This window comes from Cryptomeria japonica, chromosome 5, assembly GCF_030272615.1.
Source record: "Cryptomeria japonica chromosome 5, Sugi_1.0, whole genome shotgun sequence".
Taxonomy (NCBI): domain Eukaryota; kingdom Viridiplantae; phylum Streptophyta; class Pinopsida; order Cupressales; family Cupressaceae; genus Cryptomeria; species Cryptomeria japonica.
Window position 1 is genome coordinate 184,199,776 of NC_081409.1, and position 72,089 is coordinate 184,271,864.

Here is a 72,089-nt window from a genome sequence, read left to right on the forward strand (position 1 = left end):
ACAAGCAGGACAAAAGATGCACTATTTTGCCACCTCTCCCTGACGGTTTTTTATGGTTTTTGATGCGATAGAAAAAATCTCACCACAAGAAAATGAAATCGAGTTGTCTAAAACCAAGAGAAACCTTTTTAGGCCTTGACAAAACAACCCCATAAGTTCAAATGGATCATCCATAAGTGCCATGGTCTCTGAGCTATGCAACATCAAAGTTTGACCATTTTTTCCACTTTGAGCACTCAAGGGAAAACGTCGCTATGAGGTGGCTCAGAATGATTAGACGTCTTGGAGAGCAAGACAAGGGAACACCTAGAGTAAACTTGGCCACCTGGATGAGCTCGCGCTGACGGTTCATTCCCATGACAAGTAGAACGAAAGATGCACTATTTTGCCACCTCTCATTGATGGGTTTTGATGGTTTTTGATGCGACAGAAAAAATCTCACCACAAGAAAACGGAATCGAGTTGTCCAAAATGGAGAGAGGACTTTTTAGGAAGCGACAACACGACCCCATAGGTTCACACGAATAGTCCATAAGTGCTTCAACTCTTCTTTTATAGGCGATCTGGATGAATAGGTGTGTCTCTTACCCTAAGGCCAACTTGTTATGAAATAAAATTTAAATGAAAACCCTACCTAAGATGACTCATCCTTAGATAAATTTCAAATCTGTTTTGTGTGCTCAAATCTTGTCTTAATTGGTTCTTGAAATGATGAACTTTTCTCCATAAGCATGAGTTTATGAAATAATAATTTCACTCCAATCTCTTCATGCACGAAGGACTCAAAGAAAATTCACTCAATCAAAATACACAATATCAACATTACCGATGTCGGTACTTGGGTATACACAATATGAGCAATAGATAGTTTAAAAGTATACGCCATATGAGTTACAAGTAATGAACAAATTGGATCACATTTCAAGACATATACACAATGAACAAGTTTGATCATATTTCAATAGAAAATAACTAAGTTTCAAGAATGTTAAGTTTCATATATATCAATGAACAAATTGGATCAAAGATAAAGTTTCATATATATCAAAATGAACAATAATCGTGTACATATCAAAAAATGGCATAGATGCCAAATCAATAATAGTTATAAAAATGTGGCATGCGCCATGTCTGTCAAAGTCGATATATACAGATACAAATGTCGAATATATAAAAAAAGTGGTCCTTCAATGACCACAACTATAACTATATGTCTCTATCGGTATCTACGACTGTAGTGGATCATCAAAATCGAGCTTCTTCAAAGCAGCACGTGGCTCTGCAGGTGGCTGCATGAGGACAATTCAAATGTCGAATTAGATATATTTTTTCAATATAACATCAAAATAACTAAATACTGAACTCTAAATTGTTTGAAGTTGAAATGTTGATTACCTCATCTCTGTCTTCTGCAATTGGGTGAGGCTGAGGATCCATGGGATGTCCTGAAGGAGGTTGTAACTGGTAAAACAACATCAGTACATGTTAATAACATATATGTCAAATAACACATAATAACTAAAAATGAATAGACTAAAAAACTAAAGTATACCGGAGCCTCAGATGGATGAGTTGTGGTTGTAGGAGGCAAAGTCATAGATGAATCAGTTATGACCATTTCCTATATCCATGGTAAGTGATCCAAAAGGAGTTAACCAGACGGTTTCAACTCTGTTGTGCACTTAGTGAAAAGGAGTTGATCTAAGACAGACATACCTTTTCCCTTGGTTGTGTTGGATCCCATAATATACGTGTAGGACTTCTACTGAAATGGAATGGTAGAATAACAGTAGGAAGTTTGGAAGGGGCCTGTAATAGGTTAAAGACAATCGTACAAGTTAATAACCCAAAGTTGTTGACAAACTAGATAAAACAAATATTTTAACATATGTAGAACAAATGCACACCAAAGCCTCGTATAGTTCTCCTATAGCCTTAGGAGGCCTAGTTGAATTTGATGCAGCTATTACCATTTCATGTATGAAAAATGATAACATATGATATAGACATAAAAGGATTTAGTTATTTCGAACAAGCAAGAATGCAATCCAAAGTGAATATGAAGATATCACCTCTTCCCTCTACTGAACCTCATCGACATCAGGGAAACTCATTAATTCCGTAAACCCCATATGTTTTTGTATATAGAACAAATAAATTAAGTGCATTTATCAATATCTACATATACATGTTTAATCATAATACATTTCAACAAATGAATTTAAATTGTACTGAATTACCTTCTGTCATTTGGGTGTCCGAGAGGATATCTTTTTCTGCCTCGGAGTGCTAGAGGATGGCTTTCTCACATGAGATGTCCTCGAGGCAGGTGGGGTAAACTAATGGAAAAAAATTAACATAAGGGAAAAGAGCATGTATTTAATATATCACTTAAGTCAAAAATATATAAATCTAAATGGTACCGCATAGCTATCTTGGCCAAAGTCAATGGCCAAAAGTGTGATATCATCAAGTTGGGACATCTCAGCCACTGATAAGCCCTATAAAATACCAAGTAATGATACATATAATTAACAATTTAAGATATTTTGAAACCAATGTATTATTATATTTTTAACAAATTTACAAATCTTTACCTCTGGTGGCAAAACTACTTGTGACCATGGAGTCGACTGAAAAGTATGTGGTGTACTCCCACCACCTACTGCACCCTACAATGCATTTTATTTATATGTCACTTTAAATTGTTCTAAAAATAAAAATTCATTTCTTTTTATAAGATTTAGTCACTTAATTTATAACATGTCATAAACAGAATTAAATGCACCTGTGTCTGATAGAGAGGGTACAACATATTGATCAGTTCATCGGTGAGGGCCACATCCTCTGCACTGGAAGCATGAAATCTACTCTCGCAACATGTACATGAATGAGATGTCAAACCATCCTCATCCACATCAGTGTCTACACCAGGACATACACCCTGACAGGTGGGGCACATATGCTGAATGGGCTGGCTCATACCAAATGATGCATGAGGTGTTGCTGATGAAGGAGGTGCCACTGAGGAAGGAGGTGACACTGATGAAGGAGGTGCCACTGATGAAGGAGGTGTCGTAGGTACTGGTACATCCTCTGCTTCGACCAGCTATGTGCCATGCTAAACAATGACATCAGTCAATGATGCAGTTGCCTAAAGAGTTTGTAATTCCATAGACTCCTTCAAGGATATAGGGACAGTGACATGAACCATGGGTTTAGGAGTTGTACGCCTCCTATGTTGTGGCTCTACCACCCTATGGGCCCCAAGTCTATCCTATGCAGAGCCTCTCCCTCTACCCTGAAATTGTCGGATGTCAAAGTAATTCAGCTTCTCGCCGAGGATAAACTCACAATATAACTTTCTCAAAAAATATAGAGGCACCTCCCAATTATTACAAGGTGGTTGGTCAAAGACCATATACCACCTATCCCAAAAAGCTTCTTTCAGCCTAGCATGAACACACCAATGTATAGGAAACTGAGTCGTATTTAGTTCTAGGTTGTTACTGGTAACAGGATCGGTGAAAAGAGCACATATGTCAGCCTTACCTATGCCCTTTTTCTTCACTTGATCATATGACAACCCATCCACATAAAATGTTCAAGATCTATCCCTCCATGAACCCCATTTCATAACCTCCCTAGATACCTCATTTGCACTATTAGCCATTATTTCTAGTGTTCTGGCGAGGGTTGAGTGGTGCTCAAGGCTAGAGGACCTCAACCTATTCACCAATATAGAAATTTGGGCACTATTTTGTGTAAGGTGATTGATGAGATCCTCTTGTGTGGCATCTACATGATCTAATGGAGGATGTGGAGGGTTTTGGGGTGGTGGTGGTTGTTGAGGAGCAATATTTTGAGTGTTTTCTTGTTGCTCTTGTGCAATGTTTACAGGGTTTTCTTGTGTTGCTTGTGCAGGAGGAGGTCTTTGTTGTTTATTTCATTTTGGGGGATTGCTTGAAAAATCTGACATCAAATTAATAAAAACAAAACTTAAATCAATTAAAAAACCCTACTTCAATTAAAATGCAAACAAAAATAATCAAACCAATCAAATCTTACCTGTTTGACGGGGTGCCATTGTTGAAAATTGCTCTCAATGTTGGGAAAATCCAAAATAGTTGCAAACTCGTGCAGGTTCTATGTTTTTTTGGCTTTTCCTTGCTATTGTTCCATGGGTTTTGGCATTGAAAATGGCCAAAACCCGTGGCCTACACCCAAAAATAATGTTTCTCAAAACCCGTATGGGTTTTGAGAAACTTTTAATTTTTTATTAAAAAATAAAATGTTCCTCAAAACCCATTTTGAAGAACTTTTGGTTTTTTAAATTGTTTTTCTCTAGGCTTGGTGTTACCAAGCCTAGCACATTTTTGAATTTTTAGAACCCACACGGGTTATGAAAAAATTGGTTTTTTTTTGGCATGTAGCCACTTTTATGTTCACCATCTTGGTGCACTTACCCGTAAGTTTGAATTGATTATTGGTGGGAAAGCTTAAGTTTAAATATGATGAATTGAGATTGTGATTGTTGCTACTGCAGAGTGAAGGTAAGTGTGAAACTACTATCTGATAGTCGAAGTGATAAACACTTGATGTGTTTATGAGTGAAGAGTGTACCGGTTTGAATAAGTAAGGTAAACCGGTGTAAGGAACAAACCGGTGGAGAGAGCATAAAACAGAGAAGCGACAAGACAACAAAGGTGGTGCCTGATAAAGAGTGATTGAGCATGACTTGAGGTAGGAAGACATTATGAGAGGGGACTTACAAAAGTATTTAGCAGAGCCAAGTTGCAGAGTGGGAGAAGAGGATACAGATCGGTAAGGTTGAAACTGGCAGAGCAGAATATTGTATGGTTGCAAAACTTCATTTGCAACAGTGATCTCATTTGTATAACTGATACTTATATTGTTTTCACTAAGTTGAAGCTTAGTGCAGGGGTTGTAGCTCCTTTAGGTTCTAGCCTATAAATTATGCAGGGGTTGGTGCTCCTTTGAGTTGGTGCTCATAAATCAGGGGTTGGTGCTCCTTGGGTTGGTGCCCTAAAGTTGTAATTAGAGTTTCTTTGTGAGTCTGGATTGGAGCAGAAGATCTCCAACAACTTTTCTCATCGAGGTTTTTCCCACTTTGGGTTTTCCTCATACATCTGGTGTTGTGTGTTGCATTCTTGTACTTGTGTTATGTTAATGTTTTAGCAAATCCATTTACACACCTAGTTTTCATTGTTTGAGCTACCGGTTAGCAATCAGTTTGTTTCATATACTACCGGTATCTCTCTGTTAGAGAAGAAAAGTTTAAATCACTGATTCACCCCCTCTCAGTGATCCATTGTGTCCAACACAATCAAACTTTATGCACTTAACTGGAACTCATCTAGGCATTGTTTGATACTATTTTGGAGTTCAATAATTGCAATTCATCATTGTAAAGGATATGTAAGGAAGTGATCCTTCCAAGGTTGCAACCCTTATTGTAATTAAGTTGTAAGCTCTAGGGAGTGTACCTAAATGCAAAGTGCATTCCCCTTTTGTAATATTATTTTTCTACTGGCAATAGTGGAATAATATTGTGGGTTCAAATCCCACTGTGGTTTTTCCCATTTGGGTTTCCACGTAAAAATCTTGGTGTTATGATTTTATGGTTGACTATCTTGTATTTCTGCACTTTACTTTCTTGCATATGCTTTTGGTGGTTTCAGAGTAAGTCAGAAAATTTGCTTGTCGGTAGATCACCGATTCACCCCTACCCCCCCCCTCTCAGTGATTCTTGACTCCAACAAATCCTTCGTATCTTTCCCTAAGGTAGTTAATATTAGCTGCAAGTCCTTTTTGGGAGCAGTGAGCTCCCTTAAGCATGAGCCCTAAAACAAATATTGTAATTTACTTGTTCATATAGTGTGAGTTTTCTCTCCCATGGTTTTTTCCTTCTTGAGATTTCTACATAAATCTAGTGTTCTCTTGTGCATGTGTTTTTGGGAATTTTAATTTTTCTATAAAGATTTCAGTTTTGTCCAAGACTGATTCACCCCCCTCTCAATCTTGAGGCGTGTTCAACAGTTGGTATCAAATTCAAGCTCCTCTAAGGAATCTTAACCACCTAGGGAAAGGTTTGAGATGGCACAAGATGGATCTCATATGCACATAAGTTTGATGAAACAAGCTACACATTTTGGAAAGTTATAATGGCGGGATATTTGACCTTTTAGGGTTTGGAGTTTGGAACTTAGTTAGAGATGGCTATACATTTCCTCCTACTCCTCCTCTAGTTGAGATTAGGTTGTACAAGAATAATGACAAAGAAATAAATACAATCATGAATAGTTTGGTAGATTCAGAACATGGGAAGGTGATGCATTATGGTATAGCTACACCCTCACACACAGCCTCCTCTCTCTCTCATCATCTTTTTTGTCTATCTCTACTACTCTTTGTTTTCCCATCTCTTTATCTATCTCTATATATCATCTCCATCTTCATCTTTCTCTATATCTCCTTATATCTATATCTTTATATAGCTCTATCTCGACGTATATATTTCTCTTTTATTACTCCCTCTTTCTCTCTTCCTCACTAATCCCCTTATCTCTTATGTCTCCCTCTACCTCTTTCTTTATCTATACCTATTTATCTCTTCTATCTTCTTCTCTACCTCTATCTTCATCTCTCCCCCTTTATCTATAAAAAAGTTTCCTTATCTCCATCCATCCATCTCTCTACCTCTTTCTTCATCTCATCATCTCTCCATCTCTCTTTCTACCCCTTTATTTATTCCTCTTCGTCTCTCTATATCACTTCATATCTCCATCTTTAACTTTCTACATCTCCCCCTCTGTCTTTATATATCTATCTCTTCAACCTCTTCAACCTCTCTCTCTCTCTCTCTCTCTCTCTCTCTCTCTCTCTCTCTCTCTCTCTCTCTCTCTCTCTCTCTCTCTCACACACACACACACACACACACACACACACAAACACACTCTATTTATCCCTCTATATCTCTATTTTTATCTTTCTTCTCTCCACCCTCTTTATCTTTATATTGTTGTCTATTATTTATCTCTATCACCACCTTTATCTATCACTCGTGCCCTCTCTATATCTATCTTCACATCTCTCCCTCTCCATCTATATCTCATTAACTATATCTCTCGTATTTACTCCACTTGTATATCATTATCAGTTATCTCTCTCCCTCTACCTACTTTTGTCCCTCTCTCCACATCTAACTGTATGCGGGAAAAGTGGGCTATTAAAACTTAATATGTGAAAATATTGTAAAATGACTTGTCCACACACACACACAGGACTTCTTGGTGCAAGCTATGGAGTAATGAAGTATTACTCAGCTTCCCAAGGTGGGTCCCATGGTTCTCTATCTCACAATGTCCCTCAAACCAATGTTTTTGCTCTCAGATTACTGAGCAAAATGGTTTAGGGATGGCAAATGCAAGAATGAGGGATGTCTTGATAGATTTTAGAATGAAATGGATGTTAAGTTATGTATGATTCTAGGAATGTAATAAACTAGATGATAAGATGACAAGGTTAGTATGAGTACTATCCTAACATGATATATTTAGTCTATGATTGAGCTAAATGATAAAGAAAGTATTCTAAACATGCATAGTTAGACTAATTCCTGATTTCAAAGAGGCTAAAATGATGAGCATAAAAATGATATGAAAGCTTGAATGTATTTGAGCATAAGTGTGATACTACAAATTTGAAGGATGATATATGTAAAAATGGAGGAATGAGAGCTCTATTTATAGCAAAAATAGGGAAATGGATGGTCAGGATTAAAAGAGTTGATCAAAGGTTGAGTTTGAAAGTTGGGGATCCATGTTTGTAATCGGCACCAATAAAATGGTGACAAGTGTCAACATAGGGTTGGGTTGAGAGAAGGGGTTGGAGGCATTAAATGCCTGAGGAGACCTCATGGTTATCTAGAAGGTAAGGGTCAAGCCTAAATTAGGATTACCCATTGGATTAAGAGTTAATCCAAGGATAAACCTTTGTGCAAATGATTAAGAGATAATCATGGTCAAAGCATTAAATTCCTGATGAGACCCTTGGGTTGGGTGAAGGTTGAGTTAAAACAAATGTTTTAACCATGTAAGAGGGTTTGAGTTAACCATTAATGGTTATTGAAGACTTTGGGGGATTAAGTGGTTGAAGGTTGAAAGCCTTTAATGGTTATCAAAGACTTTGGTTGAAAGTTGAAAGCCTTTAATAGTTATCAAAGACTTTGAGGTTTTGAGAAGTGACTTCCCTTTGCTTAGGGATGTGACAAAGTTTAGAATGATGGGTTAGGCTAATTAGAAGTGATTAGAAGAGTCTAGAAGGGATTAGAAAGGGGTTTTGGATTTTGCAAGTGGATGGAGGGATAATAGGATTTAATTGAATTAAATGATTTATTCAATTTGGTTGCAATTTGGGGAAATTAAATAAATTAGATTTATTCAATTTAGGATAACTATTTAATTAAATTTGAATTTAATTAAAAGTGGATAAGGGGATTTAATTGAATAAAATGATTTATTCATTAAATGGGTATAGTGAATTTTATTTAAATAAATTGAGTAATTTACTTAATAAAATAGAAGAATGTGGATAATTTAATTAAATTGGATTTAATTAAATAGATAAATGAACATAAAATATTCATTTAGGAATATGATCATTTTTATACGTCTACATTTTGCCCCTCTTTGAAGTGACGTGTGTGCACATGTTATTTCAAAGAAAATGATGTGTTTTTATGATTTATGATTAAATGCAATTTTTTTGTGTCGCTCTTTTGATTTACAAGTCATGCCCTGGATTTGGTTTGATGTGTGATGCCCTAGATTCGATATTTGATGGTGATGCCCCCTCAGGAGTTGAATCAATATTTTGAAAAAAAATTATTTAATTTGATGAGTTGCGTATGATGTGTATGATTTCGTGCATGTGAAATGTGTGCAAATTGATTCATCTCCCGATAAGTTACAAATGTTATGGTATACCATATTATAGGTCCATTTGGCTAACCCTAATTTCATTTTCCTCCTATAAAAGGGGAAAAGGGCTTGGATTAGATTCATTTGTGCTTTGTTGACTTTGAAGAAAGAGAATTTGGTCTGTAGAGAAAATGCCTATTCCTTATCATAGACACTGTTTCGAGCGCGTTCGGAGGTACCGGAGACCTGTAGCGTATGGACCACCAGTAAGTCAACATTTTTTACCCTCTTTTGACTTTTCATTTGGTCGTTTTAAGTCGCTTTTTGATTTTCAAAGTTCGGGTTTAACGGTTTAGCGCGTCTAGGGCATAGATTAGCGCATACGAAGTTTAAAGTAGCGCATCTAGTTGAATATTAGGGGTCGCGTCCGAAATAGATAGGATAGCACATAAAACAAATAGGTTAGTACATACATGTAGGATAGCGCATGGAAACAGTCGGGTAGCGCGTCCGGTCAACAGGTTAGCGCGTAGGGTAGACCTGGCACATAGGGGTCGCAGGGGTTCGCATAAGTAAGGGGTTTTAGCGCGTAGGGTTAACCTAGTGCATAGGGTCAAACGAGTAGCACCTAGGAGGTGTAGATTAGCGCGTAGAGTCAGTCTAGTGCATAGGGTAAATAGATTAGCGCGTAGGAAAAATAGCCTAGCGTGTGGGGGAGTTTTAGCGTAGCGGGAGTTTGTTTTAGCGCATTTGGAAAATTTTTGCAAGATGAGCCGAAATGTAAATTTGTTTGCTTTGTCTGTCATGATTTTATGGATTTTTTCAATATGAGTGTCGATATAACTTGTTTTGATTTGCGATTTTTCAAGTTATGTATAGATATCAATGTGGTGTTTTGATCAAAATATGATTTGTTTGCGTATTCTGTTGCAAGTTCAATGTGTGAAGCCTGAGTTGTGTTACAAGCTGCTATGGGTTGGAAACTTGATTTGTGTTACAAGCTGATATGGGTGGGAAACTTGAGTTGTTTTACAAGTTTATGTGATTGTGGAGACTTGAGTTGTGTTACAAGTTTTGATATGGTTTTTGAGAACTTGAGTTATTTTACAAGTTGATATGAAATGATAGGATTTTGAACTTTGATATAGATGAGCAAATTGTTTCATGTTGTTGATGTAAGTTTGATTTTGATATCTTTGTTTTGATGTGGAAACTGATATTGGATTTGTTTTGCTTGTTGATAGGAGCGATTGGGCGTGGTTTAGTCGCGGGAGAGATTCCCCAGACCGTGGACATTGATATCGTGGTTGTCGCAGGCTGATCTCGATATCATCGAGAGATGTGGTTTGACTTCCCTCTTGGATATGCCTCGGTTCACTATGAACTGAGGGTTACTGACAGCTTTGGCAGAGAGGTGGCATAGCGACACCAACACCTTCCATTTTGCCACTAGAGAGATGACAGTCACACCAGAGGACTGTTACAGGATCTTGCGCATTCCTGTAGTAGGTGCACTACTACCCTACGAGCAGTCGGAGGAGGGTGGGATAGAGGCACTGCGTCGCATTTTCCAAGATGATACAGTCTGTGGCTATGAGATCCCATGGTAGGAGTTTCTAGACCTGGATTACGCACCACTGCCATCCATACTAGCAGGGTTCATTGGTGGATTCTTTTGTCCTGATCGCAGGTCAAAGGGATTTTCGGTGGGATGGGGGCTGGTTTTGGAGGAGATGGTTACACAGAGGCAGAGGTTTGCATGGGGGTCAGCTATGCTGGCCCATTTATACAGGGGTCTGCATGAGGTAGTATACCTCGGTTACGGCATTTTGTCAGCTGGCGTGACATTATTACAGGTATGGTGTTGGGAGCACATTCCAGTAGCGAGGCCACTAGCAGACAGGGACAGGCCCGTAGGATGTGCATATGCCTATGGATACAGGGGTCCAGTTGTTCAGCGTAAGCTGGGCAAACTAGAGCATTAGAGGAGAGTACTTGATGACATAGATACGGTCACCTAGCGACCGTATACAGGATGTGAGGTGTGGGCCAAGGATGGGCTGGAGATGCCCTTTGTATTTATGACCAGGTACCTGATCGGGAGGACCTCGTTCATTATAGAGAGGTTTGTGGTGACCCGAGTTTTGAGGCAGTTTGGGTGCCAGCAAGGTATTCCTCAGGGAGCGTGCCTATATGCACGGTGGCAGCAGGATGTGGTAGATTGGGGGCTGACCATTGATAGTGGAGTGGTGGTGGAGGAGTTTATGGGGTTAGCAGGGCAGATATGGGACTATGCCTCTGAGATTCAGGATGCAGGCATGACGGATGAGTTTACCCGATTGTTTGCTGCGTGAGCGGTGGCCAGGATATCTGATCCTGAGGAGATGAGGCCAGCCTTTGATTTGGATGAGGAGGAGGGAGACGAGGGAGACGATGGAGATGATGGAGATGATGGAGGAGGAGGACAAGGGAGAGGAGCCAGAGGGAGGTGGGGGGAGAGAGGGAGGAGAGGAGATAGAGGTGTGGAGAGAGAGGTGCGACAAGGGAGGATAGATAGGGGGAGAGGTGGATTGGCTATCGGAACCGATGGAGAGGGGAGAGTAGGGGAGGTGCTAGCTGCAGTGGGGGGTGATGATGAGCCTAGGCGACTAGTGTAGAGGAGGAGGACGGATGTGCTCCCACCTCCAGCATCGAGGATAGGCCGAGTGGGAGGGGTTCCTCCAGCACAGGTACCGCTACGAGTTCGGGTCCCAGGTCATATGGAGGATGCACAGATCCAGACTCTACAGGTGACTGTTCAGCAGCTGCAGGCACAGATTTTGACCTATCAACGACAGATTTCTCAGTTGACCACTAAGCGAGATACCGAGATAGAGTGGAGGGGACAAGCGGAGGAGGTGGTGTCGAGCATGCAAAGAGCAGCGGCAGGTGGTCCGATGAGAGACACCCTGAGAGAGCTGGCGCTGAGAGCTCAGGAGGCAGAGTATTATAGGCGGCACTATGAGGCTGCAGTACCCAGGGATCGCCGAGTTCAAAGTTTTGCATAGTCGAGATCTAGTTGATCTCGAGATACTGGGTCACGATCTAAGAGTCGAGGTGTTACGGGGCCACCGAGACAGGACCCTCCTGGAGATCCAGGAGCAGGGACATCTGGAGCGAAACCATCTCCGTTAGGGGATAGTCATACTTGAGAGACATGGTCTCCGTTGTATTTTTTAGCATTGTTAATCTTTGTACTGGACACAGTGTTTTGACACATTTTGTAGATTTTAATCATTTTTGAGATACATATATATATATATATATATATATATATATATATATATATATATATATTCGGCGCCATTTGCTTTGATCATGTGATGTGTTTATATGGATGCATGTTATGTGAGTTATTTCGTTACTTTATGATGATGCAATGTTTAAATACATGATGTAATGTATGATGCAAGGTGTATGCTTTTATATGCTGTGAGATGTATTGAGATGTATCTTAAAAATGAGATGTATGATTTGATATGCTGCTAAATGTATTTTAATCGCAAACATGTTTAAATGATATGCAACTAATTGTAAAATGATATGCAAACTATGTTTTTGGTAGCATCCTCATTCTGTATTTGCCATCCAATATAGCCATTTGTTTGTTTTCTTTGTAGAAATCATCATCGAGCATTGATTTGTTTAGGATATGTTGAAAATTTACACAAGCATAATGGTATAATTGAACCATGATGACCTGAGAAAAATTTACATGATATTTGATTTTGCAAGATAGCACAAGCGTCAAGGTATAATTGAACCAGGACGACCTGAGTGCGTATTGCGTAAACAGACAAGATTAGATTATTTGTATGCATGAAGTGGAATCAGGCCTTCAGTGATATTTAACGTATCACGTCTCGAGGCAAGTATTCACACAGTACAAGTGATCGCCTCCCAGACAGAAGACTAAGAAAATATTGGAAGTTCCTCATGATCTCTAGCTGTGAAGCATTTAGTGAGACAAGGAAGAGAATCCAATAATTCAAAAATTTCAAAATGCAAAACTAGTTAAGATTTTTATGCGATAATGCAACATTTAGTACTTCAGAAAATCATCCATCCTTGGTATTTTTGTGAATTGTTTTGTTTGGTTTTGCGATGAAGCGTAGTTTTGGTTGTTGGATGTCATGTTTTTGAGTTTTGCAAGTAGTCTTGATGTCTTGAATGTTTGCAATATTGAGACGATTTACATGCCCCTAGCCGAGTGTCCCTCTTGATGTGAATATATACAATGATTTCCAAGCCATGGTGGATTAGTGGTAAGAGGATATATATAGATAAACCAGGATAGTGACTATGCTAAGTATGTCCTGAATGGATATGTGCTAAGTGTCGGGCGATGGCCGATAATGTTGGAACAGGTAAAATGGCATGGAGATAGATAGAGGAGCCATTCTTTCACAAGAGCACCTGTTTACCAGGTTTTCACCGTTTGTTTTTATTGTACTTTTTATTTTTGCTTTTTCTGGATTTTTTTGATTTTTTTGCTTATTTTGGCTTTTTCCATGCACTAGGTTACTTAAGTGTAGTACCTCTTTAGATGGATGTTGTTGGTTGGTTCGTCGAGCACATCGCCTTCTGAATTTGTTAGCTGATAGGCACCTGATCCATAGACTGATATGATAACATAGGGACCTAACCAGTTAGGTTCACATTTCCCTTTCTTTTCTTGATCTTGCTGATTTCTTGGATTTTCTTTGAGGACTAGATCACCAACTTTGAAGTTTCTGGGAATGACCTTGTGATTGTAGCTCCTGCACATGCGTTGTTGATATGCTTTGAGATGAGTATAAGCATGCTGACGTCTTTCATCTAACAATTCAAGTTCTTGCAGTTTGTTAACTCGATACTCTTTATCTGGGATTAAGCCTTTCAAAGAGACTCTGAGAGATGGGATTTCTACCTCCAAGGGTAAAATGGCCTCTAATCCATATACCAATGAGTATGGTGTTGCTCCTATAGGTGTGCGGATGCTGGTTCTGTATGCCCAAAGTGCTGGATTGAGTTGTACATGCCAATCTTTGCCTGCATCATTCACTGTTTTCTTGAGGATTTTCAGGATTGTTTTGTTAGATGCTTCTGCTTGACCATTGCCCTATGGGTAGTATGGTGTAGAAAACCGATGTTGGATTTTGAACTTTTCACATAGTTCTGTACGTCTTGGTTTTTGAAAGGTCGTCCATTATCTATGATGATTGAACTTGGAATACCATATCTGCAGATCAGATAATTGAGGATAAAAGAGGCAATTTGTTTCCTAGTCACTATGGTCATGGGAACGGCTTCTATCCATTTGGTAAAGTACTATGTTGCTGTTATAATGAACTTGTGTCCATTTGAAGATGAAGGATGAATTTTGCCTACTAAGTCCAGTGCCCACTGACAAAAGGGCCAGGATGTTGTAAATGGCTGCAGTTCCTATGCTGGTGCATGTATCAGATTACCATGGATCTGGCATTTAGGACATTTCTTGGCGAAGTGATATGAGTCTTTTTTCATTGTAGGCCAGTAGTATCCCATCCGTAGAAGCTTTTTAGCAAGAGTAGTACCACTTGAATGTGTGCCACAAATACCTTCGTGAAGCTTGTGTAAAGCAGAATCAGAATCATTACGATCAAGGCAACGAAGAAGAGTACCATCTAGACCTCGACGATACAAAGTATCAGCGGTAAGGGTGTAACAGGAAGCTTGTAAGATAAAGTTACATTTTTGGTTACGGGATTGGTCAATGGGTAAGATATTGTGCTTGAGGTAATCGTATATTGGTCCATATAATGGAGAATCTGAACCGGTCAAGGCATAGATAACCTGGGATTCAGAGTGGTCATAGGCGGGGGAGAATAGTTACTCTACCAGGAACTCATAACGACTCTGTTGCTCTAGAATTTGTAGTAATGAAGCGATGGTAGCCATTGCATCGGCTGCTTTGTTGTTTAATCTTGGTATTTGCTCGAAGGTGATGTGCACAAAATACTGTTTGAAGTCATCCACCATTCGCTTGTAGGGTAGTAGCTTGTCATCTTTTGTCTGATAGTTGTTATTAATTTGATGGATGACCAGTTTTGAGTCTCCATAGACTTTTAGTTCTCTGATTTTCCATTCGACGACCATTTTGATGCCTATAACCAGTGCCTCATATTCAGCCACATTATTTGTGTATGGAAACATAAGCCTATATGATCTTGGTATAGTGTGTCCTTCAGGAGTGATGAACAGAATGCCAGCACTGGAACCATGTTGTGTATAGGATCCGTCAAAGTATAGGGTCCATTGTTTAGTAGAAAGAGCAAGAACGTCCCTGTCTGGAAATTCAATCTCCATGATGTGTTTGGCTGGTAGGGGTGCTTCAGCCAACTAGTCTGCAATTGCTTGTCCCTTGATGGCTCGTCTTTCTGTGTATTGGATGTCAAATTCACTGAGAATCATGACCCATTTAGCCAATCGGCCTGTAAGAGCTGCCTTGCTAAGTAGATATTTGAGAGGATCAATTTTTGCGACTAGCTTGATGGTGTGTGCTAGCATATAATGTCAGAACTTCTGAGATGCGAAGACCACTGTTAAGAAAGCCTTCTCAATGAATGTATAGTTGAGTTCATAGCCATTCAATGTCCGACTGATGTAATATATGGCTCGTTCCTTCCCTTGTTGATCTTCTTGTGCTAATAGTGCCCCTAGCGATATATCTGTTGTTGAGATATATAAGATAAGAGGTTTTCCTGCGACTAGTGGTACTAGAACTGGTGGATTCATCAGGTATTGTTTGATTTGGTAAAAAGATTCTGCACACTTGGCCCCCCATTTAAATGGTACATTTTTGTGTAGTAAATAGTTAAATGGTAGACTTTTATCGGCTAGCTGAGCGATGAATCGCCTGATTGATTGAAGTTGTCCTTGTAGAGATCTGAGTTGACTGATATTCTTTGGTGGTGGCATGTCCATAATGGCTTGTACCTTTGTTGGATCTACTTCAATACCTTTAGCTGAGACAATGTAGCCTAGTAACTTGCCTGATGTAACCCCGAAGACACACTTCTTAGGGTTGAGCCTGACTTGGAATTTCTCCAATCGATCAAAGATCTTTGTTACGATGCCGAGATGTTCGGCTCTGGTGAAGGATTTAGCTAGTAAATCATCCACATAGTCTTCCATAAATGTGTGCATCATGTCATGGAATATTGTGGTCATTGCTCTTTGATAAGTGGCCCCTGCATTCTTTAAGCCAAATGGCATAACATTCCAACAGTACGTTCCCCAAGGACAGGTGAACGCGGTTTTATCTTAATCTTCTGGAGCTATTTTGATTTGATTATAGCCTGAGAAACCATCCATTAGTGAGAGCATTGTGTGGCCTACTGTGAGATCAACAATGATGTCTATACTGGGCAGAGGAAAGTCATCTTTTGGACAAGCTTTGTTGACGTCCCTGAAGTCAGTGCATATTCTGATACTACCATCTGGTTTTGATATTGGAACGATGTTGGAAATCCATTCTGCATAGTCAATGGGTCGGATGAATCCGACATCTAATAATTTCTTTAGTTCAGTTTTGACCATGAGTGCCACCTGTGGATTCATCTTTCGTAGCTTTTGCTTTACTGGTTTAACTCCTGAAGAGATGGACAAGTGATGCATGATTAAGTGTGGATCCACTCTAGGCATATCCGCATAGGACCAAGAAAAGTTAATTTGTTTTTCTTTAAAGAAAATGATGAATGCTGATCTTTCTGCCTCTGTTAGAGATTCAGCAAGGTGTAGGTTCCTAACTGCTTCTACGGTGCCAATGTTGATTGATTGAGTGGGCTCAATCAAAATGGGTGATCGCTCATGAAAGTGTTCAGGAAGAGTGTCAAGTCTCCCATCGTTAGGTGCCTTAAAAAGGTTTTCACCCTCGGATGCGTCCTTTATTTTTATTTTTTTGTGATCTAGAGCTGCCATTGACTGGTTTTCAGCATCAGATCCTTTATTTGGTGTATTTTTGCGACTGAGAGACTTGGCACTCCCTGATTGACAGACATCTTTATTTTGTTCACTGGTAGAGCCTGTTTCTGGATTTACGGTACATAGGTAATGGATAATAGATTCATCATCTAGGAAAATTGGTTTATCATGGATTTCAGGTTCATCCCAGTCGATGAGGTCAGGAAAGACAAGTGGTAAGGAATCGTTGGGTGGATCAAGTTCTGCTACTGTGAGTGTTAGGACGGAGTTTTCATCGTGATTGTTCTTGGTTTTAAAGAAGTCCAAGATTTTGTCGAGGTCTTCGATGGTATCATCTTCCACATAGACTTGTTCATAATGTTTCTGTTCACTTTCTATGGCATCATAGATATTTTGTGGTCCAAATTCAAGAGGTCTATCTTCTGCGTTATGTTCTTTTTGAGAAAGGGATATAGAATCAATATCATCTAGGATATTTGTAGTAGCATCGGAGCAGGTACCCCATTCATATTCATTGGAATCTGTCTCATAGGCATCATCCCAGATTCTATCTGTGCTGTAAACAGGTATGTTGTATGGTGAAAACAAATCTTTGACGATAGATACCATTTTGATAATTTTTGTTGATTCTGTGTCAGATCGGTCTTCTACTTTCTGGATTTGTTCATAGACTATGCTTCCTCGGGGAGGAATAACGGTATCTGGAGATGACATGATTTGTTTTTGAGACATTGGTGTTTGAATACGAGCTACTGCTACAGATAGGGCCTTCTTATGACTTAGAAGCTTTCCCTGATGTAACTTCTGATCCTGACGTTTCCGTGCCTTGCGGATTGTTTCTACTGATTCAAAGAGTGCTTCCTACCAGGATCTTTGTACTTCTTCTTTACCTTCCATTGAGGTTTTGTAGTTAGGTGTGGCAGTTGTTTCAATAGGAACGTGAGTTTAGAACCCAATCATGCTTTGTTTCTACTAGGTTGTGAAGGAAGATCTATAGGTTTAGAGACTCCTTTGTGTTTCCCAATAGGTCCTTTACTGTCATATCCCATTTGCTTCATGATTAGGTAGCCTTTTCCATACAGGTGTGTTGGTAGAACAATGTCTAGAGCAGCTGCTCGATGATCTTCTTCCTCATCTTTGTATAACCAGCTAAGAATATCCTTATCTTCTGATTCATGTGCCAGAGTGCCCAGTTGGATGAAGGTACCATCAAATTTAGTGATGGGCTGAGTGGCCAGATGTGTTGATGTAGTAGGCAAACCATGTGATCTAGGTGATGTTGGCAATTTAGCCAAACATAAAGGTTCCAAAGAGTATTCTCCCATACCTTGGTCTTTGATTTGGATCTTCTGCTTGAAGTCTCCCAATAAGGAGTTGGGCTTTGCTGTTTGTAGACCTAATGTCAAGGATTGCTGCTTTTCTCTATTATGCGGAACCAAACTATCTTGGGCTGCCCCCATTGCGTTGCAATGTTGAAATGGATTATGATCAGCTGATATGGAGATTTCTTGTCCATCATAAGGAAACTTGACACAATGGTGATACGTAGAAGGTACTGCTTGCATTCCATGTATCCAAGGTCGTCCTAACAAGATATTGTAGGTTAGATCTATGTCTAAGACTTGACATATAGTATCATTTTGTACTGGTCCTACTTGAATAGGTAATATCACTGTTCCTCTAGAGGACCTTTCATCATCATCATATGCTTTTATGGTAATCTTCTTGCAAGGATCAATAGATTCTTCTGAGAAGCCTAATGCACGGATAAGCTTTAAAGTACATATATTAAGGCCAGCTCCTCCATCTATTAGGACTCTTTTTACTCGGTGTTTGCAAACAATGACTTTGATATGGAGAGGAGTATTATGCGAATGGATTAAGGAAGCATCATCATGTTCTGAGAAGGTAAGGTTATGCGGTCCAGTCATATGGGCGACCATGGCTTGAAATCTGTCCGTATCCAAATTTTGAGGTACATTGGTTTTCAATAGTGCTTGTTCTAATATGTCTTTGTGCTTTGGTGATAGTTTCAACAATTCTAGTATAGATATCTATGCAGGAGTTTTACGTAGTTGGCTGACCAAGTCATATTGGTTTTTTGGCGTGGTAGCTGTAGGTGCAGTATGTCCTTTCAAGACATATTTCTGAGTTCGGGTTGTTACATTGACGGATTCATGATCACGCTGATCTCGAATGGTGATGACATTGACTTGATGATCTTCAACTGATATGTGGTTGATGGTGTTGTTGTAGATGTGATTAATACGAGCTCCGCGTGTATCATCCGAAGTTGATGCTCCATCTTTGTTGTAATTTGGGAGAGGATTTTTGAAGGCTCCGTGATCACCATTTGTTTTGAGACCATCCACCGTTAAGTCACCTCGATCAATCATGTCCTGTACTATGTGTTTCAATCTCATGCACTCGTTTGTTCTATGACCCTTGTTGCGATGGAAATCACAATAGTGTGAATCATTCCACCAAGGTGGTTTGATTGGGGGTTCATAGTTGCTGATTGGAGGCAAAGAAAGAATCTTGTTTGCCAAAAGTTCTCTGAATGCGGATTCTAATGATTGTCCCAGTGGTGTGAAGATACACTTTTGGAAATTGTTTGTGTTGTTGCGTGAATTGTTGTTAGGTCCTGGATTCATGTTTTTGCTTTGAGTATCGTTGGTGTTGTTTGTGTTGAGTTGTCCTTGATCAGGGTTTGGTGTATATGTGTTAGCATTTGGATTAGCATTTTTAGGATTTTTTATGTTTTGAGGATTTCCAGATAATGCAAGCACTGGTTGTTTAGATTTGGGATCATGTGTTTCATTGTTGCGTTCGTTTTTGTTTCGAGTCCAAAATTGAGATTTGTCAAGGTTGGTGTTGTTCTGGTTATTGTAGTTTGATGAGTTTGTTCCTTCCTTGTAAAATTTGAGTGTTCCCTTTTTGACACAGGCTTCCTCTACTTGAATGCCATTTTCAATCAATTTAGCAAAAGATGGTATGCATTGAAGTTTTAGTCTATAACTCATTTCACCATTCAAGTTATCGATGAAGATTTCCATTTTTTCCTTTTCAGGAATATCTCAAGGATATCTGGAGACCATGCGTCGCCAGCGTTGAAGGAATACCATGAATGTTTCATTGTTCTTTTGTTTGGTGTTGCAAACATCTAGCATGGTTATGGCATGTTGAATATTGTAGGAATAGTGGGTTATGAATTTTTTAACCAACTCATCAAATGATCTCACAGGTAGTGTAATTTTGGATAACCATTCCATGGTTTGCCCTCCCAAGCTTCTGGGAAATAACCTCATCAAATAAGTGTCATCATGAGCAAATTCAAGGCTCAGTGTGCAAAATTCCCGAACATGATCCCGGGGATCACTTTTCCCATCATATTTATCAAATTTGGGAACGTCTGAGTTTGGAGGAAAAGGCACCATGTTCAATCTTCTGTCAAATGGGTAAGGACAGATTTCGTTTAAAGAGTACCGTACTGTTGTCCCTTGTTGCATATCCTGTATTTGCCTTTGCAACATTTGCATTTGTTGAGTAAGAGCAACCAAAGGTGCATTATCTTGTCGAGGGAAGAGTTCTTCCCTCGTATTTGTTCTTAGCTGAAAAGGTGTGGTAAATGGTATATTTTGCTCTGGTGTTTCTAGCTTAGGTATATGCATTTCTGGTATGCGTTGTTCTGGAATGTGTTGTTCAGGTATATGTTGTTCAAAGTTATGGGTTTCTTCTTCTCTTTGTTGTTCTTGATATGCATATTGTCGAGACCCAGTTTGAAAAATGTTTGCGTCGAAATCTTTAGGAAGTTTGACGCCTTTACTTGTGAGCATGAGTAGATACTTTTCTTTGTCATTTTCCATAAGCCTTTCAACAAGTTTTTGGAATGAAGGGTTTTCTTGACATTCCTTAAGAAGTGCTTCAGTAATTTCAGGCTCTTCTGAGTGTGGAACTTCAAAAGGGTTTGATAATCTTCGATTCATACTTGATTCTGCGTGTGTCTCGCTTTATTGGTTCTTTTGAGAGCGAGTAACAGGCATTTTTAGTAGAAACTCTCAATGATGAAAGGGACAAAATCCTCTTCGATGTGTTGCTCGGGGGTTGGTGGTTCTGGTCGAGATGTGTTATATGTGATGCACTCGTCGGGTAAGAATGCTAGATTGATCTTTCCTCCGCGGTTTATGATTTGATTAAAAGCAGACTTTTGACAGTATGCTCTTGTCTTCAAGGGTTCTTTGTCAAATTCGCTAGATTTGTTTTGGATATAACGTTTGACGTGATGAAGGAATACCCGATGAGATTTGAAGAGTTGACGATTGATGTATAAAAACTTATTTCTCTTGATGAATTTGGAAAAACTAGGTTGTTGTTTCTTCAACGTGATGTTACGATAGAGGTTCTTTCTTCTCAGAATAAGGGGATTAGTCATGCATGAGTGATCAATGGTTTCCTTTGATTTGTTTGGATTCAGTTGATTCTTGTTTTTGAAAACTTCAAATCTTACTCTATCAAAGTGAAGGTTTTAGATGTCCCTTCACGACAAAGTGTGTCAAATGATATGGATAAAAGCCTCCCGATCTGGAAACTTGATTTGACAATTTGAAAGTTTTAAACAAGTGTTTTGAGATAAAACTCCGTAAGATGGTAAAGGATTCTGTTGATACTGATGATGAGATTTCCGGATTATGATAGGAGAGACATCCTCTATTGCGCGATTCGTTTAGGATTTTGACAATGTTCGTTTTGACACAAAATTTAGCTCAAGAAATAGTTTTAATGGTTTGTTTGTCACTCTGTTTTGATGAAAAATGATGTTGATGAAAAAAAGGCTTCTAAAAATGTTTTTAAAAATTTCAAAATTTTTCCCGGTTTTGTATTCTGTTTTTCTGTTTTGGATCACGCGCTAGAATAGAGTCTACATGCGCTACTGAAATTCCTCTATGCGCTAAAATAATAACTACACGCGATAGGCTGCCCCCAAACACGCGCTAAAGTTTTTGGACTGTTAAAATTGTTTTTCAGCTGTTGAAAAAGCTATGCGTTATCCTGGGTCTGTGATGCGCTAACTGTTGGACTTTATGCGCTAATGTTTGGTTTCCACACGCTAAGCTGTTGCTTCCACGCACTAGACTATTTTTTCGATGTGCTAAAATGTTTCAACACTGATTTGTCTTGGGATAAAACGTTACTGTTTGGAACCGACGTGCTAACTTGAGGTTTGGATGCGCTAACAGAAGTACTCTACGTGCTAAGAGGTTGCTCTTATGCGCTAAACTGCCCTGATTTTTCCTTTGGTTTGGTTTTTGTGAATTTTGAAATTTTGTTGCAAATTTTTCAAGTTTGATAGATGATTTTCTGAAGTAATAAATGCAAGCACGGCATAAAAAGTACAACCATTTTGCCTAATCGACCAAAAAGTGTATGTTCTGCGAGGATGTGTTCAAATCCCCAATGTTTTAACAGGTCTTTGATACAAGTAACACACTTCAGAAAGACTCTTTAGTCAAGGGTCATAAATAACATCATAGCCCATTAGTCTCGATACTCCGTCAGCTCAAACAGTCGTGTCACCCCCTAGAGGGTGCCCTTTTTTTGCCTTTTGCCAGAAATTAACTCAAAGTGAATTGCTTCATAGTTGAATAGGTATCTTGGGAGATATATGGTGAGTAATCTTGGGGGCGGATTCTTCCCCACCCTTGCACTATGATGTTATAAATGTCTGGTTACTGACTCGGCTCAAAGCTTCTATTTCTATGGTTTGTAATCAGACTTCCCGTTCGGCCGTCAGTGATAAACTCCCTCAGGAGGCTTCCCAACCTTTAGAACAAAGGCTTTACGTATCTCAAGGATACTGGGGGAAGGCTAATCACTGCACGCAACCGTTGAAAAGAACTTTCGTCACTTTCCACATTTGATTATAGTGGGTTGGAATTCTTGGCATCAAAGTCGTTCCCCACTTAGGTCGTTCCCTTCACACCGGCCATAAACGACTTTAAGAGTTGATTCCAACTCCTCGGGAAGGCAGGCCTGCTAAAGGATGTAAATGCTTGAAGTACAGAAAGTTGTAAGAGTGGTCTGGATTTTTGATCACCCAGTTAAGGGGAGAGCATATTCCTTCCACTTTCGAGACAAAGCAATCAAGTTGGTTATTTTTAGCCTTTCAATTCAGTGATTTGCTAAAATCTATGTGGAGATGTTGCTCCACAAAAACATGGTGTTTATTTTATCCTTTCAAAGCAATGATTTTCTGATCTATGAAAAGGAATTTTGGTCAACAAAGTAAATTCGATGTTTTGGTCAGCAAAAGAAATCGATCAAAAGGGGAAGATCTTCCCTCTTTAGTTGCAAATGACTCTAGACATATGTGATTCTTTTACTTTGCAAAAATTTGAAGTGAATCCTTTTATGCACCAAAGGATGGTGAAGTTCGTTTTAAATCCCTTTGTTTGGAAAACTGAAAAATTCTACTTGTTCCTTTTAAAGCGCAACATGAAAATTTTGCCCTCTTAGGAAAAGCATGAAAAGATTGTTTTTGTGGTTCGTTTTATAGCCCAAATAAGGTGAGTTCAATTTTATTTAATTAGAATTAAAAAGACTTTAAACTTTAACTAACTTGAACAAGCTAGTAAAATTTAAACAATTTATGGTTCTAAAAAAAAAAGAACACTAAGCTCCTCCCTGCAATAAAATGTCAGAAACCCTGTAAAATACCACCATAGTAGTTAGAAAAACAGAGGATTTTGTGGACTTCAACAAGTCTAAAATTTAATTTTTGGTTACAATTTTTTGTTTATGTCTTCGATGCGCTACATAACAGACTATATGCGCTATAATATACACTTGATGCGCTAAAATTAAGTTTCAACGCGCTACACTGTTTGCTAGATGCGCTACTCTATATGCCGAAAGCGCTGCTCTGGTTTTCTTTTGCGTTGAGACCTGCAGGAAAAGTGTTGATTTGATGCGCTAAAAGATGGTTTATACGCGCTGGATGATGGACTTAAAGCGCTAACTGGTAGACTGGATGCGCTATCTGACAGGTCCAAAGCGCCAATCTATTTTGCACATGCGCTACTCTATTTTTTCGTCCGTACTGAGACCTACAGGAAGAAGTTTAGTGGGGTTATGCGCTAAAGAAAGGACTTCACGCGCTGAAGTAGAGATCCCACGCGCTGAACAGTGGACTAGATGTGCTACGTTGTTTACTGGATGCGCTAAACAATTATTTGAACGTGCTAATTCATTTTTCCTACGTGCCTGCAAAAGTATTTATTTTCAAAAACCGATTTGATATTTGGGGTCGGGCCCCATGGTGGGCGCCAGAAATGTATGCGGGAAAAGTGGGCTGATAAAACTTAATATGTGAAAATATTGTAAAATGACTTGTCCACACACACACACAAGACTTCTTGGTGCAAGCTATGGAGTAATGAAGTATTACTCAGCTTCCCAAGGTGGGTCCCATGGTTCTCTATCTCACAATGTCCCTCAAACCAATGTTTTTGCTCTCAGATTACTAAGCAAAATGGTTTAGGGATGGCAAATGCAAGAACGAGGGATGTCTTGATAGATTTTAGAATGAAATGGATGTTAAGCTATGTATGATTCTAGGAATGCAATAAACTAGATGATAAGATGACAAGGTTAGTATGAGTACTATCCTAACATGATATATTTAGTCTATGATTGAGCTAAATGATAAAGAAAGTATTCTAAACATGCATATTTAGACTAATTCCTGATTTCAAAGAGGCTCAAATGATGAGCATAAAAATGATATGAAAGCTTGAATGTATTTGAGCATAAGTGTGATACTACAAATTTGAAGGATGATATATGTAAAAATGGAGGAATGAGAGCTCTATTTATAGCAAAAATAGGGCAATGGATGGTCAGGATTAAAAGAGTTGATCAAGGGTTTAGTTTGAAAGTTGGGGATCCATGTTTGTAATCGGCACCAATAAAATGGTGACAAGTGTCAACATAGGGTTGGGTTGAGAGAAGGGGTTGGAGGCATTAAATGCCTAGGAGACCTCATGGTTATCTAGAAGGTAAGGGTCAAGCCTAAATTAAGATCACCCACTGGATTAAGAGTTAATCCAAGGATAAACCTTTGTGCAAATGATTAAGAGATAATCATGGTCAAAGCATTAAAGTCCTGATGAGACCCTTGGGTTGGGTGAAGGTTGAGTTAAAACAAATGTTTTAACCATGTAAAAGGGTTTGAGTTAACCATTAATGGTTATTGAAGACTTTGGGGGATTAAGTGGTTGAAGGTTGAAAGCCTTTAATGGTTATCAAAGACTTTGAGGTTTTGAGAAGTGACTTCCCTTCGCTTAGGGATGTGACAAAGTTTAGAATGATGGGTTAGGCTAATTAGAAGTGATTAGAAGAGTCTAGAAGGGATTAGAAAGGGGTTTTGGATTTTGCAAGTGGATGGAGGGATAATAGGATTTAATTGAATTAAATGATTTATTCAATTTGGTTGCAATTTGGGGAAATTAAATAAATTAGATTTATTCAATTTAGGATAACTATTTAATTAAATTTGAATTTAATTAAAAGTGGATAAGGGGATTTAATTGAATAAAATGATTTATTCATTAAATGGGTATAGTGAATTTTATTTAAATAAATTGAGTAATTTACTTAATAAAATAGAAGAATGTGGATAATTTAATTAAATTGGATTTAATTAAATAGATAAATGAACATAAAATATTCATTTAGGAATATGGTCATTTTTATACGTCTACACTAACTATATCCCTCCCACTCCCCATTTCTCCCCCACTCCCTCCCCATCCCATATTTATCTCTCCATACATACCTTTCTCTCCCTTTATCTTCCTAGATATCTTCATGTATATCTATTCCCATATATTTATATATATTTATCTTCATCTATAGATATCATCTCCCTCTCCCCCTTTCTCTTTATCTCCTTATATCTATATCTATATATATTTGTATCTCGACATCTATCTCTCTCTCTCTCTCTATCTCTTCCTCTATCCACCACTCTATATTTCTTCTTCTTTAACCCCGTGTCTGTCTATTTATCTCTCGCTCTAACTCTCTCTTCACGTCTATCCATTTATCTCCTCTATCTTCTTCTCTACCTCTATCTTCATCTCACCCCCTCTATCTATTAAAATGTTTCCTTATCTCTATCCACCAATCTCTCTACCTCTCTCTTCACCTCATCATCTATCCATCTCTTTCTACCCATATATTTCTTCCCCTCTCTACCTCTTTATATATCACTTCATATCTCTATCTTTATCTTTCTTTGTCCCCCTCTCTCTTTGTATATTTATCTCTTCCATCTCTATATATCCATGTCTCCTCTTTCTCTCTTTATCTCTCCCTCTCCTCTTTAAATCACTTTCTTTCTCCATCTCCATCTTGATCCCCTATCTCTAACTCCTTACCCCTCTCTCACTCTTCCCACCTCACTCATTCTCCCCTCCTCTCTTGCTCCCCTTTCTTTATCCCTATCTTCCCCTCTCTCCTATTAGTAATGGATCCTAGTTATCTTCCTAATTCAAAGCTTTTGGTTCACTCGTGTTTGGATCCTTGTAAGTTGATGCATAATTCATGTGAAGTTATCACTTGTCCATTAAGACCTTTGTTGCACAAACAAAATCATTTACTAAATGGCCTACCAATTGACCTTATGTACTACACAAATGTATAGAAAAAAGTAGAATAACTATTTCCTCATAGGCCTTCCACATCTCTTCGGCGTACCCATTACACACCAAGGTGTGATTGCTAAATATTAATACAAAAGAAAAAAAATAATAATAAAGGAACCAATCTTTGGTTTTACGAAAAACTAGTGTTGATTTTTTAAGAAACATTGTTGTTGGTGCAGATGAAAAATAATTAAAGATGGAAATAGTGTTTCACTAAAAAATAAATATAAATATTAAAAAATCTTATTTATGATCTTTAAAAAATTAATCGTAAAGAATGATCGCGATTGTTCTTATTATCTTGCTTCTCTTCCCCACCACGCTCTCAATTTACATAATTAGTTTGTCATGTTCACACAAAGAACGTCTTATATGTAATAATTTTCATCAAATATTAATATCTAATAAATCATTTGTTATAAATCTTTCCAATCATTTTCATATATATAAATTATATATAATAAAACTCCATAACTCATTCAATTTTACATAACTAATATTTTAACAATACATCAAATTACATAATAATTTATTCAAATTCACTCATATAATTTAAAATAATTTACTAAGTAATAATTTACAATTACTTAGCTCTCATAAGTCTTAACCATAAACAAATCTACTAAATATTTATTGTTATAATTTGTATGGTGACCTATATATATTTAACTTCTACGTTGTGTACACATTCCCATTTTTCATATACGACAATGAGACAAACGTGCCTTGTTCATTTGTCTCATTAAAACTGAAAATGATATAATAATTAGATAACACTGAAGGGCATTTTTTAAGGCAATAACCACTGCAAAAATATAATAATTAGATTAACACTTTTTTAAGGCCATAACTACGGCAAAAATCAACTGTTTGACAGGCATGGGTGCCAGTCAAATTTAAAACTCAGAAATTGTGTATATCATTCTTTTATCACTACAATTAGTTACTGAAGTCTAATTCCAGGGTGGGTGTATATGGATCTTGTTCAGATGTTTCAAAGTAAAATCTGGAGCATATGTTACTTATAGTTTTCTACAGTCCTCCTGTTAATATAAACAATGAAATTTTTTCAACATATCAGAAAAAAGAAAAAGGAAAATCTGCTCAAAGTAGTGAAAGATGATACCGTCTACCTGGGCAATTTGTTTTGACTTACAGGCGAGTAAGTATAACTACCAGAAATCCTCAACGAACCATCACCATACTCAACAGACTGGTGCGTGAGGGGCAAAGGCCTGTCTGGAATTTCAGGAATCTCAATATCCCCTACCAACATCTTCAGAACCTCAACAATGGTAGGCCTGAAAGCCACCATAACATGCGCACACATAATTCCCACAAGAACAAATCTTTCCATGATACTTGCAGGCCCAGATTCCCTTATCCCCTGGTCCACAACTTCAATTGTTCTGCCCGCTTTCACAAGATTCCATGCCCAGTCCGTCACCAGATAATCAGAAAACCTCTCCACAGAAGTATCCAGAGCTTTTCTGCCGCTCATTATCTCCAACACAACAACACCAAAGCTATAAACATCACTCTTTTCCGTCAACTGCCCGTAAAGCGCATACTCAGGAGCCAGGTAGCCATGGGTTCCAGCCACACGTGTGGTCATATGGGATTCCCCTTCGACGCTCATTCTGGCCAGTCCAAAATCAGACACATAAGCATTCAAATCGGCATCCAGCAGAATATTTGTGGCTTTAATGTCTCTGTGAAAAATTGCAGGCTGAACGCCATAGTGCAAATAAGCCAAACCATTGGCCACCCCGAGCACAATACTCTTCCGCTGCGGCCATGTCAGCGGTACTTTACAGTTTCTTCCAAATACGTGGTCGTCCAAGCTGCCATTCGGCATGAAATCGTAGATCAGAAACCTCTGGTGCCCTTCCACGTCATCGCTGGCTACACAGCAACCTCTCAGAACCACCAGATTTCTGTGCCTTATGTTGTTGATAATCTCCACCTCGTTCAAGAAATCAGCGTCCCCTTCTGGAGAACAGTTCTTTATTCTCTTGACGGCTATGATCTGACCGTCTGAAACGGTTCCCTTGTACACAGTGCCAAATCCGCCCTGGCCAATGAGATTTCTCCGGCTGAAATTCTCCGTCGCGGCCCGAATTTCATCAATTTTGAACCAGATTGCCCCTGTGTTGGGCCTCACGGTGGTCTGTAACAGGCTCCGGTTGCGCATTATGAACCGCCTGTGCACTGCCTCTCGATTTCTCTTCTCCCGGAGAAAATAAACCGCTAAACCCGCACAAACCCCCAGGAAAATCGCAGCAGAGGTGATTGTCGAACAGATCAAAACCAGGTGCCCGCGGTTACTCGAACCCTGGACTTTTAATGTCAAGCCAAAGGTGCAGGCGGCCGTATTGTCGTTCTTCGGGCCGTAGTCATTTACCAGGCCTGCCGCATAAATAACGGCGAAATAGAAGCATTGGAGACTCGTCCCAGCCGTGACATTTTTATCGATCCCTAATATTTTGTTCACCACGATCTGTGCGCTCTCTTTGCAGGCATCGCATGAGGCCAAACTGGTCAAATCCCCTTTGCAGGCCGTGTCGATGGAAGTCGTTCCGAGAAGATCAAGCCAGTCCTTTTTAGTCTGTATTCCGCTGCAAAGATTGGGGCTGGATACAAACATGGAGGTGTCGTTTAGGCACTGTGTGACCAAGGCAGGGGAAACAGATGCTGAAGCGACTTGGCTCTGGAATGAATTTACACAGGCGTTTGCTGAGGCGTAGTCGGGGAATTCGAAATTTGATGAGTCTTTGAGATACTGAGCTAACCCTACTCCGAATAAACTTAGCAGCGTCTGGCAGCAATCGCCGTCGCCCGCTTCCACAGATTCGCAGGAGGATTTGTCCCATAATATTTGACTCACATAATTGAAATCCGTCGGGCAGGAGGCGGAATTTGCCTTCACAACTATGAAAAGTAGCAGCAACACTGGCCAAATTAGCTTGTGCATCTTTGCAATTGTCTTTTTACTCACTGCAACCAAACCCTGAAAGTAAAGATTGGTGGGCGGATGCCTGGTCTAAAGGTAAGAAAAGGAAAAGGGCAAGACTTCAGAAGTAATTATGATCAGTTCCATTGTCTTTCTTCTCTCTGTAATTAAACCCTGAAAGTAAAGCTTGGGATGCCTTGTCTAGAGGTAAGAACGGGAAAATAGAAAGACTTTAGAAGTAAATATGAATTCCATTGTCTTTCTACTCTCTGCAATCAAACCCTGAAAGTAAAGCTTGGAGGGCGGATTCCTGTCTAAAGGTAAGAAGGTAAGAATGGAAAAATAGAAAGACTTGAGAAGTAATTATGAATTCGACTTTCTACTCTCTAATCAAACCCTGAAAGTAAAGCTTGGAGGCTGGATTCCTGATTTCAAGTAAGAATGGGAAAATAAGAAGATTTTAAACTAATTATAATATTCTTCTGTATAAATTCCGGGCAGCATTTGGGATAACTAGGTAGCGGCTGTAAACTCCTCATCATGGTCAAAGATGCCCTTCGACCAGTACTTAAGAGACGGCCGATCAGGTAACATTTTCAAATTTTCCTTTGTAATTACTCCGAAGGCGTTCTCTCCATGAAAAAGACATTGGAATTCTCTGATCAGCGGCTGAAAAGAAATATGAAAGATCAGAAGACCACGAAAATGAAACTCAGACCTCACAATCATCATCAATATACAGATATTTCAAATCTTTTTTTTCAACGGTGGGGAAGTAGTGAAGAGTAAGTAGCTTTGAAGATGATGATGGAGAGCATTACGCAACTCTCCAAAAGATCGTATTAATTCCATTCAAAGATACTTCCGCACATACCTACCCACCAATCTCCTTACTGGTTAGAATAAGAATTTAGCAAAACTACATTGGCGTGAATTGACAAAATTGGGAATAAGGAAGCGAGATTGAAAGCCGACAGCAGACCGATCGACCGTGACAGTGATTGTTCGTAGCTTAAGAATTTCGATTCCGTTAAAGAGACACTACAGAGGACTGCGTCACAGGCTCTGGGAAAAAAATGTTGTTTGCCGTCTTGTTCTGTGAGTTGAGTAAATCTTCACTGTGTTGGCAATGGACACTTCATGGGCTTCACTTTCTTCAGTTCTTTTTTTGAACCTACAAAATTGCAGATCATTTTCTGGTTCTCTTTGCAGTTTCTTATTGTGACTAGCGCATGCGAGAGTATTTTTCTTTATGCTCACAATGGTGAGCTTCATTACTGATCCATATCAACCTGCACTTCTCACTTACCAAAGATTTGCATATATATGTTGTGTATGTCTACTTGTTGAGTATCTTAATTTTGCATTTCTCAAAATTTTATGTAAAAATTGTAAATCACTTTTTTTATTTACGAGTTATTTTGCAAGTCTATTCTTTATAGCTAAGATTTTAAGGTCATGTCAACATGCATTTTGTTAGGGTGTCCAAAAAGAACCAAAAAAAGTGAGATCAATAGTTATGCACTAGCTCATGTTTTATTGGTGCATTGATGTGGCATTACATAATTTGATGCCTTTTACAACTTACTTGGCAAGTCCATTGCTTATTGCTAAGGTTTTAGGGCCACGCCAACATGTTTTTTGTTGGGGTGTCCAAGAAAGCTCGGAAAAAAAGAGAGACCAATATTTGTACACTAACTAATGTGTTATGGGTGCATTGATGTGGCATCACATGATTTGATACTTTTTAGATCTAAGGAATACATTTCATTCAATTACGGTAGTCATCATCAACAACAACTTTAAAATCATGACCATTGATGCAATATTGTTAAAAATCTTGAACATTAAATCAACAATTGCTATAAAAATTATTGGAACGTGTTCAAGTATTAGGTCATTTTCCCTGCACATGTTATCTTCAATCATTCAAGCTTAGAGTCATAAGGTTGGTTCATTCAAGGGGTTGACCTAGAAGAAATTGATTCTTGTGATCAAATAATCTTCCCAAAGTTGTTTGTGTTTGTAAAGATGACCTTGACAACTTCAAACATATATAGATGGTGAAGCTGAGTAGATTTACTATTGCACCATCATGCTAGTTCAAATCTACACACCATTGATCAAATACATACATAAATTTAGATTTGTAATACGAAACAAGTCCACATAACATATAAAATTGAGTTGTTAGATTTGAAAAACAACCTAATTTAAATTTCGCCATTATATTTTTTACACATAAAAAAATATGTTTCTTAATTCTCATTAAAATATTATGATGAAAGCAACATATAACTTTTATTAACCATCAATATCAACTCAATACTTTAAACATAATTTCTAATTACAACTTTAAAAAATAAATTATTATGTCGAGAGGCATCTACAAAGACATCAAAATGTCCATAAACAATGATCCATTTTTGAAACAATTTGACATGCAAATGATTGGTAAATGCATGAAATATGCCACATTTCAACTTTTGTGGAGGCGAAAAATCCTATGATGCTCTGTATTCGTCACTTTAAACCGATGTAATTGCTAGTTTGAATAATTTCTTAAGTCATTAAAAAACAGTAAATTTTCAAAAATTCAAAAATATAATTTTATATTTTTTTGAATTGGCATTTTGATTTTTGTAAATTGGCATTATCATATATTATTTATTTAATTCTTTTCCTTTTCTACTTTTCAACACGATAATATGTTGACTGTTATTCTGATATGGTTTTTTTAACTATTTTCTTAGTAATTCCGTTTTTAAAAGCGTTCTACTCTGAAGTTGATAAATAATATTCAATGCTTATCTCTTTCCATAATTCCCACTGGCCAGATTGGATAATATTTTGTTTTTGCTTCTAAGTTGTACATTTTATTTTATCGTTTTCTACTTGCAACGAAAGGAAACACACGTGATTTACTTAAATCAAATATAGTGGCCAAGCTTCTCCTAAATTTATCAACTAATCAACTAAACCAACATTGAAGCGCTGATTTTATTTTTTATTCCACGGGAACGAATAACTAGAAAAAAATATCCATTACATTGATTTCTGAATTATTTTATTAAGTATATAATAAAACAGCCTGTTATTATGCTAAAATTATGCGGATGGCAAAAAGCAGCAACAAATATAATTTTTATACCTTGAAAAACCATGTCTACCATCATGTGGACCACTCAATATATATTCTATCAAATTATCAAATTAATTTGATAGAATATATATTGAGTGGTCCACATGAAGGTAGACATGGTTTTTCAAGGTATAAAAATAAAAATTCTTTTCATTTATGACATGAAGGTTAAGGCCAACATTAGAGGATTATTTATTAAGGTTTGAAGATTATTTGGCGTTAAATTTGTCCTCTTACCTTTGTCTGAAGATTGCATAGATAAAACCATGATAAAACTGTGATCATACAAAGTGCAAATTGACTTATCTGCAAATTTATAATCTACTCACACCCGGATATTAGAGGATAATATGGGGCAACAAATTATGATTATAGTATAATAAATATAAAAAACAATGAAGTTTTCACCATGATCAAATTTAATTAGTTTGTTATTTTATTCGTAAAATCATTAGTTAATATTGTGTCTTGTCATTTATCATAGGTTTTTTTAATTCATCCATTTTCATATGTGTAAGCGTTTTCATAATGTACCAAATTATGTAATGATTTATTAAGAATTAATTATGCATTTTCATATTTTATGAGTATTGGCTCACATGAGTCCATCACATATGATCATGAGTAAACCAATTAACATTCATTGCATTTAGGTGATGCTCACAAGAATAATTAATGAAAAATCCTAGGAGGTTATCCATCCTCACATGAGTCCATCACATATTTTTGTAGTGTCGTGTATAATGTAAATTCAATGTTTTATGTACACTACTATTTTTTTTTTAATATTTGTCTCTGTAAAACTGAAAAATGATATCTTAGGTTATGTTGTCCATCCATAGTTATCGTTTCAAACAATTTATGGATCTTGATATGTCATTCCAGAACACAAACTATAGCATATGTTACAAATTGTTATTATAAAAAATGAGGTATAATAGTTATTGTAAAGATGCCCTTGACAACTTTAAATTTATAGATGGTGAAGCTGAGTAGATATACTATTGCAACATCATGTTAGTTCAAATCTACACAACATTGATCAAATACATATATAAATTTAGATCTATACTATGAAGTCCACATGACATTTAAAATTGAATTGTTAGATTTTAAAAACAATCCAATTTAAATTTCTTACACATGAAAAATGTGATTCTCAATTCTCATTAAAATATTATGATGAAAGCACCATATAACTTTTATGAACCATCAATATCAACTCAATATTTTTATTATAATTTCTAATTACAACTTTAAAAAATAAATTAATTGATTGTATTATTTATATAGCCTAATCGTAATTAAACTATTTGTTTAAAACTCTAAAATAGTACATTTTACAATTAGACTGAAAATCCTATGATGCTTTGTATTCGTCACTTTAAGCAGGTGTAACCGCTGGAGTTTAAATAATTTCTTAGTCATTAAAGTATATTAAAGTTTCAAATAAATATTCCAAAATATAATTTTTTATTTTTGTGAATTAGCATTGTCATATATTATTTTATTTATTTAATTCTTTTTCTTTTCTACTTTTCAACACAATAATATTTTGACTATTTTCATAAAAGTGCAATCTGATATGGTTTTTTAACTGTTCTTAGTAATTTGGTTTTTAAAAGCATTCTAGTCTGAAGTTGATAAATAAAATTCAATGCTTAAATCTTTCCATAATTCCCACTGGCCGGATTGGATAATATTTTGTTTGTTTCAAGATTTCATTTTATCGTCTTCTACTTGTTATGAAAGGAAACACACGTGACTTACTTAAGTCAAATATGGTGGCCTAGCTTCTCTTTAAAATATCAACTAAACCAACATTGAAGCGTTGACTTATTTTTTTATTCCACGAGGACGAATAACTTGAAAAAATATCTATACCATGAATTATTTTATTATTTATATAATAAAACAGCCTGTTATTATGCTAAAATTATGTGGCAAAAAGCAACAACTAATTAATTTCAGATTCTGAAATCCGCCTTTACAATTAATTTGTTAGAATATATATTTACTGGTCCACATGATGTTTTTGCAAGGTATAAAAATAATTTTTTTTTCCATTTATGACATGAATTTTAAGGCAATATTAGCGGATTGTTTATTAAGGTTTGAAGATTCTTGCTGTTAAATTTGTCTCTTACCTTTGTCCGAAGATTGCATAGATAAAACCATGATAAAAGTGTGATCATACAACATGCGAATTGACTTGTCGACGAATTTATAATCTACTTACAGCAGATAGTCAAGGCTAAATGTGTTGTGTGTAATATTTTCTTTTTACTTTAGGATATTAGAGGATAATGGGGCAAGAGATTTGCGTCCAAAATGAAAAATAAACAAGTTGTAATGGTGGCGATGATAAAATTGACTAATAGTATGATTAAAGTATATAATAATATAAAAAATTAATGAAGTTTTTATCATTATTAAATTTAATTAGTTTGTTATTTTATTCATAAAATCTTTAGTTAATATTGCGTCTTGTTATTTATCATAGAGTTCTTTAATTCACCTAATTTCATATATGTAAGTGTTTTCATAGTGTATCAAATTATGTGATGATTTATTATGAATTAACTATACATTTTCGTATTTTATGAGTATTGGCTCACATGAGCCCATCACATATGATTGTGAGTAAAACAATTAACATTCATTGCACTTAGGTGATCACAAGAATGAGTAATGAAAAATCCTAGGAGGTACTTCTGCTCAAACACATTTAATCATGAAGTTTCCTCCACAATCAAGTCCGTCTAATTTGCTCTCTTGTTTGCAATACCTTTCACAACCTTATGAACTGTGTCTTATTGAACTCCCTAACTCATTCAAAACATATAATAAACCATTCATGATAAAATCCCTTAACTCCTTTATTTTTATAGACACAATCCATACAGAATAACTCCATACATTAAAACATTTTCAAATATATAAACTACATTTTATACTAACTTCTGGATTTGAACATATAGATTTTTGTTGCCAAGATTTCAGATCAGAATCTATGATCCATCACCTTTATTTTATTTTGCTATATGCCTTGTGTCTCCATGATAGATCATAGAATTTGATCCGAAATGTTGGCAACCAAAATCTACATAGTCTATTTCTGATTTTAATATACAGATCATTATAAACTGTGGAAACTTCATAAATCTAAATCTAAATTATAGATTACAGACAGACTCTTACTATAATAATATACACTGACATCCAATTTTATGATTATATATATTGAATGTAGTTTCCAAGAACCCACCCTAACCCACAAATAACCCACAATGTTTTAATTTTTATAATGTCCTGTATAATATAACTTCCATGTTTTATATACACTGCCATTTTGTTTTTTAATATTTTTCTCTGTAAAACTAAAAATGATACAATCACGTAAGACAGGAGAGCACTTTTTAAATAAAAAGCCAAAACCGATACAGAATCACTGCTAAACAGACATGGGTGTCAGTCAAATTTAATCAAATGAAAATCTCAGGTTATGTTGTTCATCATTTTCATCGTTTCAAACAATTTATGAGTCTTGTTCAGGATATGTCATTCCAGAATACAAGCTGCAGCACATGTTACAAATTGTTATTCTAAAAAATGAGGTGTGGTTGTCATTTACAGTGGACCCACAGAAGGGCGCCATGAAAATCTCGCCCTTCCATGGAAAATCTGTTCCAACTGAAAAAGAAGCTGAAACCGTCGTCTATTGGTGAGCACTATAATCAACAGAAATCCTAAACGAACTATCCCCATACTCAACAGACTGATGCGTGAGGGGCAAAGGCCTGTCTAGAATTTCAGGAATCTCAATATCCCCTTCCAATATCTTAAGAACCTCAACAATGGTAGGCCTGAAAGCCACCATAACATGCGCACACATAATTCCCACAAGAACAAATCTTTCCATGATACTTGCAGGCCCAGATTCCCTCATCTCCTGGTCCACAACTTTAATTGCTTTGCCCGCTTTCACAAGATTCCACGCCCAGTCTGTCACGAGATAATCAGAAGCATTCTCCACAGAAGTATCCAGAGCCCTTCTGCCGCTCATTATCTCCAACAGAACAACCCCGAAGCTATAAACATCACTCTTTTCCGTCAACTGCCCGTAAAGCGCATACTCAGGAGCCAGGTAGCCATGGGTGCCCGCCACACGTGTGGTCAGATGTGATTCCCCTTCGACGCTCAGTCTCGCCAGTCCAAAATCAGACACATAAGCATTCAAATCAGCATCCAGCAGAATATTGGTGGCCTTAATGTCTCTGTGAAAAATTGCAGGCTGAACGCCATAGTGCAAATAAGCCAAACCCTTGGCCGTCCCGAGCACAATATTCTTCCTCTGCGGCCATGTCAGCGGTGCCTTGGAATCTCTCCCAAATACATGGTCATCTAAGCTGCCATTCGGCATGAAATCGTAGATCAGAAACCTCTGGTGCCCTACCACGTCATCACTGGCTACACAGCAACCTCTCAAAACCACCAGATTTCTGTGCTTTATATTGTTGATAATCTCCACTTCATTTGCGAAATCCGCGTCTCCTTCAGCAGAGCAGTTTTGAATTCTCTTCACGGCAATGATCTGACCGTCGGGAAGGGTTCCCTTATACACAGTGCCGAATCCGCCCTGGCCGATGAGGTTTCTCCGGCTGAAATTATCCGTGGCGGCCTTAATTTCATCAATTTTGAACCAGATTGCTCCCGTATTGGGCCTCACGGTGGCCTTTAAAAGGGTCCGGTTGCGCCTTATAAACCGCCTGTGCACAGCCTCCCTGTTCCTCTTCTCCCGGAGAAAATAGACCGCCAAACCCCCGCAAATTCCAAGAAAAACCCCAGCGGAACCTACGGCCGTATAGATCAAAACCAGGCGCCCATGGTTACTCGAACCCGCGACCTGTAACGGCAAGCCAAAGGTGCAAGAGGCCGTGGTCTCATTCTTCGGCCCGTACTCATTCACCAAACCCGAGGCATAAACAACGGCGAAATAGAAGCATTTGAGACTCGTCTGTGCCGTTACATTTTTACTAAACCCTACCAGAGTACTCACGACTTTCTGCGCGCTCTCCTTGCAGAGATTACAGGAGGACAATTTGAGCAGATCCCCTTTGCAGGCCGTGTCGATTGAAGTCGTTCCGAGAAGATCAAGCCAGTTCTTTTTAGTCTGTATGCCGCTGCAAAGATTAGGGCTGGAAACAAACAAGGAAGTGTCATTTAAGCACTGCGAGACCAAGGCAGGGGAAACGGATGCTGAAGCAACTTGGCTCTGGAATGAATTTACACAGGCATTTGCTGAGGAGTAGTCGGGGAATTCGAAATTTGATGAATCTTTGAGATACTGAGCTAACCCTACACCGAATAAACTTAGCAGCGTCTGGCAGCAATTGTCCTTCACTGGATCCGCAGATTGACAGGAGGATTTGTCCCATTTCATTTGAGTGACATAATTGAAATCCGTCGGGCAGGAGGCGCCATTTGCCTGAACAAATATAAAGAGTTGCAGCAACACCGGCCAGATTAGCTTGTACATCTCTACAATTATCTTTCTGTTCTCTGCAACCTGCAAACCCTAAAAGGAAATCTTTAAGAACAGATGGCTGAACGGGAAAATTTAAAGGCTTCAGAAGTAACTGTAAATTCCGTTCTTCTGTTGTAAATTAGCTAGTGGCTGGCTGATCAGCACCGCAGTCATTGTCAAAGATGTCGTTCTTCTATTGTTTAAGAATGCCGACAGATCACGTTTTGTTTTTGTTTTTTTTATCCATACGTACATATCTTAATTAAATGTCTATTATATTTCTTTTCTATAAATTAATAGAGAATATATTATTTATCAAAACAAGCATCTCTAAATGCAATAACATATGAAACTTTCCAATCATAAGGAAATCATCATCCTCTTGATTTATCTCACTAAATTAACGCATGTTTAATTGTATTATTATGTTTAATTATATAAATTTTAATTATTTAAATATACGAGTAGATATGTAGATCTAATTTATTGTCATTATCTGACTAATTTTTTATATTTAATTAAATTCAATTCTAATAAATCAATTAATTACTCAATTCTTATATTCTTATTAATTAAATAATATTTTGTTATTTAATTTATAAAATCAGTATTCATCACTATTCACCTACACTCATTTCCTTACCTAGACCATTTAATCGTTTTTTTTTCTTGTAGTCTACCTTAGGTAAGTAAATCCAATCATGTATTTATCTAAGTTCCCTATTTAATCCCTATTTTTCCACCTTTCATTAAGTGAACTAATTGACTTAATCCCTCAATTCCAACTAGCACAACCTAATTCTAGCCAACACACATCTAATTTCAATCCTCCATCTAATCTTGATACTTCATCTAAACCTAAACCATTTACAATCTCTTAGCAAAGAAACCATATAAAATCCATATACCAAAGTTAGGATTCATGTCACCCAACTCAAAGAAAATAGGCTTTTCTCCATCCCACACCTATCCTTCCTCTTCTAAATCCTAAACATCGAAACCATCCAACCCATTTGTAATGTTGTAAATTGTATGTCTTAAAATTTCACATTGCATAAGTCTTCAGTTTAGATTAATAAAAGACAATTACCCAATATGATCCTTAATCTAATTAAAATGTTCTTATTTGATATACGCATCTCATTTCTCGATTGTTAAGTTTAATATCCCCCACACAAATGCACCATGAGTAGACCTTCGCGCAATGCTTTAGTGTCCTATGAGAATCTACAACTGTGCTAACTATTGGAACATCACACTCCCCGCATTTTGGTAATGTAACACCTTTATCAGCCTGCACCGACATCAAAATGAATTTGGGCTTCCTATAGACAATTTGAACTCTCATTTTTTCCTTTAACAATTCATCTTTTGGGCTCTCTTCGACACAACAACTTTTCTATCACACCATTCTCACCATTTTTCTCTACAATACTCTCATTCTTCTCTCACACAACAACATATCAAAACTCTAGTTATTACATTGAAGATATTGATAGAAGCTTTGGAAATTGTTGGTTCTTCCTTGTGGCATTTGCACAGAAGCAACTGTGTCACTGCAAGCAAATTATCTTCCTTTGTTGAAGGAGTGGTAACTAGTACCTTTGAAGCTCTCTTAACATATTGTATTATCTTTACTCAATAGCATATATTTTTGCATTTCCATTCCTCTATGTCTTTTTTCTATCAATTTGTCTTGGTTGTCTACGGAGGTGGAAACACCAAAGTAGGGGTTTGACTATGATAAGCCCCTATATGATCAATCACAACATTTTCTCTTTTGTAGATTATGTGTTCAGGTTATAGAGGGAGATAGCTTCATGGAAATCCTTGCAACTTTCTAGCCTTCTTTAGTGATTTCTTGCCTTCTCCCTTTTCATTTTGTCATTTGATTTAATATAACAAAGTACTATTGGTATTTGTTACTTTGTTGCATTATGGCATTTCAAACCTCAACACCTATGTAGGTTGTACTATCGCCTTCCCACAAACAATTATACTTTTTATTCGTACAAGACAACAATGTGTCGTGCAGACATCCACATGTCGTGCTAACGTCTTGAACAGATAACTAGTTGAATTGTCCAGAAAACCTATATTTCATGTGCTATCTATTTTTGAGGTTTTCATATTTTAATTTTGTTCCATATTCACTATATAAACAAAAACACACAACATTTCCTTAATTTCGTAATTAATAGGATAGACTTGAACATTGTGATTACCTTTAATTCTATTTTAGTGTATTGTATGGACATGAGCTCTTAAGGGATTCTTAACTTTTGTAGTAGTTCACTTTTTCCACTCTAAATACATTTTGGTGAACCCAACGTGAACACTTCCTTTGGAAAAAAACATGTTCAACATCAAGAAAATCTATCAACAAAAAAAATTCACAAATTTCCTTCTCTTTTTTCCCAAGGTTTGTTGGGTCATGCATTGTGATAGTCTTTTATCAACTTCACAACCCAGCCTACTACTTTTGGGAATGTAGTTAAAAGGAGTTTGTGAACCTTGGACATGTCTAAAACTTCACATCCTCATAGTCCTCCTAGACCACGACCAATATTCTCAAACAATCCCAACTCTCCTAACGATGTTCCTATGCTTCCAAATTCTATACCAAATTCTCCCACTAGATCTCCTCTTGCTATAGATCATAAGGTTGCACTCATGGTTCCTTTTGAATAGATCCAGTCTTTGGAGGAGAATTTGAGGGACTTCCAAGACTTCCTTAAAAGAGACGCTCTTTATACTCAAGCGACCCCTTTTGTTGAGAATTTGAGAAACTCATTTCATATCACAAGGGCCTTGAGCTTCTATGCACACTACAACATATAGTCAAGAAGCATGTGCCTTCATGTGCATTAGTTGTGTCTCAACCTCCAAACACTCACTTAGACATCATTGGTAGTCAATTGTGTTGTTTTTTTCCAACTGGTCTCCCTAAAATGTTGTAAAGGCTAGCCACTACTTATTCTCAAGGATTTTTTGGTCAATTGCCAACAAACAAGATTTAACCCTAAGGCTAATACCTTTTGCACTTTCAAATCTATAAGACCAAGGGAGGTAACCCTAATACAACACCTTTCAATCATATCACTTGAGATGGTATTATTTTATCATTAATATCCTCTTTGATTTAACCAAGAATCTATGATGTAATCCATGTTTTGACTAGGATCTTGGATTATCAACTTTTCACAATGAGAAAATATTGAAACCGTAACTAAACTACAAACATAAAACAAATTTGTTGTTTTTTAATTTTAAAATTTCAACTTTGATCTTAATTATGATTCATTTTAGACTAATGTCATACTAGAGAAATAGAGTAAAAAAAAACTCTAGAAATCCACACTTGCTTAGCAAATAAACCCTAAAACCCTTAGGCTAATGAAATCAATTCATTACATCAATCTCCGCATTACAAATTTTATTATAGTTCTTCTTAAGATCCTTGATACCACATTCAAAATCCCTATATCTAGATCAAAGCAATTTAATCATTCCCTTAGAAAGAAGCATAAAGATCAAGGCATACACCATGATAACTCATAGAGATGAAATTTGAGAAACTTGTTCATTACATCCCAAATGTTTTTAACATAAAGCAATGGAGACAACTACACAAAATAGATTTAAAACATCATTGTATTATTGGCTTTGGAATTTTTGTTACAATTACAAAATACCAGATTTTATCTTTCTTCTATATACTCCTAGTTATGACACAATACAAAACTAGTCTCCAAATTTTAGAGGCTAAAGAAAAAAGGTACCATGGCTATGATCTCCCTTTTATAAGAACAAGAGAGTGAACAAGATTGAAGCCAATTGTACAGGTGTCATATTTTCATTTGACGATTATTCTTACAAATTATCCTAAAAGATAGGATACTAGAAATTGGCACAAAAATATAATAGAAAGATAGAAGAAGAGAAAAATCAGTTGTTGCAGGGCTAAGTGAATTTGACTTGCTCATTTTACAAAAATGACAAGTTTGTTACAAAGCCAAAAATGTTGGAATGTTGATTACTATAGTGAGATTCTCAAAATTTGGTCATCTACAAGATTGATGCTTTTTATTGAAATCCTTTGACCATTGATACAACACACATACCGTTTAGTCTTCATCAGATCTTGTCTCCCAAGCTCCAAATGTTATATTGACAGCCCATTAATACTCTATAATTTTGATAATATTTTCATTGAATCTACATACTTTGGATCCAAAATTGCTCTTGAATCCTTTTGGTAACTTTCACAAATTACTTCAAAGTTATGCATCTCATCAAGCAAATTTTATTTGATTGAGTTATATTTAACTTGCCATCTTTATATACTAGAGTAATAACCTTTGAAGCTATAGATTTCAATTCTAATTTTCATTGATCAAGTGGTTTTTATTTTCCTTGTTCATCCTTAATACTTTGGAAGCACCTTGGGGTAAGTGCACAAAGATGGTGGTCAGAAAAGTGGACACACCAAAAAAAAAAAATGAAAAACACCAAAACACGCACGGGATATTTCAAATTTAAAGAACCCCGTACGCGTTTAGGCTCGTTTTGCCGAGCCTAACCAAAGCTAAACCACGTGCGCGATTTAAAACATACTAACAGCGTACGCAGTTCAAAGAATACTAACCACGCGGTTTAAAGCATACTAACCGCATACGCGGTTTAAAAACTAAAACCGCGTACGCGGTTCTATCTAGCAATAAAATGCAATTCACTTACATTCCATTAGGTTTTTTAGTAGGATATATACATAAAATATAACATTTAAGTATAAGTGACATTTCTCTGTCTTTTATCTTTCTTATACTTTAAGTTATATTTTATGTATATATTGTCAAGATGTTTGAGAGTGGTTCCAGATCTCTAAGAGTTATAATGCAAATTCTAGTTTTTTGAGTATTCTTATAAATTTTAGACAGTCAAATTTCAGTAATCAGCATGCTCATATCAGCATTATGTCTCTCATCTCTTCCCTACATTCCCGCTCTCTCTTCCTTAACCCCTACCTTTTTGTCTCTTAGGCATCTCCCTCACCCTCTTTCTCTCTTTCAAATATCCCTCTCTTTCTCCCCCTCTCTCAAATATCTCTATCTCTCACTCTCTCCCCATCTCTTAAGTGTCTCTCTCTCTCATTCTCTCCCTCTCCCTCCCCCTCCCTTTCTCTTCCTTTGTCAAGTATTTCTTTCCCTCTAACTCTCTTTATCTCTCCCCCTCTCGCTCCATTTCTCTTTCTCTCAAGTCTCTCTCCTTCTCTCTATCACATCTCTAGCTATCAACCTCTCTCTCTCTCTCTCTCTCTCTCTCTCTCTCTCTCTCTCTCTCTCTCTCTCTCTCTCTCTCTCTCTCTCTCTCTCTCTCTCTCCTCTCTCTCTCTCTCTCACATTCTTTCTATCTTAAGTCTCTCTCCCTATCTGCCTCTATCTCTCTATCTCACTCTCCTCCTCTGTCAAGTGTATCTCTTTCCCACTCTCTCCCTATCTCCCCACCTCCCTTTCTATTTTTCACTTAACTCTCTCTCTCTCTCTCTCTCTCTCTCTCTCTCACATTCTTTATCTCTGAAGTCTCTCCCTCTCCCTCTCATCCTCATTCTCTCTATCTCACTCTCTCCTTCTCTCAGGTGTGTCTCTCTCATTCTCTCCCTCTCCCCTCTCCCTCCCTCTCTCCCTTTCTCATTACCTCTCTTTCTCACTCTCTCCCTCTCTCCCTCTCTTTGCACCTCTCTCTCTCTAGTCTCTTGTAATATCCTTCCACCCCTTCCTCCCTCTCACTCAGACTCTCAATCTCTCACCCTCTCTTTCTCTCTCTCACCTTTCCTCCCTTCACCTCTTAGGTCTCTCTTTCTCTCCCAATCCCTCTATCCACCTCTTAGATCTCTCTCTCTCTCTCTCTCTCTCTCTCTCTCTCTCTCTCTCTCTCTCTCTCTCTCTCTCTCTCTCTCTCTCTCTCTCTCTCTCTCTCTCTCTCTCTCTCTCTCTCTCTCTCTCTCATTTCTTGTCTCTCCCTCTCAGTCTCTATCTCGGTCTCCTCCTCTATTAGGTGTATCTCTCTCCCATTGCCTCCCTCTCCTCCCCCTCTCTCCCTCTCTAGGGTCAAAAGGTATTCTCTGGGGTCATATGGTATCCTAGGGATCCATGCATGTGTCCTAAGAGGTCATAGGACACCATATGACCCATAATGACACATAAGAGGTCATATGGAGTCCTAAGGGGTCATAAGACACCATATGACCCCTTAGCACACCATACGACCCATAATGACACCAAATGGTATCCTAAGGGGTCATAAAATACTATATGACCTCTTAGGACACCATACAACCGATAATGACACCATATGGAGTCTTAAGGGGTCAAATAGTGTCCTAAGGGGTTGTAGGAGACCTTATGACCCCTTAGGACACCATATGACCCCTAATGACACCATATGGTGTCCTAAGTGGTCATAAGGTGTCCTAGGGGTCATACGACACCATAAGACACATAACGATACCATATGGTGTCCAATGGGTCATTGGACACCATATGACCCTTAGAACACAATACGACCCCTAACAACATCTAAGGGGTCATAGGACACTATATGATCCCTTAGAATACCATAGGACCTATAATGATGCCAAATAGTGTCCTAAGGGGTCATAGAACACCATATGACCCTTTTGGGCACCATATGGTGGTGTTATGGGTCGTATGGTATCTTGAGGGGTCATATGGCATCCTATGACCCCTTAGGGCACCATATGACCTCTTAGGAAACAATATGACCTATAATGACACCTAAGGGATCATATGGTGTCCTAGGAGGTCATAGAATATCATATGACCTTTTAGGACACCATACGGCCCATAATGACACCATATGGAGTCCTAAGGGATCATATGGTGTCCTAAGGGATCATAGAACACCATATGACCCGTTAGGACACCATATGACCCATAACGACATGTAAGAGGTCATATAGAGTCCTAAGGGGTTATAAGACACCATATGACCCCTTAGCACACCATACAACCCATAATGACATCAAATGGTGTCCTAAGGGGTCATAAAACACTATATGACCTCTTAGGACACCATATGGAGTCCTAAGGGGTCAAATAGTGTCCTAAGGGGTCATAGGAGACCATATGACCCCTTAGGACACCATATGACCCCTAATGACACCATATGGTGTCCTAAGTGGTCATAAGGTGTCCTAGGGGTCATATGACAACAAAAGACACATAATGATACCATATGGTGTCCTAATGGCTCATAGGACACCATATGACCCTTAGAACACAATACGACCCCTAACAACATCTAAGGCCCGTCATATGGTATCCTAAGGGGTCATAGGACACTATATAATCCCTTAGCACACCATAGGACCTATAATGACATGTAAGAGATCATATGGTATCCTAAGGGGTCATAGAATACCATATGACCCTTTAGGACACCATATGACCCATAACGACACCATATGGAGTCCTAAGGGGTCATATGGTGTTCTATGATTTTAGAACACCATATGACCCATAATGACACCTAAGGGTCATAATACACCATATGACCCCTTAGTACACCATATGACACATAAATATTATCCAACCAATACATCCACACAATCCAAAGAAACCAATACGTTCATTTTCTTCAAACGTTCTACTTTATATCCTATCTTCTTTTTAAAAAAAAAGAAAACCGACCACCTTGTCAATCTTCTTATCACCTTATATATATGCAAACAAAAAGAAGATACATTGGAGGGAGGGGAAGAGAGAGAGAGAGAGAGAGAGAGAGAGAGAGAGAGAGAGAGAGAGAGAGAGATGGGGTATGGAGGAAGGGAGAAGGGGAGAGAGAGGGAGGGAGTGAGAGAGAGAGGGGGAGAGGGAGAGAGTGGGGGAGAGAGGAAGAGGGAGGGAGAGAGAGCGAAAGAGAGAGAGGGAGAGAGAGAGAGAGAGAGAGAGAGAGAGAGAGAGAGAGAGAGAGAGAGAGAGAGAGAGAGAGAGAAAGAGAGAGAGAGAGAAAGAGAGGCACCTTGTACGTGCTTGAGAGTGGGAGAGAGGGAGACAATACACATAGATACACACATATGTGTGTATATATATACTTAATATATTATATATTATTATATACATACATATATATATATATAAATATTATATATTATTATATACATATATATAAATATTATATATTATATATTTTTATATTATATATAATTTATATATTATATATATACACATATTATATACAATATCATACTATACACACTCCCAAAATTTAAACATTAAAAGCGCGTACGCGCTTTTTATAGTTAAAATAGCGTGTACGCACTTTTTATAGTGAAAAACGCACTTCTTACACCATAAGTACCCCATACATGCTTTTTATACCATAGGTACCCCATACGCGCTTTTGACTATTTAGGCTTGGAAATAGGCCTGGATGACAAAGCTACGGTTTGGAAGTTTGATTTCCCTCCATTTCCCTCCTTTTTGACGTGTTTTATTTTATCAACTTGGTTTCTCGACTTTGTCATCATCAGGTTTACACTTCATCAAGTGGGTATTTCTAAAATTGCCACCATATTTTCACCCATCTTCTGAGCTTTCTAACCATACAATTTTTTTAAAATTTGAACAACAATAACATATTATTATTGAATTTCTTTTACCAGTGTCTCCACAGTTCTCACAGACATATGTGCACCATTGTTTTTAATAACTTTTGATATACTTATCCAAATTTTAAAAAATTTATATATTATTGTAGTGCACTTGATTCTTTACAATTTAAAAAAAATAAAATTGTATTTTCGACTTTTTTAGTGCAACTTATGCTTTGCGCACGAACAGGTACCTAATTTTCAGGATGTGCTCGATTGGAAAAATCATAAAAAACAAAATACTCAACAAAAAATTACAAAAAAATACACATCTTCTAATGCTCACTCTTAACTATCTTTCTGCCAAAGGATTTGTCAACATAATAAATCTAACTATGACTTTTTTGATGCGCACGTCAGACACTATGTTATGTTTTTTTGAAAAAATCAAGGACTATTTTTCATGCGCAAAGGATTTGACCCCCTTAATCTTATCCAATTTTGAAAAAGTTTATTAGTTTGGAAACTAGATTCAGAGTACTACAATATTTGTCGTTTGATTATCTTCATATCGTGAGTGGATGACTTTCAAATTTTGCCTCCAAGTTTAGGTTCACCTGATTTCAGAAGAAAAAAAGTGTCCACTTATACCCCCCTTTTTTACCACCATCTTTGTGCACTTACCCCTTGGATTCCATTTAATCAATAATATTCAATTTTTGTTCAAGCTACTTATCAAGTTTCATCATGTATGAAACCATCTTTTCAATCAATAGAAAATTCTCAAACACAATCTGAAGTTTAGGCGGCTTGTCGTCATCAAATATGGCCTTCTTTATCATGTCTCTCAAAGCTTGACTCTTGGGAAGCCACCTTTGTCTAATTGGATTCAAATTCTCTATATCTTGCTCATACTTGATCTCTATACCTACAAGCTCATAGTATCCTTTATATGCCTCATCAATTTTCAAATTGATTTTAGTTAACCTATGGTCAACTAAACCAATGACAATCTTGCTTGTAGCCTACATTTTAGATTTCTCTCCTTCTCTAATTCATCTTTCAAATCATTTATTTCATTTAACAACACATCTCTATCAAATGTGAACTCTAGGGATGAAGTAGAAGGTGCTAATATAACAAGAACTAGAGCACTCTTCAAAATATCAATTTGTGCTTCCAATTCATTATTTTTTACCACCCGTTGCATATACTTTTCCTTCAAGGCTTCATGGTTTGCATATGTCTTGCTAAACATACCGATGTTTAAAACCAAATCTATAGTTTTTGGTGTTGGAGTATCTGATACTCTCTTGTTTAGAGCACTTCCTTTTAGATCCTCAAGATTTTGCACTGTCTAATTTATCAGTATTTGGTGCTAAGGCCTACATTGCAAAAATTTCATATTTAGGGTTAATATTGATTTTAAAAAATGATTTTCAACCTCTTCCTTTGAATAATATACTTATTTTTTTCTATTTTCTTATTATGTTGAAAAGCAAAGAAATACAAATGTCTCAATGTGATAGCAAGAGAATCACAACTTATTTCACCATCTTCCTTCCCTCATCTAGTGTAATATTATCAACTCTAAAATAAAATTCATTCAAGATATCTATTCCAATCTTGTTCCACTCTGAGGGCAAAGCTTTATTTATCTCTTCAACTACTCTCTTCCAATATTCATCTCTCCTTCTTGATAGAGAAAAATCTCTAAACTCCTTTGACTTTACAAAATTTTCATCATCAAGAAATTGGTTAAATCCTAATGCTCTGATATTGAACTAGTATAATCTTCTGCAATTTTTAAATTCTCTAAAGTCTTTCCATGTGGCATTGTAGGAACTATCATTCTTGATGTGGAACAGGGTGCAAAAGAAGGAGATGAGGGAGGATAAAAAACAATAGGATATGATGGGGGGTCACATATATCAAATTCAACCACTTGAGCCTCTTCTTCTAGATCAATAATCTAAACCCCTTTTCTTTTGTCTTCCTTAGCAACATCTAATTTTAACTTCTTTGCAGGTGGCTCCTCTTCTTTTATTTCTTGTTCACCAACAACCTTAGGTAGCTTATCCTTCTTGACAACTTGTCTTTTAAGAAAGGCTTTTGCACTCCCTAGTAGCTTCTCAATTCTCACAAAAGAAGGAAAATTTTCCAAATTTTTCTTATTATTTATTTGGTGCTCATTGCCATATTCCATATTTTTCTTCTCCTATAAAACTCTTTTATGGTAGCACAATTTGTGATTACATATTCTTCATATAATATAACATGAGAAAATCCAATTCTATCCTTCAAAAAAATTATGTGTAGCATGAAACCTTCTCTAGAGATCAAAATATCTTTCTCTTTCATATATCATGTCCTATATGCTTGCAATATAGAGTAAATTTTGTCAAGACCATCATTATTTACAGTAGTCAAATCTACAATTTTGATTGAAGTTGGGAACAATGACCCAATCATATGATTCCTAAAGTTTATTTCATCAGCCTTATTCAATTGCCATATTATCTCCAAGTAAACAATCCTCCTTGGCGCACACATTGGAAGTACATGAGGCTGCACAAATGTACCATAAATTCTTATATCAGTAGTGTTTTTATGGAGATAAATGAATCTCATTAATTATTTGAAATCCCAAGATCCTTCCTCCATTCAACTGGTCTAAGAAAATCCATCACTTCCTTAGGAATTCATACCTCAAGTTCACCAAAATAACTCAAAACTTTTTACACAAAGTATTACTCAAAAATGATAGTCAACATTCTCACTATTCTTGTCCCAAATAGATGTCCAACATTGGACTGGGAGCATATTTTCACTATCATCCTTCATTCTAATTCACAACTTGTCATCCCACAACCCCTTCACTCTCCACCAAAATAAATGACAAAGTAGGGAATACCATTTGAACTCAAACCTCTTGATGTTTGCCTTTGCTATCATCAGACTTTCATGCATTATTTTTGCTAAGAATGTTCCATTTAGTCAATTTATATATTTAATATCAACAACCATAACATAAGAGGAATTGGCATCCAAAGCGTAGCATCATGTCCCAAGATTTGACACAAGGTGTAGTAAGTTCTCACAAAATAATCTTCAAAGGTGCCCAAAGAAAATGACTCTTTTTTTAAGCTTTGAGATTGGAATAATTGACCTCTTAGGAATCTTGATCTTGAACTTAGGTATTACTACACTTCTATATGGATAAATGTGTTTCTTGTAGTACCCCTCAAATTTCTTGAGTTTTATTGGCTTTGATTTTACTTTATTCAAATCAAAAACCTTAGAAATTGCTAATTTTGACAAATTTATCATTTTCTCGGCCGGTAGGTGTTAGTACACAAGTCTCTTTCGAACATCATACCTTTCTACTATAGACCTAATAAAATCAGCATCCACAAACACATTTAGTAGTGTTAGCTTATCCATATCTAGAATCCATGCATTTGTCATTGGGAATTCGACTTTCCTCTTATGGTACTAGTGTTCAAATAAACTTCATATGATCTCTGGTAACTTAGCATCTCTAAACCTGACCAAATCATCTTGAAGCCTATCCTTTAGCCCCTCAAGACCACTCATTGGAAAATCTACTCTTTTACCTCCCAATTATCATAACAAATTTTCATCTAATCTTTGGGAAAATCTAGAAGTAGATGTCTTCTTACTCATTTTTACCTTTTTTTGTAAACTAGGGTTTTGAATTCTATATTGTATGGTTTTTGTTCAACTAACCAAAAATTCAATTACTCTCAATCTTCACTACAAACTTATTGTAGTGGTGAAAAATAAAGGTGTCTACCATTAGATGTATGAAAACCACTAATTTTTGCTTGAGTTGACCATTACATTCAAAAGAGGGAGAATCCACTAGATCAGTCCAAAATCAAAAAAGATTAAGGCAAAATATTGATTGGATTGATTTGGGAGTTTCCTCTTTTGTGAGTTGAAATGCCAAATTAGGGTAAAGTGTTAAAAAATGAAAGTAAAACTGAGAAAACGGTGGGCTATAGGCACAGGATTTTCGCACACATCTAGATCTAAGAAGAATATGCAAATTTGTATCTGATCCTTGAAAAAGCTCCAAAAATGTCAAGATTGATGTGCCCGTCACCCTGGTCCTCCTACTTTTTCACACACTAAAGAGGGTTGATTTGTCTCTGCAAATAATGCCTATTCTGAAGAGTACAACTCCATACTTGTTTCCTGCACATAGAAAGAAAAGGAAATAGGTTGGGAATAGGAGCTTGCCTTAGGTCAAACCCCAGTTTTGGAATTAACCATGAAATTGAGATAAAGATAATTGAAATTGATGTAATGGAAGATTCTCCTTTTGAGGGAGATGTTGAATAATGACTAAAAATCAAGTGATATACCTCCTTGTAAAGTATTTTGTTTGTCTCCACGTGGAATTAGGGTTTGATGAAGTCTTCAACAAAATAGGATGTAGATGTTTTCTCCAATGCTTGAATCTTGACTTTATTGTTGCTCCTAAGCTTGAAGGAAGACTGATTAATGCTCAATTGCTCTTGAATTCTTGAATGCTTGATCTCATGTGATTGTCAGATGCTTGATAGATGTCTTAGTTGTTCAAATGGGAGGGGAAAACCTCCTTTTATACTTGTCAGTTAGACAAATTGCTAATTTTCTGACATGAGCTAGCAAAGAGAGAGAGAAATCCTGCTCAAATTTGAAATAGGACCAAGGGGTCAAATGGGGCCCAAATTAGGGGGGATCATGGTATGGCACCTTGGTCCTAATTAGGACTAGAGCATGGTGCCCTAGCCCTACCCCTTTTTAGGGTGAGGATAAGGTGCCATGTTAGAAAAAGTCACGAATGATGCAATTCATGAGGGGTATGAGCATAATTAGGTCCCAATCAGGCCAAGGGGCACAAATTCTAAGGTAGGGATCCAATGCGATCATAATTGTACAAGGGTGCAATTTTAGGACGCTACACTTATACTGCTTGAAGTTTTGAACTTCAAACTAAAAGAGGAATTGAATTTGTTGAACACTTCTAAATACTGAGAGGGGTGGGGGGTGAAACTGAATATATTAAAACTTGACCAATTTAACCAATCATGTACCATTCATTCCAATTACCACATGTGCAGAAGTAAAGAACTAAAAAATAAAAGAGAAATCACACATTTCAAGAGGGTGTGAGTAGCATCAAAGAAGTCATTGAGCACTAAAAGCAAAAACACCAAGGTGAGAGCTAGGTGGGGATGAAATTGTATAGAAAAACAATTTAAGATGCTACATTTATCCCCCACTTTCATGGGATTGTGAACCTCTGTCCATACTCACAATAAAGTACAAAGTTGCTTTGAAAACTTTCACCAAGGTACCAAAGAGACAAGACACACCATGCCCTCAAGGACTTAGGATCTTATCAATATAATATTAAGATAAAAGGAAAAACACATGAAGAGGATAGAAATAGCATGAATGTATGTGGCCTAGTAAGGCTTGTGCTTACTATGAGTCATGTTAGGTTGAAAATTTTGAAATTAAAAATGCAAAATATTATAAAGCAAAAGGCTTTGTTTGCAAAGTAAGCTGAACACTGAATCAAATTGACTGCAAAATGGGTACTATAGAATGTACCAAACATGTTGTCATGTATGAAAAAAGTGTACAAACCAAGTCTTGTGGTGTGTGCATAAAGTGTAACATGATTGAGTAGATTGTATCCCCTCATGTTAAAACAATTGTGCACACCTTACCAGGAGCAATAGCTTTAAGGTAGCATACATGCATCCAAAAGACAAGAATGTTACCACAATGAGATGCCCCTAAGAAAGGACAAATCAAATGACAATGGTCACAAAATATATAGGATAAAGAACATAAAGGTTCCACTAGATAGGGTTGATATTGTTGGAATCCAAGAACACTGAGAGGGGGGGTGAATCAATGTTCTATCAGTAATGTTTTTAATTAAGTGAAAAGTAGGTTTTGAAGGGGCCTCGAAACCCTTTACATCAATCCTTTACATCAGATAATAAAATAGATAAAGCATTGAAAGCCCAACTAGATCTAGAACAACCAAAAAAATAGGGACTACCCCTAAATACAACAGGCTACCCATACAAAGAAAGGGCCAGTAAAACCAGCCCAAACAACCAACTACAAGGACCCTCAAGATTTGCAATTGGCCTTGTGGGAACGAAGATTCATATCAAAAGAAGGCTTGGACATCTTTGAATGCCTCCCCTTTATAGTAATCCATCCATCTTCAACTTTAGTTGTCACAACTGTCCAATCCAAAGGGCTCAACACCTATCTTTCCGGACTGGAAAAAAGAGTGTCATTAGAGGGAGCAACAATCATCGCGGGTACAGGATCACAACCAACAGATGGGGTAGAAGTTGTGCTAACACACTGTGAAGCAGCCGGTGGGGTAAGAGACAACAAACCATTTTCAGTAGAAGAGACAACAACAACCTATATGACAACATCTTTAATCACATGAACATTCGTAGTGGCATTCGAAGAATTCATTGCCAATAAAGAATCTGAGCCAGCCAAAGTAGAAACCCCAGCACCCAACGACTCTTTAGAAGTATCCAAAGATTTCTTAACTATGTAATGCTGGTAAGAAGCCCCCGACCACCATGAGGCTACATGATTTTTCTTCTCAAGCCCACAATTCCCAGCTGCATGGTTGGTTTTAAAGCATCTACGACACCTGAAAGGAATACCTTTGTAATCCAAAGATTGGACCCAACTGCCAAAAGAGGAATTAATGGCAATCTCAGTTGGCAGTCCCTTAGAAACATCTAGCTCAACCAAAATGTGAGAAAAAGTAGTATGGTAAAGCCCAAAGGAGTCATTATCCATCAGAATGAGCTCCCAATGGCATCACCAATCTCCTCAAAGAGAGAATCAACCCACAAATGGAGAGGAAGGTAAGGAAGCCTAACCCAAACTAAAATTGTGTTGAACTTCTTAGAAAGGGGGCTAAAATCAGAGTGCCAAGGTTTGGCCAAAAGTGGCATTTTATCTTTCTCATAGAAAAAGCTTTTGTACAAAATTTTTCTACTATCCTTAGCATTCTCAAATTTAGCAACAAAGAAACCTTTAGCCATAGGGAAGATGTGAACAATACCCGAAATGAGAGGATCCTAGTGTTGGGAGATCCATTTATGCAATTCCAGGAGGCTAGGCCAGATACCCTTGAATCTACAGAGAATACTATGCTCCATAAAAATCTTCATATTATTCTCTATTTTCCGTTTAGACTCCTAATTCACATTGACAAAGGTGATGTAGGAGATAGGGATAAACCCTAATCCATCCCCTCTGCGTAAAAATGAAGAGATAACCCTTGAAACCCGAGCAGAGTCGAGGCGAGAGCTACCAGCAGCCATCGATGCCCAAGATGGACCAACGCACACATGATCGGTCATAGCTTGATTCGATTCGGTGGGGAGAGCAACAATAAGGGAGCATGCAGGGGTGCAGGTGGGAGAACCAAGCGAAAGTTGTGGTTTCAAACTCTCCATCAGTATCAAACTCTAATTCAATTAGTTGTTGATTGTGTTGACCACTTTTCAAAAAATAAAAAAATAAAAAATAAAAAATATTCTACCAGTAATGTTAGTTTTGAACTTATTGCTTATTAATCGGTTAACAGTAAATAAAATTAAAGTGCATACACCAAATAACACATAAAGAGGCAACACCATAACACTAATATTTGTACGTGGAAAACCCTGCAAAGGGAAAAACCACGGTGGGGCTGATACCCACAATATCTATATACTTGATCAAGGTATACAAATATTACATGAAGGGGATTGCACATGTACTAACTCATTTGGGTGCATTTTCTGATGAAAATTTTCGACCACCTATGGGATTCCTTTTGTTTTGTCGGATCTTACAAGCATTTTTTTTTTAAAAAATATTGCTCAACATTCGTCAAAATTCCGACGAAACCAGTTATCGTCAGAATTCCGGTGAAAAACAGAAAAGTGAAAAAGTGAAAAAAAACTGCGCGTGAATAGTGTTTTTCGTACTTGCGACATCGTTTTGTTTGGTTTGTGAAGGTTATAGACCGAATTTTCCATAGCACAATTTTTTTGCCTGTGAAGAAAAATCATGTCAAATAATATTAGCGAAGAAAAAAATAAGACAATTGCTAGATTGTGGTCTAACTTGAAAAGAAAAGGTGATGGGAAATGTTATTCTCCTTGCAAAAATTGTAAGGGTTTAAAGACTAGAAGATTTTAATCACAATAGCTGAGAAACATTGTAGGCATCATGGTCACATTGAAAGGGGGCATGATTATCGTGCATTGGTAAGCTGTTCATTATACGTGTTTATATTGATTGCATTTGTAAATGTTTATATCGTTTTACCAATTTATATACATAAAAAATCACTTGTTAATGAGATCATGATCATGGTTTATTTATGTTGATCATTTTTATATAGGTGGGGCACCCTATGGCACATGATATGGACTACCATGACTTGGAGAATATGGTTTCCAAGTGAAGGAACATGCAGGTGTGAATATCGAAGCTGAAGATAATTATCCTATGGAAGAAGATGATCATGCACTAGAAAACATAGTTGAAGATGATGGTACAAAAAAATTGATCCATGACACATTTAGCACTGGTGCAACTGATCATGATGATCAAGATGACTTTGATGTTGTTGCTGATTTACTTGTACTTGGGAAAGTATACGAGCCCCTTTACGAAGTCTCCCAAAAAACTCTTCTCTTTGTTGTATTGTTGTTGGTGAACTTGAAGGTTATGAATGGTTTATCCAACATAACAATCTCACGTATGTTAAGGTATGTCATATATGTCATCTTTTTTCATCTATTTTTGTTGTTATTTATCACTAGTAAATAAAAGGTGAAATATTTACCATTAATATTCTGTATATTAACAAAAAAAAATTTGTTCTAGATTGATAGGTGATTTTTTGTTACCACCATCAAATATTCTACCTCACTCATATTGAGAATTATCTGCCATTATGAAAGATATTGGAATGGAGTATCAAGCAATAGATGCATGTCCCAATGATCATATTATATATCATAAACAACATGAATTTGCAACAAAATACCCTGAATGTCATATAAGTAGATATCGAACAAATCAACTAACAAAGAAGGTGCCTCGCAAGGTTCTTCGTTATATTCCCATTATTCCACGTTTACAATGATTATTTAGGTGTGAAAGCTTGGCGCAATTTATGGATTACCATGCATGCAATAGAAGTCGAGATGACATTCTTTGAAAGCCTGTGAATGGTTCTGCATTTACAGACATGAAGGAAAAATGACCACACTTTAAAGAAGAGCCTCGTAATCTCAGGCTATCATTGGCAGCGGACGATGTCAATCCATTTGGAGAGCTAAGATCTATTTACTCGGTGTGGCTTATTTTTGTTATCAACAATAACATTCCTCCATGGATGTCAATAAGGGGGGAGCACATAATGTTGGCAATGATTGTTCCAGGTATTTTTTTCATTTTATAAGCATGTACATTAAATTATATATATTGCAGTAAAATGGTTATATTAATTATGTAATGTTTTTGTTCATTCAACTAGGTAAGTACCAAGTTAAAGATATGAATGTATATATCAAGCCTCTTATTGACGATTTGTGGGAGTTATGGAATGGTGTCACTATGTATGACATCTCTAGACCAATAAGACAAAGACAATTTCAATTCCATGCAATGCTTGTATGGACAATTCATGATGCCCCAGGGCTAACACATTTTTGTGGTATGTTATAATGTTCAACTTGTGCACTTTAATAATGTTTAATTTTTTAAAGTATAAATCATGGATTTTTTTAAAAAATCCATTCAATATATATAATTATAAAAATTAACATATTTAATCCAATTATACATGATCTTGCAGGTCTTCAAAGAAAGGGAAAAATTGCATGTCTAGTTTGCGGTTCAAAGATGAAATCTCATCATTCAACAAGTTTAGGAAAGCAGGTGTTTGATGAGTATAGGCACTTCCTCCACAAAAATCATGAGTATCGAACTACTGAAAAACATCTTTTCAATGGGAAAGTCGAGACTACATCAAAACCACAAAGAATGACACCTCGCCTATTGAAGGTGGAATATAGTAGAATTAATCATCAAGGTAATGTCATTCAATCTAATTGTTTATCTATCATATATGATATGTTTGGAATTTATATTTTATATTGTGTTTTGTTTATGTTGGCCATTTGGTGGAATTGATTATGTGTTGCATTGATGTTTTGTTATTGATGTCAACACTATCTATTTGGATGCTTTACCGACACCCTTTTGGTCTCGGTAGGTTGAGTGGTTTCTAGTTAACTTGGATCTGGCATGATTCGGTAGACTCCGGTACAATCTGGTGATGGAATTGGTTTGTTCATAATGACTATACTCATATTTGGTCAGTTGGTTTTGGTTTGGAGATTGGATGCTATCCTGCTTTCTTAGAAGCTTGGTTTCTGGTTCTGACGAGGGTTTCACCGACAGAGCTTTTGGTGGAGACCTTTGATGAATTGCATAAGTGGTGTTGGTGCAGCTTCTGATGGAGTTTCATGATGTTGTTGGTGATCATGTTCGAGACTTGGCGTTTGGAGATCATTGCTGAAGCGTGTGGACCTATACCTGGTCCCGGTTGGTCTAGGTTATGGACCGACATTAATGTAACGTGTGGATAGGACCTATTGTTGTATTTTCGGGACGTCTTATGTGTTGTTATTACTTTTTTGGTCTAAGGCCGACATGGTTTTTAATTATGTAATTGGTTTATTATCTGGTGGCCGACTTGATTGTTTATGGTTGAGGGTTTATATAAATAGATGCAAGATCTCATTGTAGATCATCATGGTTAATGTAAAAGGTCATGGTCAAGGAATGTAATGTGCGAATAATGTAATATCATTTAGGTAGAGGAGTTGGTCGATCATTGGAGATCGAATTAGGTTTGTATAAGAGGATTTAGTCCTCCAGTATTGAGCTTAACCGAAACTGTACTCAGGCATAGGAGATGCTAGCTTTTGCAGTTTAACACTTCTCCGGATTGTAGTCTCGATTTATATGTAGTCAGTGAGGCTCCTTTTGTGATGAGCACTGTGCTCTAGGCTGTTGGCCTTCCAGTAAGTGCAGGTCGCTTCATTGTAATTCACATACTTACTGTAGAAGTATTATCTGACTGTGGGTAGGCTTCCCACCATGGTTTTTCCCTTTACCGGACACGTACAATTCTTGGTGTTGTGTGGATGGATTTTATTCTGTGATTATTGTTTATGCTTAATTGGATTAACTGCTATTCCGATATTATTGTTTTGGGTTCTGGTATTAAAGTTTAAATTGCTAATGCTTCTAGTAATCTATGACAACTGATTCATCCTCTCCATCGGTATCAAACTCTAATTTAATTAGTTGTTGATTGTGTTGACCACTTTTCAAAAAATAAAAAATTAAAAAATTAAAAAAAAAATTCTACCAGTAATGTTAGTTTTGAACTTATTGCTTATTAATCGGTTAACTGTAAATAAAATTAAAGTGCATACAACAAATAACAGATAAAGAGGCAACACCATAACACCAATATTTGTACGTGGAAAACCTTGCAAAGGGAAAAACCACGGTGGGGCTGATACCCACAATATCTATATACTTGATCAAGGTATACAAATATTACATGAAGGGGATTGCACATGCACTAACTCATTTGGGTGCATTTTCCAACGAAAATTTTCGACGAACTATGGGATTTCTTTTGTTTTGACTAATCTTACAAGGCAATTTGTGTCAAATTTGTTTTTTTTTTTTTAATATTGCCCAACATTCATCGGAATTCCAACGAAACTAGTTATCGTCGGAATCATGCCCGACGTTCATCAGAATTTCGACGAAAAATAGAAAAGTGAAAAAGTGAAAAAAAAAAAAAAAAAACCATGCACGAATAGTGTTTTTCATACTTGCGACATCATTTTGGTTGGTTTGTGAAGGTTAATGACTGAATTTTCCATAGCCCAATTTTTTTGCCTGTGAAGAAAAATCATGTCAGATAATATCAGCGAAGAAAAAAATGAGACAAATGCTAGATTGTGGTCTAACTTGAAAAGAAAAGGTGATGGGAAATGTTATTTTCCCTGCAAAAATTATAAGGGGTTAAAGACTGGAAGACTTTTAATCACAATAGTTGAGAAACATTGTAGGCGGCATGGTCACATTGAAGGGGGGCATGATTATTGTCCATTGGTAAGTTGTTCATTATAAATGTTTAGATTGATTGCATTTGTTAATGAGATCATGATCATGGTTTATTTATGTTGATCATTTTTATATAGGTGGGGCGCCCTAAGGTACATGCTATGGACTACCATGACCCAGAGAATGTGGTTTCCAAGCGGAGGAACATGGCGGTGTGAATATCGAAGCTAAAGATAATGATCCTATGTAAGAAGCTAATCATGTGCCAGAAAACACAGTTGAAGATGCTGGTACAAATACATTGATCCATGATACATTTAGTACTGGTGCAGCTGATCATGATGATCAAGATGACTTTGATGTTGTTGATGATTTACTTGTACTTTAGAAGGCATACGAGCCCCTTTATGAAGGCTCCCAAAAAACTCTTCTCTTTGTTGTATTGTTATTGGTGAACTTGAAGGTTATGAATGGTTTATCCAGCATAACAATCTCACGTATGTTAAGGTATGTCATATATGTCATCTTTTTTCATCTATTTTTGTTGTTATTTATCACTAGTAAATAAAAGGTGAAATATATACCATTAATATTCTTTATATTAACAAATTATTTTTTTTGTTCTAGATTGATAGGTGATTTTTTGTTACCACCATCAAATATTCTACCTCACTCATATCGAGATTTATCTGCCATTATGAAAGATATTGGAATGGAGTATCAAGCAACAGATGCATGTCCCAATGATCATATTATATATCATAAACAACATGAATTTGAAACAGAATGCCCTGAATGTCATATCAGTAGATATTGAACAAATCAACTAACAAAAAAGGTGTCTTGCAAGGTTCTTTGTTACATTTGCATTATTCCACGTTTGCAACGATTATTTAGGTGCGAAAGCTTGGTGCAATTTATGGATTACCATGCACGCAATAGAAGTCGAGATGACATTCTTTGAATGCCTACGAATGGTTCTACATTTATAGACATAGAGGAAAAATGACCACACTTTAAAGAAGAACCTCGTAATCTCAGGCTTTCATTGGCAGTGGACGGTGTCAATCCATTTGGAGAGCTGAGATCTATTTACTCGATGTGGCTTGTTTTTCTTATCAACAATAACATTCCTCCATGGATGTCAATAAGTAGGGAGCAAATAATGTTGGCAATGATTGTTCCAGGTATTTTTTTCATTTTATAGGCGTGTACATTAAATTATATATATTGCAGTAAAATGGTTATAATAATTATGTAATGTTTTTGTTCATTCAACTAGGTAAGTACCAAGTTAAAGATATGAATGTATATATCGAGTTTCTTATCAATGATTTGTTGGAGTTATGGAATGGTGTCACTATGTATGATGTCTCTAGACCAATAAGACAAAGAGAAATTCAATTCCATGCAATGCTTGTATGGACAAATCATGATGTCCTAGGGCTAACACATTTTTGTGGTATGTTATAATGTTCAACTTGTGCACTTTAATAATGTCTAATTTTTTAAAGTATAAATCATGGAATTTTTTTAAAAATCCATTTAGTATATATAGTTATAAAAATTAACATAATCCAATTATACATGATCTTGCAGGTCTTCAAACAAAGGGAAAAATTGCATGTCCAATTTGTGGTTCAAAGATGAAATCTTGTCATTCAACAAGTTAAGGAAAGTAGGTGTTTGATGAGTACATGCACTTCCTCCACAAAAATCATGAGTATCGAACTATTGAAAAACATATTTTCAATGGGAAAGTAGAGACTACATCAAAACCACGAAGAATGATACCTCACCTATTGAAGTTGGAATATAATAGAATTAATCGTCAAGGTAATGTCATTCAATCTAATTGTTTATCTATCATATATGATATGTTTGGAATTTATATTTTTATATTGTGTTTTGTTTATGTTGGCCATTTGGTGGAATTGATTATGTGTTGCATTGATGTTTTGTCATTGATGTCAACACTATTTATTTGGATGCTTTACTGACACCCTTCTGGTCCCAGTAGGTTGAGTGGTTTTAGGTTAACTTGGATTCGACATGATCCAGTAGACTCCGGTACAATCTGGTGATGGAGTTGATTTGTTCATAACGCTTATACTTATATTTGGTTAGTTGGTTTTGGTTTGGAGATTGGATGCTATCCTGCTTTCTTAGAAGCTTGGTTTCTAGTTCCGATGAGGGTTTCATCGACAGATCTTTGGGTGGAGACCTTTGAGGAATTGCATAAGTGGTGTTGGTGCAACTTATGATGGAGTTTCAGGATGTTGTTGGTGATCATGTTCGAGACTTAGCATTTGGAGATCATTGCTAAAGTGTGTGAACCTATACCCAATCCCAATTGATCTAGGTTATGGACCGACATTAATGTAACATGTGGATAGGACCTATTGTTGTATTTCTGGGATGTCTTATGAGTTGTTATTACTTGTTTGGTCTAAGGCCGACATGGTTTGTAATTATGTAATTGGTTTATTATCTGGTGGCTGACCTGATTGTTTATGCTCGAGGGTTTGTATAAATAGATGCAATATCTCATTGTAGATCACCATGGTTAATGTAAAAGGTCATGGTCAAGGAATGTAATGTGCATATAATGTAATATCATTTAGGCAGAGGAGTTGGTCGATCATTAAAGATCGAATTGGGTTTTTGTAAATGGATTTAGTCCTCTGTATTGAGCTTAACCGGAACTGTACTCAGGCATAGGAGATGCTATCTTTTGCAGTTCAACACTTCTCCGGATTGTAGTCTGGATTTATATGTAGTCAGTGAGGCTCCTTTTGTGATGAGCAGTGTGCTCTAGGCTATTGGCCTTCTTGTAAGTGCAGGCCCCTTCATTGTAATTCACATACTTACTTCAGAAGTATTATCTAACTGTAGGTAGGCTTCCCACCATGTTTTTCCCCTTTACCGGGTTTTCCACGTACAATTCTTGGTGTTGTGTGGATGGATTTTATTTTGTGATTATTATTTATGCTTAATTGGATTAACTGCTATTCCGATATTATTGTTTTCGGTTCTAGTATTAAAGTTTAAATTGCTAATGCTTCCAGTAATCTGTGACAACTGATTCACCCTCTCCATCGGTATCAAACTCTAATTTAGTTAGTTGTTGATTGTGTTGACCACTTTTCAAAAAATAAAAAATATTCTACTAGTAATGTTAGTTTTGAACTTATTTCTTATTAATCGGTTAACAGTAAATAAAATTAAAGTTCATACACCAAATAACCAATTATCATCGGAATGATGTCCGACGTTCGTCAAAATTCCAGTGAAAAACCAAAAAGTGGAAAAGTGAAAAAAAAACCGCCCGTGAATAGTGTTTTTTGTACTTGCGACATCATTTTGCTTGATTTGTGAAGGTTATAGACTGAATTTTCCATAGCATGATTTTTTTGCCTATGAAGAAAAATCATGTCAGATAATATCAATGAAGAAAAAAATGAGACAATTGCTAGATTGTGGTCTAACTTGAAAAGAAAAGGTGATGGGAAATGTTATTTTCCCTGCAAAAATTGTATGGGCTTAAAGACTAGAAAACTTTTAATCACAATAGCTGAGAAACATTGTAGGCAGCATGGTCACATTTAAGGGGGGCATGATTATCATCCATTGGTAAGTTGTTCATTATACCTATTTATATTGATTGCATTTGTAAATGTTTATATCGTTTTAACAATTTATATACATAAAAATGTTGGCATTTCAATAGAAGGAGATTGTTGATATTCATTAAGGATATTGAGAAGGTTGTTGAAGATTATTGATATAACTGAAGGATGATAACTATCTTTATAACATTATTTTGTCATTGATGTCATGAAATTGATATTTTGATTCAGTATGATGTTGCCATATCTTGAGAAGATTGATTTGAAGAGAATTAAGATGTCAGTAAAAGACATAGAAAGAATGTGATGAATAAGGGGAGAAATAAGTTATTCAATGGGCAACTATTACCGAGTTAGACAATGATGAGATCATGATGTTTAGATTGTTTTGATATCCTACATATGTTGTTGATTGTAAGGTTAATACTATACTATGTCACCGAGCAAAGAACCTAGTCGGTAAACCCTAAGGTTATCGATATCGGTTAATGATGGTGGAATGTCTATCGAGTAAAGTTTAGTATTTACCGAGTTGCAACCGAGTTATGATAGATCGCATTAGATGGATAAAAGCATTATTTAATGAAGGATGCTGATGAGCTAGAGATGAATAAATGATTGGTATGCCACGCATGAAGTTTGTTAAAGATCTACGACAATGGAAAATCAAGAGGAAGATGTATAGCACAGATTGAACCACAATAGCCTAGCACAAGTTCCTAGGAAGGAATGCAAGTTCCAAGGCAAGGTAGAACATTTTCAGATCAAAGGATACATTGAACCTAGTCAAGTTTAATGATCTGATGGCTAAGATTGATCATGGGAAATGTGATCAAGGAGATTCAGCGGTTAGAAATTGTTTATAAATAAGAAATTGTTGATAAACAATGGATGCAGGAAAGTGTAAGCACGGGGATGCTACATAGTGATTACCGAGCACAAAAGCTTGAAGACTTGTTTGAATAACAGAGTAGGGAGCCCAGCAGAGGGACAAGATAAGTCCTATGACAAGATTGTTTTGAGCAAATAGAATCTGCTTTAGCATTTCAGATGTGAAGTTGCAGACATATTTTTATTAGTGTTATTTTGTAAAGTGACAGAAAATCTCTTAACCGAGTGGACCTAACAGTCTTATTTGTAAATCCTATAGCAAGGTAACATTCTAAATGAGTGTTTGAAATCCTTTGACAAGGTCACTTCTAAAAAAGTGCAAGACTCTAACAAGTCTGAGGGAAATCCCTTAACCGGGTCACATCTAGCAATGTGTTTGTAATCTTTAACAGGATTTGCTTTTGACCGAGCATACTCTAGAAGGTTATATTTCTTAGTGGGTCCGAAATCCCATAGTGGTTTTTTCCTATTTGGGTTTCCACGTTAAATCTGGTGTTATATGTGTTATGATGATTATGTGTTTATGAGTTAGCATGTTTAGCAGTTTTTGGTTATATTGCTGAAGTATAAGTTACCGAGGTTGAATCTGTTGAATATATTGAAGATTAAGTTTGTATGATTCACCCCCCCCTCTCATCTTGTTAGCTATTGGCATCAGAACTTTACAATTGTTATCAGAGCTTTGGACTCTAGAAGAAAAGTTTAAAGGTACTTGAGGCAAAGATCCGAAGATGTATAAAAGGGATGCACTGAAGCTGAACAAGTCAAGTTTCTCCACATGGCAGAAAAGGATGAAGTTACATTTATTAGGAATTGGAGAATATGAAATATATTATTTGGAGAATGATTACATACCACCAAGCACCAACCTGATGACCTTGGAAGAGATAAAGGCAAAGCAAGAACATATTCAAGCTATGATTGAAATAACATCAGCATTGACCGACTCAGAGTTTAATGATCTAGAAGGTTGTAATAATGCAAAAGCAATGTGGACCAAGCTCATATCTTTGTATGACAGTGATGAACATGTTCAAAGAGAAAAAGTAGATAGTCTAAGAGGTCAACTTGAATCCATGAGAATGAATGAAGGTGAGAACATAACCCAATACAGTACAAGGTTAAAGAAGACTGTCAATCGAATCAAAGGAGTAGGAGGAACTATTGAAGAAAAGGATGTAACAAGTAAGTTGCTTAGAACACTTCTACCTGCTTATGCCATTCGAGTCTCTACAATCAATGAACTAAGGTCTGTACCAAATATGCTAGTTTCTTTGGATGCTACTATTGGTAAGCTACATGCATTTGAGTTAAGTAATTTTGATAACAGTGGGTCTTCGGTAAATAAAGTAGAATTTGCATTCAGTTCTTTTCATATTGGTGAATCTGATGATTACAATGATAGAATGTATAAGTATACTAAAGGAAATCATAGTGGAGCAAGTGAAAGATTTCACAAAAACATGGAAGAGGTACACAAACTATATGAAGAAATCAAAAATCAAGAAGAGTTTGAAGCATTATTAGCCAGAAGGTTACTGAGAAGAAAAGGTAAGTATAAAGGAAAGCTACCTTTAGAATGTTTCAATTGTGATAAAATAGGACATATGGCTTCTAACTTCCCTAACAAAGAACCTAGTGAAAAGAGAGAATACCGAGATAATAGGTAGAAAGACAACCAATACAGAGGACACCGAGACTTCAGAAGGAGAGACAGAAAGACATGCCTAGTAGCTGATGAGGAATCCAATGATGATAAATCTGATGAAATGGACACAGAGGAAGTTGTTTAAGTGGCTATTAACGATGGATTAGATGAAGAAAGGTATGAAGAAAAAGCCCTAATATCTCACATAAATAATAATGATTCTTGGATCATAGACAGTGGATGCTCACATCACATGACAGGTGATAAACTCAAGTTTGTTAAATTAGAAGACTATGATGGAGGTTATGTAAGATTTGGTAATGATGCACCATGTCCGGTGAAAGGTAAAGGATCTATAACACTTCTTGACAATGCTAAATGTGATGATGTATACTGGGTTGAAGGTTTGAAATACAATTTGTCGGGTGTAGCACAGCTAAACAACATAGGTTACCGAATAGAATTTCAGAAAGGAATTGTCAAAGTTCATGACAAGCATGGAAAGTTAGCTGCTACCGGGACACAAACAAAAGGTAATACATTTCATCTTGACTCAACTCGGAACAAATGTCTATATACAAAAATAGAAGATACTTGGTTATGGCATAAAAGGTTTTGTCATGTAAATTTTGATAATCTAATCAAAATAAGGAAGAAGCACCGAGTAAGAGGTCTACCAAGCTTGGAAAAACTTGAGAATGCTATGTGCCGAGGATGCCAGATGGGTAAGATGACAAGATCAAGCTTTGCAAGTAAGTCCTACACTTCTAAAGAAATTTTAGATCTAGTACACACTAATCTTTGTGGTCCCATGAAAGTTCCAAGTTATTATGGTGATAAATATTTTATATTATTTGTGGATGATTACTCAAGGATGATGTCAGTTATGTTTTTAAAAGAAAAATTAGAAGCTTTTCAAATGTTTAAATGGTACAAGGCAAGAGTTGAAAATGAAATAGGAAGACAACTAAAATGTCTTAGATCTGATAGAGGAGGAGAGTTCACTTCTGATGAATTTAACTTATTCTGCAATGATCATGGTATAAAAAGGCAAGTGTCTGCACCGAGAACACCTCAGCAAAATGGGATAGTTGAGAGAAGAAACAGATCAATTGTAGATTGTGCTAGAACCCTAATGATACAAAAGAGGGTACCTCAAACATTTTGGAGAGAAGCAATCATCACTGCAGTTTACACCCTGAACCGAGTACAACTAAAGAAAGGAACTATGAAGACACCATATGAAATCTGGTATGACAAGAAACCTAATGTAAGCTATTTTAAAATCTTTGGAAGTAGATGTTATGTTCACAAAGATGACATAAATGGAAAGTTTGATCAGAAAAGTGAGGAAGGAACATTTCTTGGTTATTCTTCTAGAAGTAAAGCATTTAAATGTCTGATCAAATCATCTAACAAAATAGTAGAAAGTGCAAATGTGAAAATTGATGAATTTGCAGAAAGAAATGATGAAGGAAATTCCAAATAACCAGAAAATTATGAAGAATTTGTTTATGTTCAACCGAGAAGTCCTACCGAGAAAGTTGCTGAAGAAAATGAAGATAATGTCCAGTTACCGAGTGATGAAGAAGATCATATAGAGCCTACCGAGCCTATATTAGCCAAATATGTCAGAAGACATCATGCATCAAGTTAGATTATAGGAGATAAGGATGATCCAGTGATGACAAGGAACAAGTTGAGATAGAACACATGTCTGATATCTGAATTTGAACCGAGAATAGTAAAAGAGGCATTTAACAGTGAAGATTGGGTAAATGCTATGACTGAAGAGATTGATCAAATCAAGAAGAATGAAACATGGACATTGGTCCTAAGACCGAAGGACAAAAATGTAATCGGTACAAAGTGGATTTTCATAAACAAGCTAAATGAAAAAGGTGAGGTCATTTGGAACAAAGCAAGACTAGTTTGCAAAGGTTATGCTCAAGAAGGAGTAGATTATGGTGAGACTTTTGCACCTGTGGCTAGACTTGAGGGAGTAAGAACATTGTTGGCATATGTTGCTTTCAAAAATTTCAAGGTATATCAAATGGATGTTAAATCTGTATTTTTGAATGGTATACTAGAAGAAGAAGTCTATATTGAACAGCTTGAAGGATTTGTTGAAGACAGGAGTAAAGATCAGGTATGTAAATTGAACAAAGCTTTATATGGTCTGAAACAAGCACCTAGAGCATGGTATGAAAGACTGCACTCTTATTTGATCAAGATTGGATTTATAAGAACAAGTGAAAACAACAATATATACATGAAAAATGATGAGGACAATGGAATATTGATCTCAACCATATTTGTTGATGATATTATTTTTTGTGGTAATGACTCCTTATGCAAGAACTTTGGAAATGAAATGTGCAAAGAATTTGAGATGTCATTAATCGATGAGATAAAGTATTTTATAGGTTTACAAATACTGCAAATAAAAGATGAGATTTTCATTACTCAATCCAAGTACATAAAGGAAATCTTGAAGAAATTTGTAATGGAGGATTCTAAACCTATAAGTACTCCTATGACTACTAACTGTAAACCATCAAAGAATGATGAATCTGCATCTGTTGATGAGACACTTTATCGATCTATGATTGGAAAGCTGCAATATGTTGTGCGCAGTAGACTAGATATAGCACATGCAGTAGGTATTGTTGCAAGATTCTCTGCAGATCCCAAAGTAACCCATATGACAGCAATCAAGATAATTTTCAGATACCTAAAAGGCACTGAAGATTATGACTTAGTATATGAAAAGAGAAATGATTTTGATTTAAAAGTTTATACTGATGCTGATTGGGTAGGCAACATTGATGACAGGAAAAGCACAAGTGGAGGAGCTTTCTTTTTAGGAGAAAGACTAGTGAGTTGGCTTAGCAAGAAACAAGGATGTATTTCACAGTCAATAGCAGAAGCTGAATATGTTGCTACAGCATTAAATTGCACTAATATAGCATGGATAAAACAACTATTGGAAGGTATAAATGAAAAGGTTATCGAGCCAATAACTATATTCCGTGATAATACGAGTGCCATTAACATTTCAAAGAATCCGGTAATGCACTCTAAGACAAAACATATTTCTATAAAGTATCATTATCTCAGAGAAGAAGTTCAAGAGAAGAAAGTTGTATTGGAATATATCAATTCAAAGGAGCAAACAATAGACATCTTCACAAAGCCACTGCCATGGGACACTTTTGAGTATCTCAGAAGCAAGTTAGGGGTCCTACCCCTATCTTCTACTCACTGATAGAGTTCAGTGAAAGCATCAATTCGATGAATCTACAAAATATTATGTGTGGATTGATGTTGATTTACGCACTTTAGGAGGTTTTCTAAAGGTGTGAAGGAAATAGTGAATAGAGACAAGTTGCTTTGACCGAGACTGAGATGATACATGTGTAACTCAGCAAAAGCAAGCACTTCACAATAGAAGAGTTCATGATTTAGTTCTTTTACTTTTTGGCATTGTTGTCAAAGGGGGAGAAGACTAAATGGTAGAAATAAATGGTAAATCCCTAAATGAAGAAGATAACAGAAGACTAATGACAGGGGGAGAAGATTACTGAAGAAGATTTTAACAGCTCAAGGATAACAGGAGAAGTCTCCACAACAATATGAATCCGAATCAATTTGAATATCTTGTTGGTATTACCATTTAAAAGTTGGTATTGCCATCAATGCCAAAGGGGGAGATTGTTGGCATTTCAATAGAAGGAGATTGTTGATATTCATTAAGGATATTGAGAAGGTTGTTGAAGATTATTGATATAACTGAAGAAGGATGATAACTATCTTTATAACATTATTTTGTCATTGATGTCATGAAATTGATATTTTGATTCAGTATGATGTTGCCATATCTTGAGAAGATTGATTTGAAGAGAATTAAGATGTCAGTAAAAGACATAGAAAGAATGTGATGAATAAGGGGAGAAATAAGTTATTCAATGGGCAACTATTACCGAGTTAGACAATGATGAGATCATGATGTTTAGATTGTTTTGATATACTACATATGTTGTTGATTGTAAGGTTAATACTATACTATGTCACCGAGCAAAGAACCTAGTCGGTAAACCCTAAGGTTATCGATATTGGTTAATGAAGGCAAAATGTCTACCGAGTAAAGTTTAGTATTTACCAAGTTGCAACCGAGTTATGATAGATCGCATTGGATGGATAAAAGCATTATTTAATGAAGGATGCTGATTAGCTAGAGATGAATAAATGATTGGTATGCCGCGCGTGAAGTTTGTTAAAGATCTGTGGCAATGGAAAATCAAGAGGAAGATGTATAGCACAGATTGAACCGCAATAACCTAGCACAAGTTCCTAGGAAGGAATGCAAGTTCCAAGGCGAGGTAAAACATTTTCAGATCGAAGGATACATTGAACCTAGTCAAGTTTAATGATCTGATGCCTAAGATTGATCATGGGAAATGTGATCAAGGAGATTTAGCGGTTAGAAATTGTTTATAAATAAGAAATTATTGATAAACAATGGATGCGGGCAAGTGTAATCACAGGGATGCTACATAGTGATTACCAAGCACAAAAGCTTGAAGACTTGTTTGAATAACAAAGTAGGGAGCCCAGCAAAGGGACAAGATAAGTCCTATGACAAGATTGTTTTGAGCAAATAGATTCCGCTTTAGCATTTCAGATGTGAAGTTGCAGTCATATTTTTATTACTGTTATTTTGTAAAGTGACAGAAAATCTCTTAACCGAGTGGACCTAATAGTCTTATTTGTAAATCCTTTAGCAAGGTAACATTCTAAATGAGTGTTTGAAATCCTTTGACAAGGTCACTTCTAACAAAGTGCAAGACTCTAACAAGTCTGAGGGAAATCCCTTAACCAGGTCACATCTAGCAATGTGTTTGTAATCTTTAATAGGATTTTCTTTTAACCGAGCATACTCTAGAAGGGTATATTTCTTAGTGGTTCCGAAATACCATAGTGGTTTTTCCCTATTTGGGTTTCCACGTTAAATATGGTGTTATATGTGTTATGATGATTATGTGTTTATTAGTTAGCATGTTTAGCAGTTTTTTGTTATATTGCTGAAGTATAAGTTACCGAGGTTGAATCTGTTGAATATATTGAAGATTAAGTTTGTATGATTCACCCCCCCCTCTCATCTTGTTAGCTATTGGCATCAGAACTTTACAAAAAAATCACTTGTTAATGAGATCATGATCATGATTTATTTATGTTGATCAATATTTATATAGGTGGGGTGCCCTAAGGCACATGATATGGACTACCATGACCCGGAGAATGTGGTTTCCAAGTGGAGGAACATGGAGGTGTGGATATCGAAGTTGAAGATAATTATCCTATGGAAGAAGATGATCATGCGCCAAAAAACACAGTTGAAGATGATGGTACAAATGCATTGATCCATGAAACATTTAGTACTAGTGCAACTGATCATGATGATCAAGATGACTTTGATGTTGTTGATGATTTACTTGTACTTGAGAAGGCATACGAGCCCCTTTAAGAAGGCTCCCAAAAAACACATCTCTTTGTTGTATTGTTTTTGGTGAACTTGAAGGTTATGAATGGTTTATCCAACATAACAATCTCATGTATGTTAAGGTATGTCATATATGTCATCTTTTTTCATCTAATCACTAGTAAATAAAAGGTGAAATATGTACCATTAATACTCTTGTAAAGCGGAAAATCGAACCCTAGGTGTTCTCCCCCACTCCAAGGAGAGAGGGGGTCACTAGGATTGATGGTTTTCACTAAGGAGGGACTTTACATTCAAAAGAGGGGTTGAAGCCCACAAGATCCAATCCCACACCATGCAAGATTGGATTCTAAATGAGTTTCAAGGGTTAAGACATCAAGGATACCCTCTTTTGTAAAGAAATGTAGATAGCAAGATTGAACTAGAAATGCATGTAAAGTAGGAAAGATTCGCTTCTAAACAAAGATAGGGATATGGGATGAAGCTGCGGACCTGGAATTAGCAGTAAAATATCGAGATGGTGCTGTTCTGCAAATTTGAGCGAAAGTTGACGGGACGATGGCGCCCGGCGTGCACACGGTCCTCCGAAAAATCCGCGAAACGAAGGCGGATCTGTTCGTCTCTGCACAAGGATTCTAGATCTTCAATTACAGCCGCGTACCTGCAACCTACACATAGAAAAGAGAGGACGATTGGGGGGTTAGGGATGAGGGGTTTGCCTTTAGGTCAAACCCTGGTTTTGGAATTAACCAAGAAATGAGAATGTTGTAAATGTAAATGTTTGTAATGTAAACAAGTACTGATACCTTGTTGTAAGAATGTTTGTATTCTTACATGCGAAGGTGTAATGTATGTAGTATGTAGTATGTTGTATGTGATCTCCTCTTCAATGGTTGAATCCTTGTCTTGAATGCAACACTTAGCCTTGAATGGAGACTTAGAATGATCAATTGCTTGAAGGAATGCTTGAATGCTTGAATGTTTGAATGTTTGAATATCGCTTCCGCCTTTTTTCCATCTACCAAAATGGGAGAGGAAATGTAGTTTATATACTTGCCAATTAGGGTTAAAAGACTGATTTTCCTGACCTTAGGCCGACCAGGAAATGTTATTTTCCAATTTGCAAACTTAAAGACCCGATGCCCAAAAGAGACCGGGCCCAAAATAAAGCCAGGGACCAGGCCGTTGGGCGCCATGGTCCTAGGGGACCAGGGCGCTGGGCACCATGGTCCCACCTCCAGGGACAGCGGGGTGCAAGGAGGATCAGGCCAGGGTGCTGAAAAATGCAGTTTTTGATGTTATGAACAAGTTTCGGGGTCTCCATTCAG

The 72,089-nt window shown here is 36.8% G+C and overlaps 2 protein-coding genes across 3 annotated transcripts; both read right to left on the minus strand.

The window, feature by feature from the left end:
- Window positions 1-27,435: 27,435 nt before the first annotated feature.
- On the minus strand, window positions 27,436-30,402 carry LOC131060900 (probable receptor-like protein kinase At1g11050). Of its 2 annotated transcripts, none has more exons than XM_057994338.2 (2): window positions 27,786-30,402; window positions 27,436-27,672 (listed from the first exon to the last, which is right to left on the minus strand). In XM_057994338.2, exons 1-2 carry the CDS (start codon window positions 29,601-29,603, stop codon window positions 27,652-27,654), a joined length of 1,839 nt encoding a protein of 612 aa, XP_057850321.1. In that variant the 5' UTR covers window positions 29,604-30,402; the 3' UTR covers window positions 27,436-27,651. The 2 variants fall into 2 exon arrangements, with proteins under 2 accessions (XP_057850321.1, XP_057850320.1); XM_057994337.2 differs by having other exon boundaries at window positions 27,763-30,402.
- A 5,767-nt stretch (window positions 30,403-36,169) lies between these two features.
- LOC131060899 (probable receptor-like protein kinase At1g11050) lies at window positions 36,170-38,427 on the minus strand. Its single transcript, XM_057994336.2, has one exon. It carries the CDS (start codon window positions 38,261-38,263, stop codon window positions 36,443-36,445), a length of 1,821 nt encoding a protein of 606 aa, XP_057850319.1. The 5' UTR covers window positions 38,264-38,427; the 3' UTR covers window positions 36,170-36,442.
- Between the last annotated feature and the right edge of the window lie 33,662 nt (window positions 38,428-72,089).

Coding starts and splice junctions, on each gene's coding strand:
- LOC131060899 (XM_057994336.2), bottom strand. CDS start 38,263: ATGTACAAGCTAATCTGGCCGGTGTTGCTGCAACTCTTTATATTTGTT.
- LOC131060900 (XM_057994337.2), bottom strand. CDS start 29,603: ATGCACAAGCTAATTTGGCCAGTGTTGCTGCTACTTTTCATAGTTGTG. Junction 27,673..27,762: donor AGTCAAAACAAATTGCCCAG/GTAGACGGTATC, acceptor TTATATTAACAG/GAGGACTGTAGAAAACTATA.